Source organism: Apteryx mantelli, chromosome 4, assembly GCF_036417845.1.
Source record: "Apteryx mantelli isolate bAptMan1 chromosome 4, bAptMan1.hap1, whole genome shotgun sequence".
Taxonomy (NCBI): Eukaryota; Metazoa; Chordata; class Aves; order Apterygiformes; family Apterygidae; genus Apteryx; species Apteryx mantelli.
In genome coordinates, this window is record NC_089981.1 from 87276291 (window position 1) to 87336574 (window position 60284).

General features: G+C 48.6%; 1 protein-coding gene across 1 annotated transcript; it reads left to right on the forward strand.

The window, feature by feature from the left end:
• Positions 1–2120: 2120 nt before the first annotated feature.
• NIN (ninein) lies at positions 2121–55829 on the forward strand. The gene is made up of 30 exons (XM_067295183.1): positions 2121–2211; positions 6705–6908; positions 9562–9643; positions 13312–13487; positions 18312–18351; positions 20152–20342; positions 21609–21755; positions 23125–23292; positions 24625–24761; positions 26423–26563; positions 27256–27430; positions 28286–28396; positions 29218–29307; positions 30713–30866; positions 31188–31309; positions 32850–33376; positions 34093–36165; positions 37372–37497; positions 38169–38238; positions 38786–39001; positions 39411–39524; positions 40869–40991; positions 41554–41667; positions 42471–42617; positions 43749–43928; positions 44543–44692; positions 45274–45372; positions 49122–49313; positions 54488–54601; positions 55606–55829. Exons 2-30 carry the CDS (start codon positions 6726–6728, stop codon positions 55813–55815), a joined length of 6372 nt encoding a protein of 2123 aa, XP_067151284.1. The 5' UTR covers positions 2121–2211; positions 6705–6725; the 3' UTR covers positions 55816–55829.
• Positions 55830–60284: the final 4455 nt, after the last annotated feature.

Genomic DNA, 60284 nt, shown 5'->3' on the forward strand with positions numbered 1-60284 from the left:
CCGGGCGTGCAAGATGGGCGGCTGCCACCCGGCCCCTGCACCGGGGGCTCGCCCCGCTCCACGGGCTGCGCGGCGCACGGAGCCCGCTGTGCCTTTTGCACCTGTAACCTCCCTTCTTGCCCTCTGTGCCCCAAAACGGAGCCGCTTCCCGCGGGCCTCCCTTCCCTAGGGATACCCCGTCACAACGCCCGCACCCAGCGGATGCGCACCGGGATGCTGGTCCCCTCCGGTTCCCATTTCCCCCCCCCCTTCCCGGCCGCTGCTGAGGCCGCAGCCCGGAGCACAGCTCGGTGCACTGATGCGGCGATGGCGGCCGACACGGGCACGACCGAGGATGTCCCCGGCGGGTGGCAAAGCCACCCAACTGCGACCTGCGCGGGCTGAACGTGGGATGGCAGCAACGAGCCGCCGCCGAGCAGCCGCAGCAGCCGGGCCGCTTGGCCGCGCTCCCCGTTGCTTTGTGCAGGCAAAAAAAGGCGAAGTTTGGGGTCGTGTCCCGCACAACTTGCCCCCGCGGGCGCGCAGGACAGCGAGCGCTGGGGCCGCTGACTTCTGCGGCTGCTTTTCCTGCCCGTTTATTTTTCGCTGCCGGTTTGGCCGTTTTGCTAATGCAGCTTTTCGCCGACCCGGCGGAGGTTCCCGGCCCGACAAAGGCGCCTATTGTGCGCGGGAGGCGCAGGCGACGCCGCCGAGGGCAGCGCGGCGCTGCGGCGGGGGGGGGGGGGGGGGGGGGGGGGGGGAAGGGGGGGTCGTCGCCTCCTTCGCCGCCTCCTTCCCCGGCGCACGCGCGACGGAGCGAAAGGGGAGAGAAAAATAAATAAATCCGGATGCCTTTGCTAACAGCCGGTGCTCAAACCGAGCCAGGAATTTGCCCCCCGCAGCCGGGTTTCTGGGATTAGCGAGCTGCCGGCAGCGGCCCCGGGAGGAGGAGGAGGAGGAGGAGGAGGAGGGGGAGAAAGGTCCCGAGGCTCGCCGCAAAACAAAGCGCCAGATGGTCGCCACGCCGGCATAATGTGCGGCGCAAAAGGGTTTGAACCGGGGCTGAGAAAGCAATTGCGGAAAGAGAGAGAGAAAGGGGAAAAAGAGAAAAAAGAAAGAAAGAAAGAAAGAAAGACCCCCCCCGCCCTCGCCGAGTGTCAGAGCAGAAGAAAGCCGTGGAGAAAAATGGCAAATGTTGAAAAACAAAGCGCAAATCCCTCCCCCGGCACAAAGCCGAACATCTGTGCGGCAGAGCCGCCCTCTGCGGGGCCTGGTGCCGTCCCAGCTCCCCGCTGCCGCCTGGGGATGCCACTCTGCTCCGGGGTGGTGCGGGGCCCACAGTGGGCACTCGCTGGCACCAGCACCGACGCCAAGGGAGCACCAAGAGCTGCCCGGCCGGGACGGCATCCTCGGCACGTGGCGGTATGTGGCCCAGGAGGGCCTGGCACTGGGTCCGGGCACGCGATTCACCCGGCAATGCCATCCCGGGCCGTGAGCAGACCTGGAGGTGCCATCCTAGGGGATGAGCAGACTCAGGGGCGCCATCCCAGGGGATGAACGGACACAGAAACATCATCTCGGAGGATGAGCAGACCCAAAAATGCCATCTCAGGGGACGAGTGGACACAGAAACGCTACCCTGCGCCATGAGCAGGCCCAGAAACACCATCCCAGGGGACAAGCAGACCCAAAAACGCCGTGCCAGGGGGTGAGCAGACCCAGAGGCGCTATCCCAGGGGATGAGCAGACCCAAAACTGCCATGCCAGGGGATGAGCAAGCCCAGAAGCGCCATCCTTGGGGACAAGAAGACCCGGAAACACTGTCCCGGGGGTGGTCAGACCCAGAAGCACCGGGGCGGGGGACAGCGGGGAGCTGCAGGGTCGTGGCCCAGGAGAGCAGGGAGCCGGGCTGATGCCGCCCTGGGGTGCAGGACGGCGGGGGGTTACGGCGATGCCACCCGGGGTGCAGGGCAGCGGGCACCGCGGCGGCGGCGGCGGCGCACAAAGGCCGGCGGCCGCCGCCGGTCGCCCCCGCCCCCGGGCCGCCCCCGCTCCCGCCCCGGGGCCGCCCCGCCGCCGGGGCCGCCCCCGCCGCCGCCCAATAAACGCGGCCGCATTTGAACCGGGCGCCTCCCCCGCGAGCCGCGCCCGGCCGCTCCGCTCCGCTCCGCACCGGGAGGCTCCGCTCTGCACCGCGCCGCGCACCGGGAGCCGCGCCGAGCCCCGCGCCCGGTGAGCCCCGCGCAGCCCGCGGTGGGGGGGACCGGCGGGGCCGCCCCGTCTGGTGCCGGGAGCAACACGGGGCGCAGCGCCGAGCACCGCGGGGAGGGGAAGGGAGGGGGGGCACCCCGGGGCGGCGGGGGGTACCGGGCCCCGCGGGAGGCAGCCCCGGTCCCGGCTCCGGTCCTGGCGGCCGCGGCCCCTCCTCCGCGGGTGGTTCCGGGGCGCAGCCCGCCCCTTCCCGGTGGCAGCGGCGAGCGGCCGCCCCGACCGCGGGGGCGGGGGGGACGCTGGGTTTTTTTTGTGGGGGGGGGGGAAGTGGGGTGCATTGGAGGGGGTGTTTTGGGGACCGGGTGCCCTGGGGCCGGTGGGCGCGCTGGGGGGGGGGCAGGTGGGTGCTTTGGGGGAGGTGCGCGTTGGGGGGGGCGGTGGGTGCAAAGGGGGCGCGCTGGTGCCCGGTGGGGGGGGGGGGGCGGGCAAGTCCTTGCAAAGGCCCCGCCGTCCCCGGCAGTGCGCACGGGCCGGTGGCCGCGGTCGGGCCCGTCCTTCCTCCCTGGGGCTCCTCGCAACCCCTTTCCTTAAAAAAAAAATGACTCATCCGTCTCCCTCAGGGCCCGTCATGAGAGAAAGGCTTTAAAGCAGCAAAAAAAACATAGCGGGGGGGTTGGGGGGGGCCAATTCTGCTCCGGCTCGGCCTGGGCGCACTTAAAGCCGCAGAAGGCGTCGCTGGGGGCACCGGGCGCAGCGGCAGCGGGCGCGTCCGCCGCCCGTGGGAAAACGCGGCTCCGGAGCGTCCGGGCAGGCCGGAGACGTGCCGGGGAGCGGGGGGTGGGGAGCCCCCGGGTCCCGCGTGGGTTTGCGTGGACGCGCCGACCCCGCAGCGAGAGCGGCTGCGCGGCGCCGCCGCGGTGATTCAGCGGCCGCGGGGCCGGGGCCGGCGGGATGCGCGGGCGCGGGATGCGCTGGCTCCTTGCTCCGCTTCGCGCAGGTGCCGCGTTCACGGCGCCGGGGGCCCCGGCGGCAGCTGCGGGCGCTTTGTTCCTTCTCCCAAGGGCCCCTTGCAATGCAAATACCGCGGTGTCGCGCGTGTTCAAAACACGGCTCTGCCGTCTGAAGCTGTATTTACATGCGTTGGTGGCGCTTTGTGCACCGTCTCGCCTCGGCTCCTCCGCTGCCGAGCGGCGGCTGGTTAATGCCCTTTCTCGGCCCGTTTCGGAGCGGCTGGGCCAGCTGCGGGGTGAGAAGCGGCGCAGGTTTAGGGCAGAAATGACTCGGAAACGGGCAACGCGTTGGGAGCAAGTGGCAAATCGTGTCAGCTCCGATGCAGCCAGGATGTATGAGCCATTTCATTAAGGAGAGGTGATAACGAGGCAGATGAGACAACCCTGGCAGCGGCCTCTTGTTTTGGTGGCTGCTGTGCACCTTGCAGTAAAACCTGGTGTTCAAAGCCAGGGTCCCCGGGCTCGCTGGCCGGCCGTGTTCATGCGTCATCCGGGCTGTCACGGCAGCGTGGGGAGAAGGGCAGCAGGCCGCTTTAACCCGGCACGGCCTTGCTCCTTGGCACGGGAGGAATGGTGCAAAGCAGGTACGTGGCGGGGAGCCGGCGTTCCCGCTTCAGAAGCGGCCCCACGTTACGGCTCTCCTAGGCACTTGCACGCTCCTGATTGCCGGGTGCTCGTCCACGTTGAGGCAATAGCGAACGGTGGTGAAAACGGCATCAGTGCCCTTCCTTGAAAGCAATTACTTGTTTGAGGACAGCTGATTTATAAATACAAAAACGTATCCTGCAGCGCTGTACCCTGGAGAAGCGTTTTCAGAGTAGTGCAGCCGGGACGGGTGGGATCCGGGCAGAGCCTCGCTCCCAAAGGCATTACTGGAAAGCTTCTTCCACTAAAAAGTGGCAAACGTGCTGCTTGTGTTTTACGTATTGGCGCAAAAAAGCACAGCGCTGACTGCGTTGTTTTTGCTTGGTCATGCTGCTTGTTGAGCACGTAACCTGCATCTTCATCAGCGATGGGCTGCAGCTTGAAGGCTGGTATCGATTCAAGGCACTAAGTGGTAATTACCACTTAAGCCTGTGCTCTTTGAGTTAAATTTAGCTTAGAATTTAGTCATTGCGGGCCTCCACCTGGCATGCTGCGAGGGTTATCCAGCCTCCGGAGGGGGTAGGCTTAAAGGAAGGAAAGAAATGCTAGTGAAAACTTCCTCTTCTCGTCATCCACGCAGCTGAGGGCTTGGCTTCCCCAGAGCTGCCCTAGGGAGAGCAGAGAGCCTGGCCTGAAATAAATGCAGGGGGGTTATAATTCCCAGTAGTTTTCCTAAACCTGTTTTCTCCAGGGACGTTTGCAGGTGGCTTTTGCGACGTTAAGCTTGTTGCATGCTTCCATGTGCAGTTTCCTTGGAAAGGGCCCTTTCTGGAGGGGTGGAATCCCTCTCCAGGGCAGTGCAGGGATGTCTCCCTTGGTCTCCGCTAGCCGGCGAGCGATGCCGCGGAGGCTGGAGCCTGCTGAGTTCAGGTTGTCCCTCGCCACTCCAGCGATGCCCGCTGCCGCCTCCCAAGCCATTTCGGGGCCCGTCGGCCCGTGGCGGCGGCGGGAGGCTCTGCTCCCCCTGCAGCACCTCCGTGTCCTGCCCGGCTGCTGCTCCCTGCTTTCTTGCCGGCATTCCCAGGGCAAGTTTGGGGCTGCGCCAGGGAAGCGGGGTTGGCTCTGGAAAGGTCTACGGGGGCTGGAGGCGGCTGAACCTGAAGCTCGGAGGCTTGGGAACACCTGGGAAACGGCGGGGTTTGGCATCGGCTTTCTTACAGGCTCGGGACCTGGGGCTGCCAGCCCAAGAAGGGGACTCTTGCCGGGGGGTGCCCGAGGTTTCGGGCGCCCCGGGGTGCACTCGGATGCCCAGCACCCCTGTTCCCGCGGCAGGTGTGGGTGTTTGGCTAAAGCCATGCCAGGCTCCGGGGGGAGCCGTGGTGACTCTGCGGTGTGGGAGGGAGCAGCGGGGAGGCGCCAGCGTGGCGCTGCGGCCCCGGCACGGCGTCGAGTCACTCGGTGCCACCGTCCTGGCCCCCGCAGGGCTGCGGCAGAGGGTGAAAAGCCATCAGGGTCCGGCCGGTTAGCGGTGCTGAGCTCCCGCACGGTGCAAACCAGCCTCAAGGACGCGGCCCATCCGCCGCGGCGGGGGCTTCCCCCGAGACTCCCCAAACCTAATTATCAAGCCACGTTCTCGGAGCAGCATTTTCCGATTAAAGCCCCTGCTGCCGAGCGTGCCCTGGAGCTAATTTAGCGGCACGCGGTGCTCTGGAAGAGCAGGGTTTCCCCGAGGCTGCTTTGGGAAGGGGGGGGGGCAGGCGTTGGGGTAATAAAATCAGGACGGGCCCAGGCGTCCGGGTAAGGCGCTTGGCCGTGGCTCTGCTGGGGGATGCGGCTCCGGTGCATCCCACCCCGCATCCGAGCGCTGCGGTGGCTCCTCGAAGCGGTGGCCGCGGGGCCGGGAGCCCGGTGAGGTGGCGGCGGTGGTGGCAGCGTGTCCCCCGCGCGCACAAAGGCGGCTTTGTGGTTGTGCCCCGACTGCGTCGCTCGGCGGCCCCAGCCAGGAGGGGAAACTCCACGAGCGGGTTTAACGAGAGGGTGCCGAAGCCTCGGCGCTGCTGCCCGTGGATAGGAAATTTCACCCCCTGCTTCCAAAAACACCTGGGCCTGGGGAGTAGGATTAGCGATGGATTCGGTCAGTAGCTCCCAGCTGGATAACAGATGCAAAAACTTGCTGCCTTGGGAGGGAGGGAGGGAGAAGCGCTGGGGCAAGCGCCTGGGGTTTGCTCGCCTGGTCCGGGAGGCGCGTTTCCGCCGGCTGGGGCGCCCGTGCCGGGCTCAGCTCCCACGCAGGGCCAGGCTGGTGCCGTGCACGGCGCTGCAGCACCCTTGCAAAATGCGGAGCCCAGAGCTGGCCCCTCGCACCCAAAAAGCCGTGCTGGCTGCAGCGCTGGCCCAGGCGGTGACCGGCACGGATGTGTCCTCCTGGCGCTGCATCCGCATGGCGTTGCTGGTTCGCGGTGCCCGCGCCGTGCCGAAGGCCGGGGCGAAGCTCCTGCAGGCTGGCTGCAGCCCGGGAGCCGGGTGTTGGGTCGGGGTCGGGGCGCGAGGCGGGCGCTCTGCTCCCTAGGACGGCAGAAATGCAGGAGCGGCTTCGGCACGGGGATGCGTTTTCGTGCAAGTAGGGTTTTGCAGCGCGGGGGGGAGCGCGTGCGTGCATGGTGCGTCCCTACGGCCCGGGCTGTCTGCGGGGGGGGGGGGGTGCAGAGGCAGCGGTTGGGGATTTGCCGTCCTCCCCGCTAAGCTCAGCCCCGTTGGCTCCGTGCCGCCGCCGAGCCTCAGCTGGAAGGTTGTTTTTCTCCTCGCTAACGCAGCCGCAGCAGCGCCCGAAACACCTGGGAATCGGCGGCGGCGCGGGGGAGCCCTTTCCCCCCCCGCAGCTCCTCATCCGGCGCTCGCCGGCCGCCTCTCTCCCCGCAGGCGAGCGCGGCAGGCGATGGGATGGACGAAGCGGAGCAGGACCAGTACGAAGCACGCCTCAAGGAGCTCTTCGACAGCTTCGACGGCACGGGCACCGGCTCCCTGGGGCGGGAGGAGCTCGCCGACCTCTGCCACGTGCTGCACCTCGAGGAGGTGGCCCCGGCGCTGCAGCAGACCCTGCTCCGCGGCAATCTCCTAGGCAGGGTAAGGCCGGGACGCGGGGGGCTGGATTGGGCTGCTCCCAGCCGAGAGCAGCGTGGCCCTGGAATAGGTGCTGCCCAGGGAAACCTTCCCACGGGGAAGCCCAAGCCTGGGACTGGCGCTGGCTTAAACGCCCCCAGTTAAACCAGCGGGGCTGACGCCTACCTCAACGCGCTCGCGTCGCCCTGGAGCAGGGGATGCTGCCGGGCTCCAGCAGCTGCTAGCGGCGCAGCCGGCTTTATCCCTGTCGCCCGGTGCCCGCGTGCGGCTGCAGTCGCTTTAAATCATCGGCGATGCCTTGCGCAGACCCGTCGCTGCGGTTTTCTCCCACCCTTCGCCTCAAACTCTATGGAGCAAACGTGAAAACATCCGGGGGATCTGCCCTTTTTCCTAGAGATCTTGGTCAGCTTCTCCTGCAAACGAAAGCGCTTGGTTTCACTTTTGCTATTGCTTAAGCTACAGCTTAATGTGATTTTCCCTGCATACACCCTTTTTTTGGTTTCTTTCGTGGGGTGGCAAGGTCTTTGCGTACGAGATCCTGCAGAAGCGCCCGTCACCCGCAGGGCTGAGCCGTGCAGCCTTGCATCTCCATCGCCGCCGGGGCTGGCGGCTTCGGACGTGGCTCTGATCATCTCCACCGCGGCCTCTCGTCACCTTCCTCCCTCTGCAGCAAACCGTGGGAGCTGGCCGCGGGCTCGGGAAGCGCGGAGAGCCGGGAAAACCGCCCCTTCCCGCAGCGGTGGTGAGCAGGGAGAAGCTGTGGCTGTATCTTCCCAGCCTGAAACGCGTGAGCGCAAGCCGCCCGGCGCGAATGTCCCTGCGCTGCTGGGCCGTCTCGCGTTACGCCGTTCCCATCGGCCTGAAACCGGAGCGCCCCTGCGGCTGGCTGCTCTCTCCGGGGTGGCCCCTGAAACGCAATAACCGCTCGTTAAAATCGGAAGAGGGAGCGGGCGAGCCGAGGCTCGAGTTCCTCGCCGAGCCGCGGGTTTCCTACGGCAAAGCAATTCCCTCGCCGAGCAAAGCGTCCTCTTCCTCGCCCGCCTGCAGCTCCTAGTGGAGCCGGACGGAGATCTCCGACCTCTCGGATGGCAGCCCCCGACGGAGCATCCTGGGGATGGAGCCCCGCGAGGGACCGTTTTGCCCACGGAGCGGCAGCCCGGAGGGGCTCCAGGCTTTGCTGTCGCACCGGCGTGCGCGGCCCCTCTCCCTCCTCGCCCGGCGCTCCGGGGATTAGCCGGCACGCGCTATCTCTAATTCGGCGCGGCTCTCCAGCGCCTGCAGCGGAGCCGGCCCGGCCCCGCATACCTTTCTCGCACACGATTTTGCACGGAGGCGATGCCTGAAATAATTCCCGGCATTCCAGCAGCAGGGCTGCTTCCTCGGGCCACTGCGGATAGCCGCCGGGCCGCAGGTGCTGGGTGCAGACGGTGTCGGAGCACCGTTAATTAGCAGCCGCAGGGGCACGGCGTTAATCGGGCTTTATCGGCGCTGGAAGCACCAGCGCGAGGTCCGAGATGCGCCGCCCTTGGCCACCGCCTGTCCCCTTCGGCCGCCCGCAGCCGGGGACGGAGGTGAGGTTTTGGCGGCGGCATCGCCACCGGGACAAGGTGGTGGAAAGGGAGGAGGTGGATGCACGCGTGCTGCCACGCTCCCCCAAATCCCCCTCGGTTTTTAGGCCCTTGTTTTGCAGCAAGTGCTGCGGTTGCCGCTCGAGGCCCCCCCCTTGCAGGAGCCTGGTTTCGGAGCCTGGCGGAGGGAGCACGCGGCATCCGTGGCCTCGCCGCATCCCCTTCCTTAATGCTTCTCGCAAAACACAAGTCGCTCCCTGCCCCGAGCTGCTTATACGCTGCTGGCGCTCCGAACCGGCGCCGCTGGCTCTGCTCTGCCCTCCTGCTCGGCGTGTTTGTGCAAGCAGCTGCTGGCAGCAAGGCGATTTTCGTCGTCGTTTTTTTTTCCTAACTTTGTTCAATGCTAAAAATTCTCCGAAGACTTATTTAGCTGCAAGAGGGATCGCGGGAGCCGGCTCTGCCTCGCTGCCGAGCCGTGTCGGGTGGCTTCCCCAGCTGTCCCGGGATTTTCCCGGCGCGCCGCCTGCGAGCTTGGCATTGCTCGCGTGCCCCCGGGCGGCTGCAGCGGCGCCGTAGCCCCCGCCTCGTGGTGGTGGGGCCGGAAGAGGCTTTCCAGGAAGATGCACGTGGCGAAGGGTGCCGGCCGGACCTGCCACGAGCTGGAGCATCTCCACCGGGGAGGCCAGCAGCTTCCCATGGTGCCGGGGCCAGCCCATAGCTCGGCGTGGGGACTTCTCTTCTGCCGGAGCAACGGAGATGCTCTCTGGGGCGCCCAAGGCGTTAGTTTGGCTGCTCGCTCGATGGAAGTGTTGCCTCAATGGGTTAAAGCGGTGGCTTTGGGTCATTCGGTGATAATTCTGTGATGCCATGTCAGCGCATTGCACGTGGTGGGTTCTCCAGCCCCGTGCGCTGGGTGAGCCGAGGTGCGTTGTGCCCCTCGCCGAGGTCCCCGGCGCTTGCAGCGTCTTCGCTCAGTGCCCCGCATCTGGTCGAACGAGTAATTTGCTTTGCCTGTCTCGGTGCTGGGTTATCTGCCCGATGTTTAATTATCCGCACCGGTTGATCTCCTTTCTTTGCTCTTCCCCCAGGTCCACTTTGACCAATTCAAAGAAGCACTTATCCTCATCTTATCCAGGACCCTGTCAAATGAAGAGCCCTTCCAAGAACCAGGTAACGAGAACAATTTTTGCTCGGAAAAACTGACCTGGGTGCCAAGATGGGTGTTTCTCCTGGGTGAGATGATGTTTGGACACAGGGCGACGGTGGAGTTGTGGTTGGTGCTGGAGCCTGGTGCAGCTGCATCTTCTGAGCTGTTAGATATTTATACCCTGTCCCCATGATGGAAATGCCTGGAGAGGCATGTGCTACTCTGGAAGGCCCATCTCGGGGGATGTGGGGCATGCAGGAGGTCCTGCAGCACGTAGGCTTCCCGGAGTGCCGCGCTGGAAAGCTTGTGACCTGCTGAGCAGTTTGGGGGGGGACGCAGGGGAAGGTCGTGCTTAGGTGCAACGTTGGCCTGGGACTTGGGCAGTCACGTAGGGAGAGATTTGGGTGTCCCGCGTGTAGGCATCTGGCACTGTTTGAGATGCTGGAGATGCACCATGGCTGGGACGGGGTCTTTGGCTGTCTAACACTGCTTCTGGAGGCCAGGGATGCTGCAGGCCATCTCCAGCATCTCCAGCTGCTCTAGCGCTGCTGCGGCTCGTTTTCCCGGCCGGGGATGGGGCTGATGTGTCCTTGCTCTCCGCTCGTGTCCTTGGTTCAGGCTGCAGGCGCTCGGAGGCAGAGGCTGGCGCCAGGGTGACGCAACCCCGGTGCCGCTGCGGCAGCTCCGGGCTGCTCGTCTGCCCAAGCCACCGCGAGTCCCTTGGCCGTGTGACTCCTTCGTCCCCTAGAGCCAGCCGTGCCTGTCCGGAGAGATGCTGCGAGGCCCCCAGCACGGCAGCTGCTGGGAATGGGAATGCTGCTCCCATTGACTGGAGCTGGGGGGGGGGGGGGGGGGAAGCTTTAAATGCCCTTTCTGCTTCCTTGTGATTGCAATGAGCAGGGTGACCTCAATTCCGTAGGAAGCTTCTCCGAGGTGTCCGTGCGTCTCCCCGGAGACGGGCACCCGACACCGGCTGACTGCTGCGAACCTTCAGCCCTGTTTGCTCCTTCCTTTGTTTCAACCTGCTTTTAAAGCAGGACTTGGGGGTTTTTTTTAAGACTTTCCTAGGCCAAAACTAGCCGGCGGGTCGCTGGGGCGTCCCCGGCGGAGGGGGCAGCGCCGGGAGCCCCGGGGTGGCCGGGGCCAGGGCTGAGCCCCCGCGGCTCCAGCTGGAGCCCGGAGCTGCCGTCGCACCTGTATGTAAATCCCGTAATCCTGCCTCTCCCGGGGGCGCCGGGGCCCCGAGGGGAACCGGCTTAGCCGGGGAGCCGGAGCGTAAATCTCCGCTCGGCACTGCTGGGGGAGGCTGCGGGGGGCGGGGGGGGGCGGCCCGTTTCGGAGTCATCTGGCCTCATTCGGCGAACTCAAAACCATCCCGCGCTTGCTAATGAAGTCGGCCGGCAAACGGCAACTTTCCACCCCAAAAAGGCTGCAAAACACCCAGAGCCCCGGAGATGCAATTGCCCGCGTTGATGCCGGGGTGATCCCGGGGCGGCGGGATGCCTCCGTCGGGCAGGCGGCTGCAGGGACCGCGACATCCGTGTCGGCCCCCTGATCTCCCCGAAACACCCACCCCGAAAACGGGGGTTTTGGGCACGCGACGGCTTCCGATGCTCGGTGCGGGAAAACGCTGCCTGCCGCCGACGGGGGCGATCCTCCGCGCGGGAAGGCGAGGATCAGCCCGTCCCTGGCTCCGCAGGGCAGAGCGGGATTTAGAAACAACTTATCTAGCGCAGAAAGGTGGAAAATCGAGTGCAAATCCTTAACCGTGGAGCCCGAGCGGCTGAAGAGGACGGCGGCGGCGGGGGGAGCTGGGAAGCGGGTGGCTTCCCTGCAGCGCGGGTTTTTCCCGCAGGACATGGGCTGGGATGAGCTGCCGGCTCATTCCCACCTTGGTCAGGGCTGGAAGAGGAGAGGAGACCCCGGTGTCTAATTAGATGCCGGCTCCGAAGCGTGCGCCTCGCGGAGCCCAAGGGCTGCCGAAAGCAGGGAGGCTTCGACCTATTTTTTTTCCCTCTTTTTTTTTTTCATTTTTTCCCTCCTCCCCTTCCTGGGTTTCGGGTTAGCAGCGCAATAGCTGGAGCCTGTGGGAAGCAGCTGCTTGCGAAGGGCAGTGCCAGGTCCCAAGAGGAGCCGTCCTGCCGCGGTGCGGAGACCTGTGCTTCCCGGCGTCCGGTGGACCGTGCGCCTGTATCGCCTGGCACCTCGACTTGGACGTTTCCCTCCCGTTTCCTTGCGCGCCGCTGGAAACCTGCGTTTAAGAAGCTTTTTCCCAGCCTTCCTGATGGGTTGTGGCTGGGGACGAGAAACTTGGCTCAGCTTCCCAGGGAGTTTTCCGCACCCTGGGAGCACCAGCTGCTCCCTCTGTGCTTTTTTTTTTGGCGTTTTCAGGGTTTCTTTGATATTTGGACAGGCGCAAGCGAGAAATAGCGCTGCAAGCTCTGAAAGCATCGTCGTTTCCCGCGGCGGGGACAGACCCCCCGTTGCGAGCCGGGGTCCGAGCGTGACCCCTCTGCTCCCCCCCGGCCTCGTGGGGGGGGGGGGGGCCGCGGTCCCCGGGCTGCGGAAGGGTTTCGCTTGCGGCGCGGAAGCGAGCACGTGGGCGCGGGGGCGCACGTGGACGCGGCGCGGGGCGGCGTATCGCTTGCCGGCCTCTACGCGCTCGAAAACAAAAGTGGCAAAGAAACCCTCCCGCTTCCGCCTCGCCGGCTGGCACAATGGCACGGCACAAAGGCACCTGTGTTTTCCGCCTATAACCTGATTTTTTCGCAGCTCTGCTTCTTAAACGTATGAGCCGTCGGGGTGAATTGGCTTGGAAACACGTGAGCATTTGGAAATCTGCAAGTATTTTAGCAATAACTCCATTATTACTAATTTTCCCTGAAATCTTTGCAAAGATGGACGGCGGCGGAGGTGCATCCTTGACTTTGGGAAATGATTTTTTTCCTCTGCTAAAAAAATAAAACCCCCGCAACCCTCTTGTGCACGGGAGGGAGAAAATAAACGGGCGAGTGAGGAGCCGCAAACGTTAGCGTTCCCGAGGGAGCCGCTCGGCGGCGATGGTTCGCCGTGGGGCCGGCTTTCGTGGGAGCGACGAGGTTCGCTTTTGCGCTGGGGGCTTTTCCTCCGCCAGCCCGCCCCGCCGCGGTCTCCCCATCAGCGCGCTCCGTCGCCCGGCTTCCCTGCGCGAGTCCCAGCCGCGGCGGATCCCGCTCAAACACAGGCGCCGCGTTTGCTCCCCGGAGCCGCGGCGCGGACGGATGGATCAAAAGCGCTCCTCGGCCTGTGTATTTTATAATTCATTGCATAGCTAAGTTGCAGGATATTTTTTTTCCCTCTCTAACAAGCTTGAAGCCTCCTTCCATATCTGAAGGAATATTATCCAGGAGGGCGTTGGGGCGGGGGGGCTGCAGCCCCCGGGACTGAACAGCTTCCCCCGTCCTTATTAGCGGTGCGCTCTTGCGTTTATTTTGCAGCAGAGCGCTCTGCAAATAAAACTTTTAAAAGCCGCCGCTGCCTCGGTGCGCTGCAAGCAGCAAAAGAATAAAGAATATCGAGTCCTGGGGGGGTTTTTTTGACGGTAAGGTTGGCAAACGGCGAAAGCAAGCGCGGCGCGGCGCCTCTCCTCTAATTGCATCCCCGGCTAATTTGGGCCCGGCGTCACCCACGCGCTCTGTTCTCGCCTCCGCAGGTTCCTCGCCGGAGGCGCAGCCCAAGTTCATCAAAGGCGGCAAGCGCTACGGCCGGCGCTCGCTGCCCGAGTGCCCGGCGCCCGCGGGGGGCTTCGCCGAGGTGACCGTCATCGCGCCGCCGCCGCCGAGCGAGGGAGCCCGGCCTCCGCACGTCGGCACCGGCGGCCGCGAGGAGGTGAGCGGGAGCGCGGGGCGGGCGGGCGGACGGACGGGTTTGGAGGTCTCGCCTCAGGGCGTCATCCGCAAACTTCGCTTTTTTTTTTTCTCCCCCCCACGGTGTCTTCTTGCCTCCCGGCCATCAAGGCTGCGGTCTCCTCTGCCAGCACCTCTTCCTCCTCCTCCTCCTCGTCCTGCCCCGGGTGCCTGAGCACCAGCGCCGCCAGCCCGTGATTAGCGGCGGCGGCTGCCATCCCGCCTCCGCGTCTAGCCAAGCGGGGGCCGCGAGCAGACGGAGCATGTCCTCGGCATGCGCGGATGCTCTCCCGAGCCGGCGGGACACGTCGGCACGCGCGGGGGCTGATGCTGGCTCGCAGCCTCAATAGCGGGCGGTGTGAGCAGCGATACGGTCCGTAACGTGCCTTTTCCCTCCCCTTTTCCCACATGCCTTTGAGCGGCTTGGGCTCCACCTCGCCCGCAGCAGAGCCTTGCTCCGGGTTCCCAGGTTTCCCATCCCAAGCGTTGTCTAAACGAAGCCGAGCTTTAACCGCCGGCACTAAGGAGGGACTTGCCACCAGGGCCGGCTTGTTTTCCGGGTGCTCCTGCTCCTGGCAAGGCTGCGCCCGGCCCTGGGGATGCTAATCCGGCTCCTGGCGCCGGCCCCGTGCGCCGCCCTGACCTGGGGTCCGTGTTAACCTGCCCGACCCCCGGGGGAGCGATGCCTTGGTGGGAAGAGGCTGCTCAAATTTAATTCCTTCTGTAGCTGTCAAGTGGGGGTAAGAGGTTAGTCCGGTCGCAGGGTCAGGCAATTAGCTAAATTGGTGGTTAACTGTATTGCGTTTCCTATCGGCTCCGTCGTTCTCCCGGAGGCGCCTCCCCGGGTGGACGGGATGGTTAACGCTATCGCAACCTGAGCGAAACCTGGAGGGATTTGCAAAATCCTCCCCCTTCCGTCTTTATCCGCGCTGCTATGGGTCCCGCGAGCCAGAGCCTCCCGGCGCACGGGAAAGCACGTCCGGCTGAAATGCCAGGCAGAGGCTCCTACGGCAGCGACGCTCCCGGGCTCAACGTAACGATGGCTTTTTCCCAGTTTTGTCCTGCTGCGCGCACAAACACGTCGCTGGCTCCGCTCGGCCGGTCTCTCCCCAGCTCCGGGCGTTTGCCAGCCGCTGGGAACTGGGGCACCGGCTTAACTGGTGCTTGCTTGCAGCCTGTGCCAATTAGCAGGGCTCAGGCCTCGGCTCGTGTTGCAGAGCCAGGGAGCGCCCGGCTCTCCGGAGGATCGGATGCCCGGGGAGGCTCCGCAGCCTCCATCCCTGCAGGCTTCCGAGACCGAGCTGGAAGAGGCGCAAGCAGCCGGGTCCCAATTCGGTGCTGACCCTGCTGCAAGCGCAAGGCTCCTGGCTCCCTCCCGGCCGGATGGGTCTGAGGTTACTAAAAACACGAGCTAGCGGGAGGCGAAACGGGAACGACCGGCAGCTTTATGGATGTGGCACAAGCGATGCTGCCACTGTGAAAGCACCTGGAGATGGGAGGTGGAAACCGGTGGTGGTCGGAGCTTCCCAGCCTGTGGCTGGCACCGCGACCGAGCCGAGTTTAATGCTACTAAAAGCTTTTTATTCCTGTAAACCCTTCCAGGAGGGTGAGGCTGAAAGTCTTTGTCTTGAAGTCTTCAAAGCGCGACCGCGAGGGTCCCAAAGCCCAAGTGTCTCGGGAGATCAGGAGCAGTACGTAATCGCTTGCTGGAGTGCTGCCTCCCCGCGAAGCTGCGTGCGTTGATGCAACTCTGCTGGGACTCAGCTGCGCTGCTTTACAGCTGAAAATAACTTGCTGGCTGTATTGCAGGGATTTGCCGTCTTTTAGGGGTCTTTGTTCTGGCTGCTTAGATGAGCACACCGATCTTTCTGCAAATGTGCAGGGAGGGAGGAAAAAAAAAAATCGGAGCCGTAAACGTCAGCGCGAGGGATCACCTAGCCATGTGCAAAACAGAAGAGGCCCAGTGTGCGCTCCTGACCGTCATTTTAATTAGCAATATATTCTGGTGGCGAACAAAGGTCCGTCTTGCTGGAGCAGATGGCCGGGTGGGAGAGGTTGCCGAGGCCGCGGCGAGCGAGCGGCGCAGGCTGCAGATGCTCGCCCCGGCTCGGAGCCGGGAGGCGGCGAGCATTGAAAGCCCCGGCCATCTGCCGCTCGGGCCGGCGCGGCGCGTGTCTGCCCGCATAATGCGTTCCCCAAATCCCTGCCTCGTGCCCCGCGTCCAGCTGGAGCACAAAGGCGCCGGGCCGAGCGTCCGCCGCGGGAGCCGGCGGGTGCCCGCGTGCTATTCAGCCTCTTCTGCTCGTTTGGATTTATGACGGTGCCGTGTGCTGTGGTTATTCTTGGCTTTTTTTTTCCCCCCCTAAGCAAGTCCTTGGAGCGAGAGCTTCCAGAGCTAAGTGGCCTAGTTGCATTTAACCCCCCCCCCCCAAAAAAAAAAAACCCACGCTGCTTATCTGCAAAGACCCCAAGGCAGGTCAGCGGCCCCGCTTGCAAGCGCTGCACGGATGCGTACGAATCGGGACGCGGGCTGCTTGCTTTGCTTCCGCGGGTGATGATTTGGTGGCACCTGCTGCCTTGGTGTGTTGAGCTTCCCTGCTGGCTCATCGGCAAGCTGGGGATCCGCTCGCCGCGGCACCTCGATGGTGCAGAATTGCAAGAGCAGCGCTTGTCCGGGCCCAGATACGCAGCGCTCGGTGCGGTATTTATATATGTTCTTGGCTTTGCCCAGAACATCTACTGGAGCTGCAAGCTCCAGCCCTGCTCCTGAGCTGCTGGCCTTCACGTGCTCGCACACGGGTTATGTTTTAAAGAGGCGCTTGCTCCTCAGTTGAAGAGTGCCCGCTGCCTGGGAAGCACGCGAGGGGGATGAACGAGGACCGTACGTAGGGATGTGGTCCCTTATGTGCCGTTGTCCCCAGTGGGGTGCCCCGCTGCTCGGCCAGGATCACATCTGCATGCAACTCCTGGCTTGGGCAACTCCTTGCCACTCCTGCCCGTGGCAGGGGAAATCTGGGCTCTTGCTCCCTTCATTTCCCCCATTTCTGCCTGAATCCGTGCTGGGAGAGCGGTCGGAGTCCCCTCTTCGGCTGCAGTCCCCCCCCGGAAGCAGGGGCACAGGCGCTGCCACTTTGTGGTCCAGGAGATGGTGAAACAGAAGCAAGCAGCAGAGCTAAAAAAAAAAAAAAAAAAAATCCTCCAATGACCTAATCCAGTTTCCCTGGCAACGCTGCAGATTAATGGCTTTTCGCCGTAATCTGAATGAGACGTATTGAACTTTTATATGATGATTTAGAGCCCCTTTATGTCCTGGGTGACTTTGAGTCGAAACCCATCGGTCACGTGCACGTCTAAGTATCCGCTCCGAGCTGCGGGGAAGGAACATCTGCCCGTGCTGCTGCCGAAATAGCAGTCGCTGTTGCTGGGCATCGGGTGTTGAGTAAATACCGTCCGCCGGCACGAGGGTGGCCCAGACTGCAGACTGCCGCGTGGTGCGCGGTAAATCATTCGAGTGATGTAGGCTAAATAAACCTGCGAGCGGCTCCCAGCCGGTGGCGTGTGCAATGGCTTTTCCAAGCCCAGGAGCCGTGCAGCGCGGTGGGCGCCTGCCCAGGGGGATTGCTGCCCTCTTCTCCCTCGTCCTTCCTCCCTCCCTCCGGGCTGGGGCTCTTGCCCCGCTCCTCGGGCTGCATGAGCTGATGTGATATCGCTGTGGAGAAGCAGGATGGTTTAAAACCAGCAAAGAAGGTGGTTTCTCTCCGCTGCCTAGCTCAGCGGAGAGCCTGGCTCGGTCCTGGCCGGGGCTGGAGAAGGCTTTTTGGAGTGGGCTTAGCCAAGCGCAGGCAGATGGGTGCCCCCCCTGTCGAAATGGGAAGCATAAAGCGGGGGAAGCTTCATTTCCCCGGATCATACATGCTCTGGGAGCAGATGTCCTGATCGTGCTCGCGTGAGCGGGTTCATTGCAGCGTAATTACGCACCGCTGATGCGTGATCCCAGGTGCCCTGGATGCTGGGTTTGATACCAAGGGCTCCTCACCCGGGACCTGCTGCACGGGGCACCGCATCGCTTGCAGGGCCGTTGGGAGCTGCAGCCCTTGCTTCCTAACGCCTCGCGTGGGCGAACCCGTGCTGCTTTAATTGGGTCGGACAAGCGCGTGGTAAAGCCGCCCTGACGCTCAAACTGCCTGTGCTGTGCACGCTGGAGACCTGAAGCGCGTGCTGTGCTTGTGTCCCAGCAGGAAAGTGGCCCAGTTCACAGGCTAGCGTCTTCCACCAGTTCCTACCAGGGCCACGCGGGCTCCGTGTCGTTGTTCTGCGCTGGGAAAATAAGGCTGATGCTGCCTATAAGGAAAAGATTAACCCAAACCCATCCGAGATGGGTAGTGTGCATATGCAGTATGGGATCTCCCATGCTTCCTCGCCCTCCCTGCCACCCCGGCAGGGTGAGACACGTGGGATGGCTTGCTTGGAAGGCTTAAAAACGGCAAACCCCCTCCCTTCCCCTCTCCCCGCTGACCTCCCGGACGCTGCTCTGATCTGCCACCGTACCTCCTGCGTGTCCTTTGTTAGGATTTGGGAGTCTTTTGTGATAGCTGGGGTGCATCCGCGCCGAAACACCTTGCGTGCCGCAAGCAGGCATCATCAAAAAGCCTTGGGCTGACAGCTTGGCCCGCGGGGACCACGGAGATGAAAGCCTCGCGGCATCGCCTGAATCCTGGAGCTCGTTTGATGTTGATTGTGGAGTCTCTTTCATGTGGGTGATGCCTCGGAATAATAATAACTTGGGAATCTTTTGTTTTCTCCTCAGCACTGGAAGACGCAGGACAGTGAGGAATACGAGGCAGAGGGTAAGAGCAAGCACCTGCATTTGTTTCATCTGCGCAGCTGGAAAGCAAATAACCAAAGGGAATTATTGAGATGGTCCACAAGCGTGGAGGCTTCGTGGCTGGCGAGCACTGGGCAGAGCAGCAGCTGGGCCATCCCGTGTCTCAGCGCTTCCCGGCAGCCACAGCCCTCCTTAGCTCCCCTTCTCCTGGTTTCTAGCCTGCCTCATCCCCAGTTAGCTCCAGCCGCTGTCAAAATCGGCACAGCGCTGCAGGATGCGTAGGGCAGGGGTGAGGGAAGGTGCTGCCTCTGCTGGAAAGGAAAACAGGCAGGAACGAAGCTGCCTGCGCCCCCGTGTCTCCCCGGCCCCTGCGTGGCCGGGCTGAAGGCTCCGGAGGGGCTCATGCCACTTCTCCACGTGCTTCCCACGGTTTGGGAGACCTCGGCAGAGCCGCTTGGCCCCAGAGCGTAGCCAGGACAGGGCCCCCCTTGCTTTGGGGGCTGAGCTGGGTGGTGGATGCTGCTGGATGTAGTGGAGCGCGGTGGTCACTAGATGTCAGCGCGATTTAATCGTTCGTTCCCTGCTTTTCCTGCAAGGGGAGCACGGCCGGGCTCCTGGGTGCCGGGAGGGTGCGGGGGACCGAGCACGGTCCTGCTCCGGTTTGGGAGACGGCTAAAGACTTGCTGCATGGGGCTGGTTCGCGCAGGGGTGCTCGAGGGAGAGACCCCCAAATTAGCCCGCGCAGGGGCTCAACGCAACCGAAGGCGGGCGAAGCTGCGCGTGGCAGCGCCCTTAGGAACAGGCTCTGGGACTTAATTGCTTCAAGACCTTTTTCCATATTTCAGTCGCTATCCAACCCCTCCTGCCTCCAAGGGGATCCATTTTTTTAATTCCAAATGCTGCTTTACCAGCCTCTTGGGCGAGGTAGAGGATAAAAGGGGGTGGCCAAGCAGCTGCGAAGGCTCTGAGTGTTTCGTAGCTAATGGGTCTGTAAGTGCTTCCAGCTGGATAAGATTGCCCTCAAGGTATTTGCTGGGGGTAGAGGAAACGTGTTCATCTGATGGCTTTTTTCCCCCAGAGTTGTTTGGAAGTACTTAGAGCAAAACACACGCTGCTGTTTGCACTCAAAGCGCGCAGGTGCTGCGGGCAGCCTGGTCTGGGGGCAAAGCTTGTGCTGAGGATGAGAACTTGAGCGGCTGCCTGAGATCGGCTCCTGCGGATAATCGAAAGCTGATCCGTGCTGACACACAGCTTGCTCTGTCCTGTCCCTTGATCCCAGCGAACGCCGGGCTCCGGCTTCCAGCTGTGTCTCCGGAGCCCCTTGGGGCTGTGGGTTGGCTGCAGCCTTCTCCAAGCTTGGGATGGAGGCGTTGTCTGGCTGGGTGATGGAGCATCCAGGTTAGATGCTGTCCTCCATCTGCTCCTTTCGCTAGTCTGGTAGCATTGCCCAGCTGACACTTATTGCTGTACCCCAAAATTACAACTGTGCTCTGTGCTGGATGGGGTAAGGCAAAAAGAATCACAGAATGGTTGAGGTTGGCAGGGACCTCTGGAGATCGTCTAGTCCAAACCCCTGCTCAAGCAGGGTCACCTAGAGCAAGTTGCGTGTCCAGATGAGGTTTGAATATCTCCAAGGATAGAGACTCCACACACCTCTGGACAACATGCTCCAGTGCACAAGGCTTCTGAGGGCCAAGACCTGGCCAAAAGCACCAAGGACGTAGCTCCTGTGCAGCTCACGAAACCCCCAGCTCACCTCGTGGTTGCTTTTGCACTGATAATTGCTAATGAATCCGTTAAACCAGGGCGGTTGGTGTTTCAGGCCAGCTGCGCTTCTGGAACCCGGATGACCTGACGGCCTCGCAGAGCGCCGCGGTGTCGGCACCCGACTGGGTGGAGGAGAAGCTGCGGGAGGTCTGCGAGCACCTCGGCGTCGCCAGGGACGGCCACTTGCACAGGAAAAAGCTCGTCTCCATCTGCGAGCAGTACGGCCTCCAAAACGTGGACGCGGAGGTGAGCGGCCCTGGGGGCTTGACGCCGGGGTGAGGGTGGCCGGGGCTGCCCAGAGTCCCACCAGCATCAGTACCTGCTCCTGGATTTTATGCACCCTGGCAAAATTTATCATGCTGTCGCGCATAAGCCTAAAAAGAAAGTGCTGACTGGCAGAACTTCCACTATTTAGAAAGCAGGTTTCAGCTCCAGTTCATGGTTTTCCAATGAGTTTATGGGTTTCAAACCATCAAATGCATGATACTGCTCTCATAAAAGGCAGTTACCGGCCTTACTGGCACTGTAATGGGCAAGTGTCCTCTCCTGAGTAAACTTTTGTTTAAAAACGTATCACGGATTCTCGGCGTGTCTCCTTAATCCCAGGAATGTTCTAGTTAGGAAGTAGGTATTTAGTAAAATATTCGTAGATGGTTGCTTTTGACTTTGTTTGCAAAGGCCTGAGGGCTATTGCTGTGATGCAGAAAAAGTCCATGAGTAAATTGCTTTTTTTAATAAAATGTTCTCTTGTCAATTTAGTATTCAGTTTTATTAAAAAAAAAAAGTTTTACATCCTAAAATAACATTTTTTAATGATTTTCTTCATGAATTTTGTTTCTGAGTGGGTATTCCTTTGCAGCATTTGCAACAAAACGTTTTCAGGATATTACAAGGGGAATCTGAAAATGGAAAAAAATAGAAACTGAAGGCAAAGGAATAGGAAGGGATTAATTTTAATGTCTCTCATCCTAATAAGCTTGGTTCTTCCTTAATTAAAGAAAAAAAGGCAGACTGCCCTGAAGTCTAAAGCACATTTATTGTAACCTAGTGGTGACTTACTGCTTTGTTCGGCAGCTTCACAAACTGCTGTGGTTTTAGCGCTTTCTCACACTGACCAGCACCGAATTCCTGAGGCCACCTGGTCTGGAGAGCAGAGTGAAACGGGTTATTTCACGCTGCCTTGTGAGGCAGAACTGCTCTAAGATAGCTGGGAGCTTACGTGCCCTCCCAGGCAGGCAGGGTTTTGGCAGTGTATGTGGCTCTGCAGTTTTCTCTACCTATATATTGATGATGCTATATGATAGCATCATCTGTAGATGATTGCTCTCCTGGTGTTGTGATGGTGCAGTATCTGCGGTAATTCTTATGGTCTGTTTGCTTTACTCCTTTTTTTCCTCCTTTTTTTTATAAAGATCTAGGGAATCAAGCCTTGCCTGCTGTGCCTAATTGTTATACTGCAGTGGTTTTTATTTGGCTGTAACAGATGTGATTTTAATCCCCTGCTGCTTCCAGGTGCTTGAAGAGGTGTTCCATAACCTGGAGCAAGACGGCACCATGAGCGTGGAAGACTTCTTCTACGGCTTATTTAAAAATGGGAAGTCACTTACACCCTCTGCATCGACTCCATATAGACAGCTTAAGAGGCACCTCTCCATGCAGGTGAGGGGCTGCGAGGAACCAACGCTCTGGAGAAGCGTTGAGCAGACTCGTAGGTCTCGTGAGGGTGAGAGATGAGATAACGGAGACACGAACAGACTGAATAAGCTTTTAGCAATGGGTGACAACTGAAGTCTTCCAAGGGATTTTGTTCATCCCTATCTCAACTCTGCCATGTCGTGCTAGTATTAAAAAAATCACTCTTACAGCTCCTTGAGGAGTGAAGCTAGTCTGCTGGTTAAAGGACACTGAGTCAGGTCCAAATGTTTCGGAGTACAGTCAGCCTCCCGCCCAAACCCTGCCGTACATCTGCTGGCGCTCAGGATGTCCCATCTGCTTTAGATTTAGGTCCTTTACTGGTTAAAAGCAGCCTCTCCGCCAGCGTTCCCTTTTTTTTTCCTCGAAGGAAAGGTGTCATCTCAGCAGCTGGTGGCCGGCGGTGCTGCGGGCTCTTAGGGACCGTGGCAGCTGGCTTCGCGTGCGCTGCGGCAGACGGGAAGGGCGCTCCGATGCACGCCGCAGACGCGGGCCCCTCACCGCGGGGGAGGCCGGATGAGCGGCGCCGGACTTCCCCTCGCCAAAGTTCCCCTTTCGAAACGCCAGAAGCGTTTTGTTAAAACGGGAAAGTCCCCGGCCGTGCAGCGTCGCCGGGAGGAAGCTGCGCTCTCGTTTGGCCAGCGGTTCTCCAGCTGAGCTGGGGCCCCGGGAGCTAATCCAGGGAAAGGGAAGGAGGGGTGTAAATCCCGAGGTCCTGTCGGCATCACGGGCAGGACTGCTCCCGGCGAGGGCAGGCAGCTGCACGCCGGGCGCTCGTGGCATGCGGGAGATGTGCCGGGAGCTCATCTGGAATGCCGGGTTCCGTGGAAAAATAGTGCAAATCGTTGCATGCAGCGGGCAGAGTGGTGGCCCGAGGCGTGAAGGCTGTGGGCGTGCATGTCCCATGCTATCTTTAATATTTTACTCCAGAGTTTGAGGATTGCTGCCCATCTCTGCCTGGAAGCGAAGGGCTGTGACGAAAGCGAACGTGCGCTCCCAGCACCCTGCCCGGGGAGGCAATGCTTTGAAAACCAAAGTGGTTTGCACTGGTCGTTACGCAGGGGAAAACACTCCAGCAGCATCGAGGACAGCTCTGAAGCTGCTCCTCCTTGGATTTATTTTAAATCCTAAGCGCCGGGTTACACTGCAGTGTCCCAAGGTCAGTAGCGGTCCTCCTGACAGCTCTCTGCCCAGCTGTGAGGAAAAGCAGACCTTAATCCTTAATCTCTGGAGCACTGCTAGGGAAACGCATTTCAAAGCTCGCCTCGTCCCCGGGTAGTCAGACACCCGGTCCTGCCTGCGCCCGGTCGCATCCTCTCCCCTCTTCTCTCGGCAGTCCTTCGATGAGAGCGGGAGGCGTACGACCACGCCGTCGGCGATGACCAGCACCATCGGCTTCCGCGTCTTCTCCAGCCTGGACGACGGCATGGGCTACGCCTGCGTGGAGGGGATCCTGGACACCTGGCACGAGGAGGGCGTCGAGAACAGCCACGAGATCCTGAAGGTAGCCCGGCGGCTCCTGCCTGTCCCGTTGGGTTGGCTGTTTTACTGTGGCATTCTGGATTGCAGTTTGGAATTGGGTTTGGGTTCCCCCCCCCCTAAAATTCCCAGTGGGAGTGTAGCTGTTCTTGGGAATTTCCAGTTGTTATGGAAATGATGATGCATCCCAGAGAGCTAAAAGTTGATGATAAAATTTAATGTGCCTTGCAGCGTAGCTTGCAGAGGTCACCTATATCTGTCGAAAGCAACCTAATTCCTTCAGCTTGCTCGATAGCTGCACCTGCAAAGCTTTTAGCACGGGGCTGACCTGAATTATTGCCTGTGCTGAAGTGGGGGACAGGACTTGGAAAACCTGCCCAGTAATTAGTGTGTTATTACACAGAGTAAGAGGGTAATGCTGCAAATGGGGTGTGCCGATATCTGAAGTGACCCCCTTCCCCGTCTGCCTCGCTAGAAGCTGTGGACAGGCTAAAAGACCACTTAATGTGTCTGTTCTTGGAACTTCTCCAGGATACCAGCAATGGTGATGACGCATTTTTCTCGGCACTTAATGTCCGTGTGGATTTTGGACATTAAGGTTGCCGTAAACACTTGATCCAAAACTCTATCATTGCTCTCGGGCGCTAAAACACACTCGTCGTTCAGGCTCATGCAGTGAGGTTTGAGAACCCAGGCTTATTTTCACCAGACTCGCACGGTGTGCCTCTGACTTATCTGTTGTTTGGTTGCTCTAGTTGCTGCTCTGCCTGCTTTACCGTTAGTGCGTGTTTTACGCAGCGTGCGCTTGAGCGCGTGGAGCCCTTCGGTTATACCACTAGCTTGACTGTGGTGTTTTGTGCTCATGCTGAGTTAGGCTTTGAAGGAAATTACCATCACAGTCGCTAAAATAAGCTTTTTTTCCTAAAGGTGGTGAGATCTTTTCTATGAAATATCTCCTGTAAGACTTCTGTATTGTCTGTATTACAAGACTTGCTTTTGTTTAACATAATCACTTTCAATCACCTCCTTGCACCATCTGAGTATTTTAAAAGGCCGGAGTAGTTAAGCCCACTATAGAATTAATACTTTTAATCAGGCATAGCCTTTATTCCCTGTTAACCTTATGGTACAGTCATGCTATTTTCCATCTTCAGAGCTGGCAGCAGCTCTTTGATGTGGGAAGGCAGCAGAGGGGCTGTGCCTGTGCAATGGCCCAAAAGCTGTTCGTAGCAGATTTGTCAGCAAGCACAGATCTTTTTGGAGCCTCCTCAGCTTATTCTGTCATTTTAGATATAAATGCCTTCAGGCTCTGCAGAGAGGTAAAGGTTGCTCGTTCCAAGGACTCGTTGTTTTACAGGCTTTGGATTTCAGCTTGGATGGGAAGGTCAACTTGACAGAACTGACGCTGGCTCTGGAAAATGAGCTTCTGATAACCAAGAATGGGATCTATCAAGCAGCGCTGGCGAGCTTCAAAACGGAGATAAGACACTTGCTGTAAGTTGTCAGGGTTCCCGTCTCCACCACTTCCCCACCGCCCTCTTGGACGTTTTGCCAAGCAGGAGCTTAAGTAGCAACTGATTAATCGCAATTCGTAATGCGTCTCAAAGCAGGCAGCAGACACAGCGCTGCGGTTTCACAGGAAGTCTAGCTTTTGATTTTTTTTTCTTGGTCAGAAACTGTGAACTCTTCATTATTTCGTTTTGCACAGTTAAAACACCAGAATAAAGCCAACTATCACAGGAAAATATGCCTACAAAAACAAATCAAAGCAGCAGGCTGTTTCCAGCCCTGTTCTCCAGTCTGGAAATGGTCATTAATGGCCGAGGAACGCAAATCTGTTACGACTGAGGCTGGTGCAATTTGACAAGCAGTACCTTGAATGCTAAATGGTTTCTTGCTCTAGTATTACGGAGGTTTTGCCATGTGACAGAGGGGTGTGTGAGCTACAAAAATGCCATGCATCTCCTTTTTTCATTTGTGCTCTTTTGTAAGAGGTCCCAGGAGAGACTTTTAAGATTCGGTGGAAAGGCTTTTGAGCCAACCCTTAAGGTGTACAAGATTCCTGTTTACTTTGGAGGCCTCTTCTTGGTAGGGCTTTTCCACTGTGAGTAGCTGCAACCCTCCTGGCCATCGCTGTCTGCTCCTAAATCTGTCTGATCTTGTGTCTTTGCAACTAACCTCAGCCGTACCCAGACACGTGGTTTGACTTTGCACTGGACTTGCCATGCAGGATTTTTTTTTTTTAATCCACAGTGTGTTGTAGATGGGAAACTATGCTGTGTGCAGGGGACCTAAGAGTGCATAGCAGTATCTCCCTGCCAACAGCCCGTGTCCGCGGAATTGGGTCATAGCTCCCCTGTACAGACATTTAACCAGTTCTCTAAGCGCAGTCTCTTCGGTTTTGTATTGTTTAACCTCTTGTTTAACTGTTGCACCTGTATGCCACGCGTACAAGCTCCAGCTGTTAGCGTGTCCGGTTTGTGCTGCGTTCCTTTGAATACCACCTTTGGATGTTTGTCAGCCTGAGCCTCCACCTCGACGCCGTACTGGAGATGACTCTTGCTAGTTATTAAGACTGCACATGTCCTGTTATCTGCTTGTCATCGTGCTTGCAAGCTGCCCATTTCACTTGCATGGCTACGAGATGAGGCTTCGTGCTGTTCAGGCCTCCATGTCTAAATACCTTTTTACGTTCAGTCTGCGGAGTTTGTTCCCAAGTTTCCGTTAAGAAAGCTGTCCCACATGGCAAATCTTATGAGCTTGTGATTAAAAACAGATCGGATGTAGTGTAAGAATAAAGTGGCAAAGGTAATAAAATGGTGGCAAAGGTAATAAAATGATAAGAACAAGTAAATGGGGCAGAAGGTGGCCTGGCAAAATGGCATAGCCCTGCAATAGTGGGGGCTAGACAGCAGCTGAGGGAGTTCACACGCTGAACGCTCAAGCAGTGAGACGTATGGGGATATCAAGGCAGGTCTAAGAGGAGCTACATGTGCAAGTTCACAGCTAATGACCAAATACAACTGATGATGAAGCACCCCTTAGAGACCCTTCCAAGCTGCTCTGCTCTGTGACGAGCCTCTTGTGTGCAACTTCTTTGAGTCTGGGGGAGCTGGGAAAGAAGCGCTAATCCGGGATGGCTGTGCTTGCCGTAGGGAGCGAGTCGACCAAGTGGCCAGAGAGAAAGAGAAGCTGCGGTCAGACCTGGAAAAAGCAGAAAGACTGAAATCTCTGATGGCCTCTGAAGTTGACGACCACCATGCTGCGATAGAGCGCCGGAACGAGTACAACCTCAGGTACGGCGCGCCGGTCTGGCCCTTTCTGTGCAGGGGCTGGTGGGGACGGCCAGCCGCGGGGCATGAGTCACTTCTGCTCGTCCTGCCTGGTGTTGCAGGTGTTTGGTGTTGCAGGTACTCAGTAACTGAGGTAGGGGCTTGGGGGGAAGGGTGGGAGAGGTGTGAGTACTTGCAATTTAACTGAAAGCTGGTTTGGACCTGTCCTTGATTTGAACTGTGTGTTTGGGCAAGTTGAAGCAATTCTGTGCTTTCCCCACCTGCCAGACCCTTCTGCAGGTCCCGGAGAGACCTGGTCCTAGCTTCCATCTCTCTTTCAGCATCTCAGCCCTTGCTCTGGTCACCTTGGTGTCCTTGTGTTCAGTTTGCCTTCCTAGTTAGGTGGTGTGTGCTGATGTGAAATTGAAAATATTAATTACACTGGTGGCAGAAAAATCAGATTTAATCCTAAGACAGCATCTCTGACCAGACCACGGGTTGCATATCTAAAATTCCCCGAGTACCACGTAGCTGGTCTGTACTACTAATCCAAGCATTGCTGCGTTTCTCCCAAGCAGTCTTTTCAGCCTGGTAAGTGCCAATGCTGATATGAGCAGATGGCTTCACATGTGATGACTGCCACGGAGCTTAATTCACAGCGATATTTGCTGCCTACTTCTTTTCATGAGCTTTCCTTACCTTTGATGCCTTAATAGGAAGCTGGATGAGGAATACAAAGAACGAATTGCGGCTTTGAAGAATGAGCTCCGGAAAGAGCGAGAGCAAATTCTGCAGCAGGCTAATAAACAGCGTCTGGACCTGGAGCAGGAGATTGAAAAGCTGAAAACGGAGGAGAACTACATCCGTGACCGCCTCACCCTTTCCCTAAAGGTACCCGGGACTAAATGCAAACGGGATTTTCCCACAAAAGGCCAGGCTGCCTAATAGTGGGGAAGAGCGCTTGCAATTTAGTGCTTGTTGAGATGATCTATTACTGCATCTTGTGCTAGTTGAAACTAATTTTAGCTGCAAGATAGAGGCGCATCTGTGTTTTTGGGTCACCTCAATAGGTTATTCCTTGGATTTCTGTTGCCGTTGTGTGCAGAATACGCATGGGTACAGCGCTCGGAGGGGTTGTTTTGCTTTGATGGCAGCCTGACTGTCCAGCTAGCAGATAATGCATCTTGACAAGGTTTAAAATACTGCCTCAAAAATCTCTAAAACAAGTTTGCGGTTATTCCCTTTCAAAAATGATCTGCTGCCTAATGACTTTTTTGAACATGACAGCTGCCTTACCTTAACTTGACTTAATCTTTTAAACTGGGCAAAAGTTAAGGTAACGGTGTTGTCTTACAAACAATCTCAAAAGTCCTGACAGTCAGACGGAGGTAATATACCTTTTAAAGATGTTCAGGAGAGCAGCTTTAAAGGCACTGGCCATCCCATGAGTGCTAGGAAAACTGTAAAATATTCCTTCTGAAGCAGTGATAGGAAAACTGAGAGGAGTCGCGGGATACAGCAGTGCATGCTTTGTAGGCTGTTTGCAAGCCCGAGCTTCAAGCATCTTGTTTTAATGTGACAAGAGGAGTGGTGCATGCATGGATGATAGAAAACAAATTCGCAATTCCTATCGCTAGCAGAAATTGTTAATGTTGTGACTTGATCAGAAGGCTGTTATGAGTTAGCATTTTGAAAAGGAAAACATTAGTAAATGGTAAGGCTGCTGGTGGGTTTGGTTTTGTTTAGGAAAACAGCCGTTTGGAAAGCGAGCTGTTGGAAACTGGAGAAAAACTGGCCGAGTATGAAAGTCTGGCAAGCAAACTGCAGAGGAACTTGGAAAATGTCCTGGCTGAGAAGGTAAGTCCCTCCTCTTTCCATTACGTGCTCAGAATTAAACCTCTCTTGAATTACTGCACTCGAGATGCCAAATTAATTACTAGCAGAAGGCTCTTGGGTCAATGAGCTATCTAACTATGACCAAGCCAGGGTGCCGAGTTGCACAGTGTACTTAGCTCGTATAGACAGCTTGACTTGAGCTCCGGTTAAGGAAATTACTGATGCTTCAGCTTAGGTGTAGTGTTAAATTAACTGACAGTAGAGCCCTACAGTGAAACAGTCACTCCACAAATCTGCAGGGATTTTTCTTGTCCCAGTAGACAGACTTGGAGAGACCCAGTATGCAGGTCCTTTCTGGGGAAGCTGTTAAATGCAGACATCTTTACTCGGTTAAACTTCAGCTGCAAATGGAAGTGAAAAAAATGAGCATGGTGGGGTTACAATAAACCGTTCAGAATATCAGTTTCTGAAAAGGCATTTCTGTGTATGCACGTCTATAGACAAATGCATGTATACTGGGGTTTTTGCCTGATATTCCAGACTTTAAGGTTGGAGTTGTTTATCTCAACAAACTACAGTTACTTTCTACATATATTAAATTAGAAAGGTATCATGTGGAATCAAAGTTAGTAGCTGATATAAGAACTATGGTGAAAATAACAGCTAGTATTTGCTAGGGAAGTTGTTGTTTGTCCCCTACCAGAAGGGAAGCAGAGCTTCTATATTAAAAAATAAAATAGAGGAAAGAGGGAGAAGGCTGCAAGACTGCTGAAGAATTGCATCTTGGCTGCAAGCAGGGGTATTTGGAGGAAGAGTAACTGGATGGTTTTCATGCTTTTCAGTTTGGCGATCTTGATCCCAGCAGCGCGGAGTTCTTCCTGCAGGAGGAGCGGCTGGCGCAAATGAGAAGCGAGTACGAGCTGCAGTGCCGGGTGAGCTGGGCTCTGGGACTGGAGACTCGGCACTGATGCCCGATGTACGGATGTTCACTGAAAATGTTCTCGCTGGAAACTGTGGCCAAGAGCAGCAGCACGCGTGCCCCACTGCCGCTTTGTTTCCTGCCCAATGACTCTTTCTTACTCTAACCCAAGCTCTTGGATGGGGGAAAGCCCCCTCCGCAGAGGCAAATGCTTGAGCGAAGGGATGAGGTGCCTTGAGGGTGGACTGGGGTAGGGTTTATGGAGCCTCCTTTGATCAGCGGGTGTAAACTTAGCTTACTCAATACATGGTTATGCACTAGCTGTTTTCTGACTTGTGAAATAGCTTTGCCCTAGTTTAAAGTCAGAGATGCAAGAAGTAACAACAGGAATACGATGTATAGGAGTTCTGTTGGTGGTTTCTAGAACAGCAGTATTTTAGGCAAATAAAACTAAACTTAAAGCTTGTCTTCTCCTCCTCCTCACAAATCTTGTGCAGCCAAGTACTTTAAGGTAGGCCTAAAAGTATCTATGTACGTATCTATTTTCTGATGACTATTACGGTTACGTAGCATACGCATTCAGCTCATCTGTTCTGCATTATCCTTTTTGTTCAGTAAAGGACTATCTTGACAAAAGGTTGTGCGTAATTTGAAGCAGCACAGTAGCTCTGCTAAGAAGCTGCAGTTTAAAACCAAAGATTTTTCTAAAACTAGTTGCTGAATTAAATTAATACGTCTGGATAAGATTTTGCTTGAATATGCAACTGATTTTTTGAGTGCTGGCTGATCTGAATCAGTCTCGAAGGCTCATTTTTCTGAGCCTTTCAAATCTGCCAAACTGTGTTAAACACATTCATGGATTCATTTTCCTCAGTAAACACTGTTCATTGAACTCGGTGCATCACATTTGGCACAAACGCTTGGGATATTCTGCTTGGCAAGCGGGCAGAAGTACCAGATGGCAAATGCAGTAATGAGGATATCTCTTTCCCAATTCAATCTTTTGCTGTTGATTTGATTTTTTTTTTTTTTCCAAAGTAGAAAGGTGTTTGAGGTGTTTCTCGAATATGTTCAAAATGTTCCTAAGTTGCTGCCTATAAAAAGATAATGGGAGAAGGAATATAGCAAAAGGTACCAGAGCATGGTGTGCTTTGAATGTAAAACATTATGCATGTTTTCAATCTGAAGCCTGTTCTGCTGTTTCGGTGAGTAAACACATCTGTGCCACTTGCACAGGTGGGAGCCTGGAGAAGGATGGTGGTATTTTGCTGCTAGGAGAGTGACTGTTAAAATATTATTGGCAAGGCTTTACCTGCAGTAATTCCCTCCTGAATGCCTTGTCATTAGTGGGCAGGCTGGTTACGGGTGTTCATTTGCCTTGGTTTGTCTCATTCAGGCTGCTTTTCTTCCTCCCTCAGGAGTTGCAAGATCAAATAGATGAGCTGCAGTCCGAGCTGGAAGAGTATCGTGCTCAGGGCAAAGTGTTCAGGCCTTCTCTGAAAAACTCACTGTCGGAAGAGTTTGACATGGATATTAAAAATCACAGTAATAGTGGCATTGAGCCTGACCAAGGTAAAATGTATTTCCTATATGGCAAACTTCTATCTATAGATATTTATGGTAACTTTTTAGATACAATTACGTAAACTTTCCCAAACCTTCACAGTGAGACTCCTTGAACACCACCTCCATTTTGCTATTTAATACTAGGTGGAGTATGGCTGCTGTAGTATAATTAAAGCTAAAATGAATGTTTATAGTTTCTAGTTAGGTATGTGCGGCTGGAATTTGAGCAAGCTGTAGTAGCTGCCTAAACAAAAATAAAGTGATGAAATAATTCAGCTGAAAATGTAGCTCTTTGGGTTTCAAGAATATATATAATTATTTTCAAAGGACTTGGATCAGAAGACTGTAACCCATTAAATATGAGCATAGAAGCAGAGATGGTTATTGAACAAATGAAGGAGCAACATGACAGGGATGTACATCACCTCCAGCAGGAGCTTGAAGACACAGTAAGCTACTTTAACTTAATACAAAACTTCAGAACTCTTCCGGCCTCTTCCTACGAGCGGGATGGTCTTGGGAAAAGGACTTTGTTTTTTGTATTTCTGTTCAAATTATGACCCTTCCGTGAATCTGGGCCAGCCTCTACCTTCCCTGCTCCCTCTGCATATCGCTCTGTACCTGAGCAGCGCTGGAGAGGGCTGAATGAATGAATGCTGCGTTATAGCTGCCCACCGGCTGGTGAAAGGAGTGAGCCTTTTGGATGCGGTATTGCATTTCCTGTCCTGAAAGCCTGGTCCACCTGAATTAGTCGCTTCAGTCACACTGGTGTGGAATAACTGTGGGTTAGAAAAGCTGCCGGTGGGAGTCCGTGTTGGCAAATGCTGTGCTTGTGCAGCCTGGTGGTGTTGAAATGTGATCTGTGCCGTGCGAGGATGGAAACTCTACTGTTACAACACCTGTCCTGATGAAAACATGCAGTCAGGTCCCCATCTTCTGGGCGTGGATCTCTTGGCTTGCAGACTAATCTTGCCACGTGTGCCAAAATACCTGGCTCTAGGTGGAACGAGACAGGCTTATGAGGTTGGGGGCAGCTCAGCGCACATGTACTGCGCTGGGTCCAAAACCAGGTTTGGGTAGCAATGCCAGCAAGGTCTGCTGGCCCAGAGTGGCCCATCCCTGTCCTGGGGTGGGTGTCCTGCACATCCCACTGTGTTCAGCCCTGAGAGGGCTAGTTAGCTTAGCACAGCTTTGTGCACAGCACAACACCCACCTCCAACCCGCACTAGTGTCTGCATGAAGGTTATGGTGTTTCTAAGCAGATAAAACCTACCCTTCTCAGGTCACACGCACTGATATAGAGGTGCCCAGGCTTGTTCTGTGCGACTTGGTTCAGGACCAGAAGCAGAGGGTCCTTGCAGGCTTCCCTTGCACCTGCTATACCAGTACCCACCTCCAGATATGAGCTGATTCTACATGTATTCATTTCGAGTATGGCATAACGCAAGTGCACTGACACTGCATTGACAAAGCCGACAACTCCCTGCCCTGATTAGCAATGTGGAATGAGGGGGGAGCAACAAAATATTACCCTGAAAATCATAACTTCTCTTTAACAGTTTGCAGAGAAACATGAGACAAAACCTTCTTAAAGGGAAAGCCCTTCACTGCCTCTTAACTTGGGAATGCTTTTGAAAAAGCACTTGGTGAAATAAAAAGGAGTCCATCTGCAATTTGTGAAGTGGATTAGGACTTAAATTGTTAATGGCTTCTCTCTGCTTTCACAAATCTGCTTAATGGAAAAGCATGAATTTCACTGGCTTGTACATGAAAATCATATTTACTCCAGTAAGAAATTAAGCTGAGCACTTTATCATTCTTTGCAGGGGAAACCAATGTAAGATGCTAATGTGTAAATCAAAATATGCTATAGAGTATCTAGAAATATATAATATAGAGATAACATTTCTATAGAATATGTAACATTTTCTGTAGAAAATCTTTCTATATTTTTGTAGAAAACGAATCAATCTATTTCCCTTCTTGTAGGTGAGTCATTATGAAAAGCAGCTAGATGAGACAAAAATCCACTGTGAAAAGGAGCAAGAAGATATGAGGAAGAAGTATGCTGAAGAGATGCATGTCATGGAAAAGCAAATTATTGGCCTTAAAAACCAAATTGCAGAACTGCAGGGAGAAACGGCAGTGCTCCGAGAACAACAAGAGAGGCTTGGCTGTAAACATAATGATGAGAAAAACAAATTGCAAATAAGCTTCAATGAGGAAAAAGCAAATCTGCAAGAATTACTCCGGCAGGAACATGAAGAAGACGTTAGAGTTAAACTGGAGGAGGTAAACGAGAAGTTTAGCCGAGAACGGGAAGAACTGATTCAAAACGGTGTCTGGGTGGAAGAAAAGATGAGAGTTTTAGTGCAGACTCTGCAGGAAGAGAAGGGAGAGCTAGAACGTGACTTCCGTGAGCGGTTGAAAAGGGTGGCAGAAATGCATGCCCTGGAGAAAGAGGAGCTACAGCAAGAATTGCTGAGGAAGCACAGACAGGAACTGGAGGAGGAAAGGTGAGTGCTGTCGCTGGTGGTGATGTCTGCTGACCTTGATTGCTTGCCATGTTGACCAAGGTAAAGCTAGCGCAGAAATTACTCCAGATGCTTAATTCAAGTGCGTTAGCTGTACAGTGCCATTACCTGTTTTATTCCAGAACACTGATAGGTGGGTATCCAGGAGTTTTTTCTTTTGACCTTTCTCAAGCAGATATTTATATTGATTTGTAGCTCATCCAGAGGTAACAATACTGTTAAAGTATAAAAAAACAAAAACAGCCATGATTAATTTGAGCTCTATTCAGTATCCCTGTGCTCCACGATCCTTTGTACTTAAAAACTCTGAAAATCCAAATGCTTTTTTTCCAAAGTAGTAAATGGATGGAAGGTGAATGTGTTTGGCTAGAGTATAGTGTCAAAGTAATTGGGACCCTACTAGGGGGGAGAACCTCTGCCTCCATAAATCCAATCACCAGTGCAGAAGGGCATGTATTGTATAAGAAACTATATCACTTCATGAGTTATACTCATTCCAAGGCAATTAAATTTTTTTGAAATTTCAACAGATTGTCTCAGATTTAACTTTGGCTCTCGGAAGAACTGTTTGATGGGTTTATCTAAAACTCAGTGAAAATGTAATTTTTCAGCTTGTTTTATTAAGTAGCGTAAACAGCCATTTGAATCTTTTTGAGTGAGCCTAGAGTTTAGTAATGTGTTATGTTAACCATGTTTAGGGAAAAAATGGAAAGTGACTATAACAGAAGAGCATCTCATGCAGAAACTGAGTTTTCTGTCAGCACACAAACACTTGTGAATAAATATGAAGAAATGATCCAAAATCTGGAAGGACGCTACCAACGGGAGTTGCATGAACTTGCCGAACAGCAGAGAGAGGAAAGATCTCAGTGGGAGTTTGAAAAGGATGAAGTTGTCCAGGAGGTTGCTGAAGCCCAAGAGCAACTGAAGGAAAGGCTGGCAAATGAAAAGGCTGTTTCTCTTGCCCTAACCCAGGAGAAGGAACTCCTGGAGAAAAACTTCAAGGAGGAAGTGAACAAGTTGGTGTGTGAAAAAGAACAGCTTCAGAAAGAGCTACAAGATCTGAAAAATGCTACTGAAAAGCAAGAGAACAAGTTGAGTGATAAAATAATACAACTCCAAAATGACCATGAAAAAGAGCTAAAGAACAAAGAAGAGTTTATATCCATGATGGAGGAAAATGGGAGGTTGGTTAGCCAAAAGCTGGAGAGACTTGACAGTGAACATAAGCAAGAGAAAGAAGAACTCAATTCCAAACTTCTTGCTTTAGAGAGCTTAAACAAAGACATCTGTGCAAGGGCAGAAAGAGAGAAGGCAGAGATGAATTTGGAAATCTCAAATCTTCAAGAAAAAATACAGAAATTGCAATGGGAGACCCTTAATTTTTCCACACTACAAAATCATTACAGGGTATTGGAAAATGAATATGCAAAAGCAAAAAGAAAAATTGCTTCGTTCTCTGGTATGGAGCATCCAGGAGATGATGCAGATGTTCTTAGGAGTCTGCAGAAAGTGCATGAGCAAGCAGTGAAGGAAAATGTCAGAATGGCTTCCGAGATCGTCAGACTGCAGCAAAGGCTGCAAGCCGTCGAGCGTGAGCCAGTGGGACGTGCCAGTTCTGACCATGCAAACTCTGATTCAGAACGATCCCAGCTGCAAGACACACTAGATCCCCTTGCAGAAGGGTTGCCCAGTGATTGTAAAGACACAGATAAGGGAACAGATTCAGATGTCTTTCCATTGCTGGAGGCTATTACAGACCTTACAGAAATGACTGAGGTTTGTTCCAGTTTGGAGAAGCCATGTGACGAAACTAGAGCAAAGAGCCTCGCTCCCAAGGTGCAGGTGTGTCAGGTGCCAGGAAGTACGATGGCACTGGAAACTGGTTGTAGCCACGGTTCTGACAAGAAGCAAGAGCTAGTTTCCATAGTGCCCCTGCTGCAAAAAAAGCAGAGGGATCTTGAAAAAACTCTTGAGAGAGTTCCCAGACTAAAGATGTTACACAATGATATTAGACAGAACATTCACCTGGTAAATAACAGAATAGCTACAAAAAATAAAGGCTTTTTTTCTGATGCTTCTAAGCTGCGGATTGAGCTTGAGGAGGCTGAAGAACTAACTGGCGCTTCTCTCCAGCTTGAGCATGTTTCTGGATCAACTAAAGAGAAAGGTGACCTGAAAAACACAATACCTCAGCTTTGGAAAAGGATTGAAGAGTTAGAAGAAAGATTAATGGCACAAGCTAAACTTCTGTCTTTACAAGAAGAAATTCAGGTGGAAAATGAGGGGCTGAAATCTAAAATGATAGAGTTAGCTGAAAAAAATAAAGTACTAGAAGACAATTTACCAAAGCTGAGAAGCCTTCATCGCAAACTAGAAGAAAGTAACCTAGAAACTATTAAACTCAGAGAGGAAAAAACACAGCTCCTCAGAAAAGTTAAAGAACTGGAAGACATCCAAGAACAGTATGCACAAGGAAAAACAGATGCATCCAGTGAAAAGTTAAGACCGCAATGCCAACTTGGAAAAGCGGAAGAACGCACTGCGACGTTCAAAGTTCTGCAAGACAAGCATGCCCAATGTGATATCATGCTAAAAGAAAGCTCGATGGAAAAGAGAGAGCAGCAAGAGCTGAACAGAAAGCTGAAAGTTGCTCCTTTGATTAACCGAAATGACATGCACCCTCATGAAGAGAAAGAGGACTGGAGCACAGTGACACATGGCTTGCAAAGTACATGCACTGAGCTGCAGCAAAAAGTTGATCTTTTGAGGTAATGTACACTTAAACTTTGTGGGAAACGTGCAGGCCCCACAATAATCAAACTCGCTGCTTGCTCTGCTTAGAAACTAACCTAGCGATCCACTGATTACTTTAACTTCTACTGACTTCCTTGCAGTTGCTGCATTAACAAGTAGTTTAACTTTGATTAGAAAGCAATGCCTTGGATTCTAACTACTAGTAAGCAAGCTATTTAAACGTGGATAATGAGAGTTGAAATAAGTGTGTACGATTTACTCGTCTTTGAACGTGAGCTAACGTGAACGATGGTAAAAGAGGAGCAACTTGTCAACTGTGCTGCCTGTGGATAGTCATCCTTGCAGGGTGTAGTTTATGGTAAATCGGAGACCTACATTTTACATCAAATACATGACGGTAACATTTCCAGAATGCTTTTAATTTTCATACTAATATCACCTCTTCACTCTGTTCTTTTCTAGTACCAAATGTTACTTGGAATGCTAAAAGTGCTTCAATTTTCTAAATATTTAAGTTAACGCTAGAAAATGAGTAATTTTTTCCCAGTAGAAGCACTTAGTGTTAGGAATCCATTATATGGTATAATATGGTAAATACCATTATAACAAGGAGAACATAATAGATTACCTATGTTTTTAACTGATGTATTTCAGTAAGTGCTTTTTTGGAGACCATAAAGTGGTTACAAATGACTAATTTTTGTCCAACAACGGCTTCCTGTAAGAATTTGTTCTTTCAAGAATTACACCATGCCTAAATTATTTCTCTACAGTTGCCTCTGGAAAGAAAAGGCATTTTCAAACCGTGCTGTTTCCACGCTGGTATTCCCAGCATGCTGGACTCTTGAAATAGCTGGTGAAACCGCTCACGCTTGTAGCAGTTTGCATCTTGTGTTGTGAAGCTGTTTAAAGTTATGACTAGGTTATTTGTAATTTAAGGAGTAAAAGGTATAGTACAATATTAAAGCTTGAAACTTTTACCAAGTATCTGAGGTTTTTAATTAACATCGTGCACCTTTTTTGTAAAGGCAAAAAGGCCCTTCTGAGAGGTACCCTTACTAAATGAAATGTAAAATCCACATGCAGTTGATATATAAAACTAGTTAGTAGTAGCTCTGTTTTTAAAACATCACAAGTAGTTTAGCCGTTCTGTAGCTCTTCTCCCTGCGGGCCTAGACTATAGACAAACAGTTTTAGACTGTCGCATCTCTCTGCCATAGATGTGAAGCTGAGAAGCTCAGAGAAGAAAACGCTGTTCTGAAAAATGAAGTAACTTTATTAAATGAGGAAGGTAGTGCTTCCAACCTGAAACTGAGGGAGCTAAACGGATCTCGGGAAGAAATGCGGTAAGAATTGAACGGGGTGCACCGTGCGCGTGCTTTCAGGTTTCCACTGCAGCGCAGACATGGTGGTCGCATCCCTTCTCAAAGCTTTTGCATGCCAGATACTGCACGGAACTTGATTTCTAATGGCACCAGGAGATTCTCCAGCTGGCTTACAGTCTGTTTTTCACTTGCCTCAGCTTGTTCTGCCCATTCCTAGCTCTAAAGCAGGGACTTGCTTGATAGGAGGTCCGATGGCCGAGTAACACGTATGTGTCTGACTTTGCAGCAGCACGGACCTACCTATGAGCAGAACTAACGCGACTCCTCTGCTTGCTGCAGCAAAGGCAGAGGGTGCTAGGCGTGTGTAGCCTTCGCACAGGCACGAAGAGGTGCAGTTTGACATGTCGCTTCAGTGTTTTGGTCTTTTGCATGGTCTTTTTTCAGGATCCTGGGAGTATCTTAGCCCCCCTAGGAAAGAAATGTGTGGGTACCTCAAAGAAGTGAGTATTCACCACGCCTACGCAAAACAGTGAGGCTAAGCAAAAAAAGAAAAAGAAAAAACCCTCAAAATTAAAAAAAAAAATCCAGAATGACCATTTCTAGTGATAAGATGTCAAAACCCAGCCCATTTTTACTGCCTGTGTATATTAACAAGCGCCCCTAATGTTAACAAGCTTTCTTTTTTTCCTTAGGCAAAAAATAGAGGCAGTAAGAAAGGAGAAAGTGGCTGTACAGAAGATGGTTGACAACCTGAAAAAGCAGGTATGTAGACTGAGCCTGGAATATTCTCTGTAGAAATCTTTGTGACCAGCTAAAGAAAGAATTTCATACAGCAAAGGTGGTATAAAATGGTCATTATGTGTTCAAACTTCTTGATAATAACTGTACATTCTCATTAACTGGTTTGGGTGGATATGAGGCTTTTTTGACCAGATTTGAAGACAACTGCAATGCTACTGCAACCATTTAGCTTACAGACTTGAGAGCATTTTTCCACAGTGAACTTGAAAAGTATACTTAACAGGAATATAAAATGAAAATCTTTCCTTTGTAATCTTTCTGGGTAATGCTGCAGTAGCCCATGGGAAAGGGAGGTTATGTGACTCAGCCTCCTCTTACCTCCCAGTTAGCTGGGTCTAGGAACACTGCCAGCAGTGATCCTTTGCTCGTATCCGCGAGATTCTACCATCCTCCTTTTAAGGGAGTTTTGTTGTGCTAGGCAAGTAATAGAAGATTTTAATAGAAATGTTTTAAAAATCTGCTCCCCAGTGTAAAAGTACTCGTAACTGACACCGCTGTCCAAATTCAGGTAGTGGATCTGAAAACTAGGAACCAGCAGCTGGACTCTGAAAATACAGAACTTAGCCAGAGGAATTCCCAAAACCAAGCAGATGTACAGGATCTTAATCAACAGCTGGCAAGGGTACTCAAGCAAAAGGAAAGAGAAGCAGGAAAGTGTTCCTTGGAAGAATGGGAAAAGGAGAGATTGCTACTGAAAGAGGAACTGGAAAACTCTAAAATAAAGGTACAGGATAACACTGTTTCTAATGGTATGAAACAATTAATTTTTAGGTACGCATAGGTACCGTGGAATTAGCACCCCTTTCTCAAACTGTGCGTGGTCTTTCAAATCTGGACTTTCCCAAGTGCTAGCCGCAAACGTACATGCAGGCGGGGATGGGGGTGGGAAGGGAAGGCAGAGGCTGCTTTCTGGGTGCCGTTAGGAAGGGAAACATAGAAGTAGGCAGTCCTGTCTTGCAAATGGATCTTGGTGATGCTACGTACTTCCACCCCCACGTTCCAGTATGCCTGTTTTGTTCAGTCCAGTGCCATCCCAGCATTAACTCCTGTCACTGGCCGGAACATCCCCGGCTTACCTCTGTTACTCTGCCTGTCTCTTTAAGTTGAAGTCTGAGCCTTTAATTTTTTTCCAGTCATCAAATATGGTGTCTTCCTTGGAGATGGAGCTGTCAAAAATGAAAGTTCAAGCTCATATATTGGAGCAGGAAAACCACATCCTCAAGCAGGAGCTGGAGAAAACAAAACAAGTATGGCAGCTTATTTGACTACGGTTATCTAACGGGTTTATTCCCCCAACATCCAGCAGGAATGTGGCGCTCAATGTGCCCTGCTCTCTTCTCTTGCCTGGGTCTGAGATGTGGTGGGGGGGTTGTTTTTCTCTTTTTGAAGAAAGGCCATAGCAAAAAGGGAAAAGACAGACTTTGACAATGAAAGCAAAGATATAAAGCTTAAATCAATATATTAGGCTCTTCTGGTTTGTAGAAATAGGGGATGGGTTGGGGAGACACTGTACTGCACTGGGGTTCTTCAGCCATAGAGCCAGCTGGTCATATGGACATAGCTCCAGCAAAGGCCTGCTCCCTTTCAGCACGTCCTCTAGAGGAGAATTCCTACTGCTAAAATCCGTCTGGAGACATTGATGTCTCTTAACTTCTAAGGAAAATTGCCTGGAGTGTTTGGTAGTTGATAGGAGCATGGTTCAATAGGCTGTAAATACAAGTTAATAATCATAGATAATACAAGGCTGCGAATGAGTTTTAGCCCCCTCCTTATCGGGGCTCCACAAAGTCATTTTCTTTACAGAGTAAAGCACTCATTTGATGTACCCAATGCTTGGGACTGATAATGGCCTTAAAAAGCAAAAGCGGATGAAGCCTATTCAGTAGAGAGTGGATTGTGGCTTGAGTGTAATTAAGGACAGAAGATTGAGCAAAGAGAGCACAGGAGGAGGCAGAGTTAAGCTAAAGGACTGGTGTTAAATGGGAAAGGGACCAGAAGTCAGCAGTACAGTGTTTTTTTTTCCCCTTCCTTGGAAGTTGGTATCCAAAGCCTTCTCTGCCTCAGAGGTTATAAGTTGAATGCTGACATGTCCTTGTAGAAAGACTTCCAGATCTGTTACAGTTTGTTTACAAACATAACAAAAAACACCATAAACACAACCAGTGAAAATCTATGGGCTCGGCCTGCAGAAGCTTCACTTTCTATTGAAATTGCTCTCAGACCACCTGACTGATCCTATATTAAACCACGTATTTTGATAACTATTTTTTTTTAACTGTAACATTGATATGCCTCCTGTGAGATGAGCGGTACCTGTCTGCTGGCCTCTGGTAGGACAAGGGGAAAAGACGAGCCCTAAAGCAAATCTGACGGATCGCAGAGCAACTGGAGAAGCCTTAGCACTGCTGTTGCAGGAAGGAGGTCTTGGATCATACGAACGGGGCACCAAAATGCCCTCTGTTCCTGCCTTTTACGCTCTATCCAGAGTGTGATATTTAGCCCTGGGGACAGGAGAAATCTTCTTATAACACTTTCATGTAAAATTCTGAAACAGCACAGAAATGCAACTGTGAGGGGTTTGTTTTCTACAGCTGCCCAGATGTTCTGATCTCTCTGACCTTCAAAATGAAGTTTCTAGCTTACTTACTAAAAATGAAAAGCTGCTGAAAGAAAAAGAAGCCCTGAGTGAGGAATTAAACAGGTGTATTGATAAGGTAAGAAAGGACTGCAAATTCATGTCTCTGCCTACATGCTATTACATGAGCTGTTTAATTCTGCAAGCTGTTAAATGCTTTTACCACTATCTGTATCACCCTTAGCTGTAAAACTACTTTGGATTTTTTTCTTACCTTCAAGCCAGATAAACACCTAATCTCCTCCGCTGTTTATTTTTCCTAGCTGATCTTAGAGAGGAAGCTTAAATTCTGGGGCACAGCTTTACTATAATTCGATTAGGTAGCAAATTCCGAACGTTGCAAAGAACACAGAGGCCTGGATACAAATATTGCAGCAGGACAAGGAAGCCTGTGTTCTCACGTTTGTCTCGTAGCCCTAATGTATTACAAGTTCGTAATTCTAAACTCAAGCAGCATAACTAGCGCATAAATAAACATCCTGTTGTTGTGTGGAGACTGGGAGGGAGGAGGGAGCTGAGGGTTTTGGCTCTCCTGCTTTTTCTTTGCATAGCTGTAACTCCATCTAGCTTAACTCTCAGAGTCAAACTGAGTTAAAGAAAATCCTGGATGATTCTGGTTTACAGATGTAATCTTATTTCAGGTAGCCAAAGTAAGCTTCTTAGAGAATGCAATTGCCAGCTTGAAGCAGGAACAGAAGTCCTGGGAACAACAGAGTCAGACATTGAAAACGCAGCTCGCAGTTTCACAAGAAAAGGTATAATAGTGAGTTTTGTTATAGCCCTGGATCAGAAGCTTTTTAAAAATCTTTTGGAGCACTTTTTCATAAAAGTAGCTCTCTTCTAGTATGGGCAAAGATGTCATGCAGCTAATAATGGACATTTTCATGGGCTTTCGGAGTGACATTTTTAAAGAACAAGAGGAAACTTGTTAAGTGGCATGAGGGATTTTCTTCCTGAGAATAAGCTATGTTGTTTTGCATCTAGAGCCAAGTTCCTTTGCCTATTCATTCTTCCCAGTTATCCCCAGTATGCTCCAAAGCTACTGCCTCCTGCTCTTCTGGTGGTAGCTTGTTTCTTACCAGTCAAGGGAGGGGAAGAGAAAAGGCCTTTTGCTTGGCTGACTATGTTTGGGGTTCCTTGGTGGCCACAGGCTGCCAAGAAGAATAAATAACTCAAGATAAATCTCCTTCTCCCAGTCCATCACATTAAACATTCTGGGGTGGGAGATGTATATTTGTTGACGGCAGCATTTCTGCCATAACAAAGACTGTGTGGCTACTAATTTGGAAGACAATTTCAGAGAATCATTCAGTATTTTTTTAGGAGGCTGGCAATATTACAATTTCTTCATTCCTCTTTTTATCAGAGAGATCCTAAATATTTGTGTGATTTGTGACATTATATATATATATACACACATCCTAGCAGAAAAACCACTCTTACCCAACTTATTCACCATTTAAGTAGTTGGTGTAATAGAACCATTTTTTCTTCAAATTAGTTGCTCACAAGAAATCTTGGTAGAGCGGATACAAAGCTGTGTTCCTGGGTGTTGCAGGCTCAGAGTCTAGACGAAACACTGCAAAATACCAACCTCCAACTGTCCCGACTGAAAGCAGACTTACGGGTGGCGCAGCAGGAGAAGGAAACCCTTAAACAGGAAGCGGTGTCCTTGCACAAGCAACTGCAGAACGCCAATGAAAAGGTAACTCTGACTTCTCAGAAGACGGGCGTACTAAAATGGCACTGGCTTGCAATTAAACTGCCTCCGAGTTGATCAGCTTTGCATGCCAGAATTTGCAGATATGTTAAGCGCTGCTTTTCTGTAGCCACTCACTGTATTCAACTCATTTTTAGTTTTTTTAGGTTGTCAACAACAAAGCCACAAACAGTGCTATGGACTTAAACAAGTAGACTCTGAATTATGTAACCATTGATTCTTTTGTAAACACAAGTGATAAATAGCCTAATGGAGCTAAAAGGAGATGGGTACAGAAAAGTCCTATTTTAATCCTTTTTTCTGTATTTACTAGTTTTCCATTTTAAAAAATGTTAACTTGCAAGATTGTATATAACGTGCAGATTTATGGTAACTTATTCTTAAAATCTGTCTCTGGATGTTAGGGACAGTCTGTGATCAATCTCCTAAGTTTTAAATATAGCTTTCTCTACAAGTGTTTATGCTTCCCCAAAATAAACCTTTCCCCCCAAAAAAATCTGTGGACAAAGTATGAATTCACAGACATCACACTATAAACATACTAACAGCCAAACTAGTGATTGATAGGGAGGTGAAGGGCACAGTATTATAACAGCCTTTCTTTTTTTAATTGATGAGCAGCTATAACTGAAGGAGGTTGTAGACAGCAATCTTGTGATTAGTATTATGAATTCAGATACTAATTTTGCTTGTTTGGCATGTAATTAAGGAATATTTAATGTCCACATGGAAAAGAGGCTGTTTCAGAGTTGTATAACAGGAACTAAATTACAGTTATTACTGAATAATACATAATACTGAGTTCTATTATTTAGCTGATGAGGCTGTGAAATAGTGCAAATTGCTTTTTTATATTGTTGAGCTATGTGCACTCGTATTAACCATTCTGGCATTTAGCTATTATCTGTGATTTCAGCTAAGGGAACCACTTTGTTTTTGCACTGTGATTAGCATGTTGGGTTTCCTGCTGAAAAATGATATGTAGGCTGGGAGGAAGGCAGGAATACTTTAACTTAAGCGTCTACAGTTACTGAAAGCCTATTAAAACCCCTCTGAATAGAGAAAATGTCTGCTTCTTTGTTTAAGGCCTAACCCTGCAATTCTGTCTGTCTTAAGAACCGGGTTCTAGCACTGGCTGTGCCTTCCTCAGGGCTGCAGGACCAACAGAAGAAATTACACTGGGATGAACTGGATCAGCTGACAAAACAGGAGCAGCAGCTGCTAAGACAAGAGAACGAGAGATTACAGAGAGAAGTCCAGAACACTAAAGCAGATCTAACTCATTCCAGGGAGAAGGTAACTCGGACGAGCTACCAGACCACAACAGGCGGTCACTGCATGCTAGGCAAACCTTAATGATTCATTTTTTGCAGTGAATGATACAGAAGAATATAGTTCATTAGTTTTCAACAGAAATGTTTGTAGAAAGATTGCATAATGAGAAAGCTTTCTTACATACTTGCACTGAGCAGTGCAAAGAGCACTGAGTGCAGAGAGCAGACACTCTTGCAACATTTCACACAATGGCCCCTTTTAAAAAGAAAATCCTGAACATAACTCATCGAAGATTCTGGTCTGATTTTCAGTAACACTCTTCACTTAGAGAAAGGGAAAAAAAAAAAAGATTCTTAATATTCCTAGCATTCTTCCTGTTCTGTTTTTTGGCTCACAGTATTAAGCAAATTATGGGGAGGAGGAAGGGAAAGAATGACACAGTGCTCAAAGCTAAAGGTCAAAAATTGTTACAATTAGGAAATTGGTACTTGATGTTTTAGATGAACTAGACGCAATTTGATTTGCAGTGGATTGTCAGCTTTGACTTAGTGGACAGTGTTGGAAACCTCACTAAGAAACTGTTTCTGAATGGTCTGGAATGTCTTTCTACATTTGTTCATCTCTGTTCTCTTTAGATCCGCCAGCTGGAATCTACTGTTCTTTCTCTAAAGCACCAAAAGCATCAAAGCCAGTCAGGTATCGTCAAAGCCATAGAGCAAGAGAAGTTAAGCTTGAAGAGGGAGTGCGAACAGCTTCAGAAGGAGTTGTCCTCTGCAAACAGGAAGGTTAGTTTCAGATGGTAAATACGTGACTGTGGCTTCAATGTAGTACTTGCAGCTTTTCATCTCTAAGAGCTAATATGGTAATTTTCTTCTTTTACTTAGTCTTGTGCTGTTTAATGTCTCTTATTGTGAATCCCCGTCTCAAGGAGCCTGTAATCTTTTGTTTTGCACTTCTGTAGAGCATGCTACCACAGGGCTGTAGGCTGTGCCGATGTGCTGCAGGAATTCTAGTCAGTACAAACCGTTCAGGGGTGGAACACGGGAACCACAAACAAAACACAGGCTCTTTTCAAGTGTTCTGCAATACATGGCTCCCATATGCTCCATTCAGATTCCCATATGCTCCCTTTTCAGATTCAAAGTTGGTTACCCTGCCTGTTCTTTGACACTTGTGTCAAACACGCTGTCTACATTTAGTCTTAGATATCGCTTTTACCAAAACACGTTACACTTGTCCAAATGCTTACTTGCATCTCGTAATCATGAATTGTCTTGATATGCAGTGATTCATGACTTGCATACTGAATAAAATGGATAAAATGAGAAACTGTTACCTTTCTAAGGAAAGTTCTTGTCTCTAATAGATCAGTCAGATGAATTCTCTTGAACGTGAACTGGAAACCAGCTCAGAAAACGAAGGGCTAAGAAAAAAGCAAGTCAAACTGGATGATCAGTTAATGGAGGTACTTTCCAATAATGTTAACTACACTGAACAGTGTGGAGGTTTATCAGTATCTCACTGAATCTATGAATTTATTAACATTTTTTTCTAGATGTGTAGAAACATAGGGAACTGATCAAAGCCAGACAAATTAATCTCTTCTAACATCCATCTAATCTCATCATCTTTAACAATCAAGATGTTGCAGTGGGACAAACATGCTTCTATGAAGCACACTGTGGTTTATCATAATTCATGTAAGGCTTCAGATTTAAAAATCAGATAGCAAAGAAACTTCTGCGCTTGGGGACAAGGCTGACATTTTCCTGTTCCTTCCTAAAACATGTAACCTCAAGTTTCCTAACTAATATCTGAGTAATGCTATTAATGTAGAAAAATTGTTCTTATTTATTATGGGAGTACTTTGCTGAATTTAAACCTATCTTATCTAGAGCATGGTAGAATAACAATTTAGGCAACTTGCTGTTAATCCAAAGGCATGAATGAAAACTTCAGTTGAGTTTCTTCCCAAGAAACCAGTCTTAAATGAGGATGCTCATTTATTATTACTAGAGTCAGATCACGCTGGATGTTAAATTATTGTCTTTCTCAGGTACCCTTGGCTACAGAAATAGGCATGCTTAACTATGTTAGGTTAGTGTATATCTTAAGGTCAGGACAGACCTTTGAGTTGCCTCTCAGCTCTTTTGCTTAAACTTGATGCCTTGAATTTGAGTTAAAGAAAAGACAAACAAAAATTTTGACTTGTTCCCTAAATCAAAATACATTCTAGATGAGTCTTTTGCAACACTGTTTTTTAAAAGACTTTGTTTTTCATCAAGCAAGTGAATGGGCAACATGTTATGCTAAACGTATGATGCAATTAGTGGTAAAATTTTATTAGAAGAGATGACTTTGACAAGTTGTTGAAAACATTGTTTATATCTGCCCTGTGCCTTTATGTATTCTCAATTAAGCTATGGGAAAATTCCAAACACAGTTAAACCCTTTCCTATAAACATCAAGCATGGAAATGCATTTTCTCCTGAAATTTGTATTTCAAAACATGCAAGACTTTTGTTACTTACGATAACCTTTTTCCAGCAGGTGTGTGTAACACTCAGTTAGCACTTTCTAACTTCTGACTTTCTCTTTTGTGCCTGTTCTCCTTTTGTTCATGGCTAACCTGTCTAGAACTCAGTGGTTGGAACTAGCAGAGAAGGGTGCAGTTCTCTTTCTGAAATAGTGTGCGAAGGTAGAGCAATCACTTTCAATGTACTACCATAGCATGGAGAAAATACATTTATTTCTTTTATACAGTTTTTTTTATTATTCCATGCATCCTTTAAGTAAAGGAGCCACTATTCATTTTAATCTAACATTAATTCTTTGCCAGCTGCACTAACTTCTTCTGTGTGGCTAGTATATTAGGAGATTGATCCTGTAGGCCAAGAAGTTGCATACTCTTAAGGCCTTACTGTGGAAATTGAGAAATAATCGATTGCGTTCAAAAGGACTAAGCTGACTATAAGAAAATGAAAAGTGGCTCAACCCCTTCCTTCTAACCCATTGACTGTGAGACTTGAAGTTGTTTTCATGCTTACCTCTGATATCCTGCATGCCTTTCACCAGACTGTCAAATGTTTCTTTAATATTAGCTGGTATGTGATCAGAGTCGACGTCATCCCTAATAGTTTAGCAAGTTCATTACTGTTCCACTTTCTTCTACAGATGAGTATGGCAAGACTACATTTTTTTCATTAGCTATGCAATTGGTGTTTTTTAAGATGCTGTTAATATTTAATGACTGTCTCTTCAGTTTTTTCATTAGATTAATGTATTTCATGATATGGTAAGAAACCCTAAATAAATTCCATGAGAACCTCATTACTTCTGTTTATATTGCCAGTAAAAGAATAGCTCCTTTACAGACAAGCTGATATGAGAGCCTCCTGATAGTTTAAAAAAATAAAATAAAATTCAGACAGTTTTGTTTTTAAAATACATGTAAACCTATATTCTGTTTACGTGGGCCAGCAGAAATGGATCCTAACACAGCCAGAGCATTAGAAAGAGTTCGTAGTGCATTTCAGACAGGCCGATACTCTGCGTTAGAGCAGAAGCCCTGACAGAGGTGGACTATTATGGAAAATGCTTACAACTGTTTCCATCCTAGATGTACTCAATACCTAAAGTACGATTACTAATTAAGGCCCTAATTATACCATGTGTGAAAGGAAAAGTAAAACCACTAACATAATCTTGCATACCTTTTCCTAAAGGAACAGACTAATGGTTGTGAGATTTCAGGTGAGAATTTTAGGATATGGTTGGTTGATTTTTTTTTTTTTTTTTTTTTTTTACAAGAAGAAAGGTATTAATCTTATGCAAATTCAAGCTGCAAATTGGCATGGCTGAAACATCACTTTCTTGACTATATTTGGGGGGGAGGGCAGTATTAAACCTATTACAGCTGTGAACTAGTCTTTCCTGGATATTTTCACTTCAGTCTACAAAAATGCTAAATAATCCCATGAAACAATAATTCATTTTTAGCTCTCAGCGTTGTCTGACAGGTCATCTAACACTGTGACAGTTCATCAAACACTGGGCTCTCGTGGCTGGAACATTACCAGAAAAAGGTGATGCCAGAAATGCCTAACTCTTTTCTAGCCACCTTCATCCAGTAACTGTCCTAGCCTTGCACCTAATCAAGTGAGGGGGCAGCTAAACCTTTGGGACAAGTCTGTTCTGTGTTGTGGGTTTTTTTTTGGTTGGTTGTTTTTTGCCACAGAAAGGACATCTAGGAATGTGATCCTTTTGTCCTTACACCCAAGAGTCCTAGCTTTACTATCCTGGAAGTTCTCTAGTTGGTATAGCTCATTTCACAGAGGACAACCAGTATATACTTTGGCATAAACTACCTTCGCATCATGTAGACTTGCTGATTTCATTTGGTAAGCCTTTTTTTAATGAAAGCAAAACTTAAAAATTTGGAACTAACTCCTTCAGATTACTAAATGCATCCATATCCCAAGGGCCCCTCCATGCAGGTACTTCTGCCTGTGTAGCACAGATGGGCATAAGGAGTCAAGACTTGCTATCAAACTCTGCTTGTGGCATGGCTAAAAATGAAAATTATAAAATGTGTTAAAACTTCTCCTATTAGTGGATATAAAGATAGATATATGGGATTCTAAATACTGAATTATGAATAAAATATAGTAAGCATCAAATTACTAAAATCATCACATACTAAACTGAAAGCTTGTTTTGCTTTTAGGAATATACTTTTCCATCCTAGATGAAAGCCTAGAAAAAATTAGCACTTTTGGACAGTTTCTTCAACCCACCTCATGCTAGTGCTTTTATTTGTAACTCGTCACTATATTCATAACAGCTCCTAGGATCAAGATTAAAATTAAAAAGTAATGCTAAGTTGAAGGTCACCACAGGTCCATTTAACTTTGACAGGATTTCATCAAAAATTCGGTGAATTATAATTAAGGTCTGAAATTATTACTGAAAACTCAGATTCCTTTAGACTTAAACTGCACGTAAAGATGCATCTTTCTCATTGAAAAGAGAAAAGTTGTCTTGTTTTTAGCTTCTGTTACCGAGTTCAAGCTTGTTTCTCTTGCTTACAAGAAATTGCTCAAGACTAAGTTGATGCCTAGTAAATCATGTATCGTGCAGGAAAGAAGCTCTGAAAGATATTTTGTGCAAACTGCAACGCTGCCTGCTCCTGATGACCGGCTTTTTACCATTTAGATGCTACACTCGAGCGCCAGCGCGATGCTTAGCCAGTCCCCGCACTCCCGGGAGCTCCAGCAGCAAGGCTGTGCTATGGTGCCCAAGGAGCAGTTCCTGCAGCTCCAACACCAGCTACTGCAAGCAGAGAGGAGTCGTCAACGTCTTCAGGAGGAACTTGAAAACAGACCCTCTGAAACAAACATGCCACAGGTAAAGCGCTCTTTCCTCTGCAGGTTACAGCTTTAAAAGGGTGTTTGGTTAGTTTGCTTGTTCTTTGTGTTTTGGGTTTTTTGAATTCTGTGATCCTTTCTCTGTTTATGCCAGTTCAAAAATTAAAGTTCTTTCTATCACAGATGTGTACAAAACAAACCTTTGTTGTTTAGCATATTTAGCTTGAGCCATTGCTTAATCCCACAGTCCTCTTAATTTTCTTGAAATAAACATCCCATCCACACTTAACTGGCTTTTTCTCCTTCTGTTCTATGTGCAATAACTCTTTATAGCTTTTTTCTTTACCTAATGTCCATGTCTGAAACCATTTGGCTTTTAAAAATACAATACACCACGTATTGCACAAGCACACATGCCTAGAACATAAAATATAAGTTCAGGCCATTGCTGCCACATGGATTTCTGCTGTATCAGATGTAGTAAAGCATAATACAAACAAATAACGCTTTTTATAAGGTCAGCCTGTCTTCATCATTTGGTCATGGTAGGACATTGTTTGGAGAACACTATTGTACAAAAACTTCAACATTGCCGTTTCTGAGGGAAAAACAATCTAATTCCAAGAAAAACTGCAGACGCTGCACGTACTGGGCTTAGTGGTTTTCAGTTTTGTTTTTTTTTTCTAATGTGAAATTATAAATTATAGGGCAGTAATAGCTCTGGTAGAAAAGTTAGCATTTCCCCATATAAAATTAAGTTTGGAGAGTAGGTTTGCCACATGGTTTAATTTTTTAATTTTGCACTCAGATTGCTGTTGTGTCTTTAAAAACACATTATTTCAGAGTCCAAGACTTTGAAGGTCAAAAATCTCTGAACATGTCAATAGGATATTTTGAAAAAAGGGTGTTATGGAGAAAGAGACTATCTAGCGATATTTTCTAAAGTCTCTAAAACTTGGAGTAAGAATTGTTTTTTTGTTTAAAGGCATAAAATCAAACAGTTCCCTCAAAAAGACAGCAAATAATACAGGATTAGCAAAAATAAATGAAATGTAAGGTTCTCTCCCTTTCAGCTGAGTCCCGATCAAAGTGCATCATCCCAAGCTAATGTACTTGGTCATGTACAATGAAAAGTAGAGTGTGCGGTTTAATTTGGAAATCAATAAAAGCCATATTGCAGCAATAACATCTGCAAATGAATGTGCTGTGTACTGCATTAGGAGTGATGACTTAGTAATTTTGCCTTTGAAAGCCTGAGAAACAATTTGCAAACTAGTCACATCCTGGAACTTGTAGTTCTACAGATATGACTTGTATGTTTCTTTTTTTTTTTTTAAAAAAAAAAAGGCTTTGATCTTGGAAAGCTTTGTGAATTTAAAAACCATTCTAGAGTCTTTGCAAATATTTGCTGTCAATGCACTTAAACCTTTGAACTTTCTTTTTATATTGATTTTGCTTAAAGTGAATGGATATTAACAAGATTCTAGTTCATAACATCTGCTACAGCTGTTTTCGTGGGCTTTCTAGATAGCTAAAATCACTGTTGTTAAACATCCGCATTATATCACTATGAACAAGGCCAAATTTGTCAATGCTTTTAGTTGGGTACAAACTAAAATGCTTCTGGAAGCATATCTTGCTTTAATTCTCGTTATTGTCGATTTTTTAGTCATCTTGATTTCTAGGGTTAACATTTAGTTGAGCTTATGTCCATTTTAATGTCCACTTTAGCATCTTGAAAAATTGCATCCTAATCCCTCTTCATCATCTTTTCACCAGTGAGTACAATGTGAGGTTATCCATGCTTTCTGTGTAAACTCAACCACCTAGTTTTGCTGCTGCTGCTTTGTACTTTGCAGCTCTCTTGGGTGCCAAGTCCTTCTGTATAATAAGGTATCCAAAGTTATCCCCCTCCTTTTTGGAATTATTTCGTGTTCTTCATACATTACAGTTTTCATTGCTTCTTGATCACAGCTTTGGTCTGTGTCCTCATTCATTTTACAATGATTCCTGAGCTGTTGCCCTGCAAGGTTACCATTCTGTCGTAAGCTCAAGTTTCACTGAATTAAAACTCCCGACCCTTTTCTGTTGGGTTAATCTGTCTGGACTCTTCTGAATTCTAGATAACTTTCTGCTCTGTCTTGTGCTAAGATACTTTCCTGTCACACAGTAGCTATCACTGCACTCATCGTCATTTTCCTTGCTCAGTAAATAGTGGGGGCCTGTCATTGACCCAATCTTTTTCTAAGTGCTATCTATTCGAACCTCTGAAAACAGATTTTTTTTGTGTGTGTGTGTATTCAAAGCACTTGGAGTTGCTAGTCTCCTTATTGGAGAATTCAAACTTTATTTTGGCAGCCCCTCTGACCAACAGTTCATTCACCTGTTCTAGAAAAAAGACTTGTAACTAGACTTAAAATAGAAATGCAGGTGCAAGTAAGGTGGGTTTTTTCTTTTCCAAAGGAGGTCAGTTGGGCTTTCATAAATGCTATTCAACAATCTAAGATTTTTATGTAGTGCCAGATAAATTTCCTCTAAGAAATCTAATTGCTTTGCTAACTGCAGTTAATCACCGCCTAAAGTTAACTGACCTTCGTTAAATACCCCAACATGTTGATGAGCCATCTGAAGAGTCCTTACATCTAGAAAATGCATTTTGAATATCTCCTCTATTGCATATGTGCAGTGCCAATACTAATATTTAGAGAAATGTAATCTGTGATGCTCTGCATGCTTTCTTTTGCATGTGTTTTTTGTTTGTCTTGCTTTGCTTGCTTAGCTTGTATTTGTGGTTTGCTTTAACAAAGTATACGTATTTTTTTCTTTTTTAATCTTGATATGAGGGTGAAGTATCCCACTTGCCTCCTTTCTCTAGGCCTTGCTACCGGAGCAGCGAGCAGTGCATGCAGATTCCTACAGGAGGATCGGGCACCTCTGACAGCTTGGCTGCTTATGATCTCATTCCTTACCATGATAAACACACACACACACGAACTGGCATAAGCTGAGAAAGTTGAGGATCAAATTATTCTGTGCATTTTTTTTAAAGGTTTCCAGTGTTATGTTATTTCTTATTTATTTGTCTAGAAGCTATTTTGTGAAAGGTCATAACCTGTCCTTTTTAATTTGTTACGAATCACTTTTATTTATGTTATTTAAAATGTGGATTTGTTCAATGTGGAAAGAGATGAACTATTTTTCTCAAATGGTACTAATTTTATAAGAGATTTGAAGAAAATCTGGGGTATTTATACTGCATTTTTGTATAAGATGTATAAACTTTTTTAAAGGGAAAGATGACACTTTTGATGTACATGAGAAATAAAAAAAATTTTTTTTAAACAATGGCTCTTGTCTTACTAGCATTAATAGTTTCAGCTTTATGAGCAAAAGTTACAGCTATTTTGTCTAAAATTTGTTCTTTGATACTGAGGATTGTCATATCAGGACTTTTAGGAAAGGCTTGTGATACAGGATGTACAGGTATTCGGCTGCTTTCCAGCAGGAATTGTGCCTGTGTATTTGAGAACAGGACTTGCACAGTACATGGACATACCCTATTGCTGTGACCATAAAGGAACAATGGGAGGGCCAGAAAAGGGAGAAATTACTAACAGATTGGTTTCTCACATGACAATCCATCCTTAGGGTTTTTTCTTTTGTCTCAAATTACCATGTTAAGTTAGATATTTTTTTTCCTTAATATTTTAAGAGGTCAGCAAAACACAGCTTTGAAGCCTATCATTTTTCTAGTTGGGAGCAAATGAACCTTGTCAGTGTTCTGCTTTCAAAGATGTTTTGGCTCATATGCTTTTAATGAGCTTAAAGCCTAATGCTTGAGTTGGTTTCTCCCATTAAACATGAAATAATAAAAAGTTAGGTAAAACATTCTCAATTTAACTTTAACCTAAAAAAAACAGGGATCACAAATGTAGAGACCACCAGTTCTTAAAGTTTCCACTCATCTACTTAGAGCTCCTGCAACCAATTGAAATGTAATATTTGGCCATGTTTTCAAATTCCAATCAAGTTACAAAAGATAGCTGAAGATAACTTGGCTAAAGCACTGCAAGCTCTACTTAGTACTATTTTTTTTTAATCTGGTAAAACATCCTGTCCAGCAATACTGTAAAACTGCTTTCTGTATGACTCAGATTTAGCTTTTTTAAACTTCTTTACAAGCTATGAGAACATATAACCCCGTACATAGACTTAGAGTTTCTGGTGCTCCATTAAATGACATGAGTAAACTTCAGTCAATTCCATTCTTTCTACAGTAGTTTAGATAAACAACTAACTAGCTAAAAGTCTCCTTCCTCGGTTTTTTCATTTATCATCCCACACAAGAATGAAGGTACTTTGTTTTTGTAGGCCACTTGAGAGGGGCAGTGCTTTACCAAAGTTGTTATTCTCAGATGACTTCCTAGAATTAGAGTAACAAGACAGCACTAAAAGAAGAATCTCTTTGCTTGCAATCATTGTGTAGTGTTCCCAAATACAAGCAAGCTTCCTTGTATTTCCTAGTGTTTCTAATTTATTTAGGAAAAGCTCACTCAGTAGCTGGTATAACAGGCACACTCATGACAGTGAGTTACTATGCTTTTAGTTAGTTTATCTGCTACACCACTGAATAAAAATTGAAGCGCACTAGAGTAGGTATTCAGAAATATTAGTGATCCACAGCTAATTTAAAGAAAGTAAAAAAACAAGCTTGGAATAACAGTATCCTACTTTTTTAGGATTTGTTACTCAGTTCAGAGGGACCTTTGACATGGAAGAGTTATATTGTCAAGCTAACATGCCTTTCTGACTTCACCTTAATAAATTTTTTTCTAAAGTCATTAAGCTTTCGATTAGTACTTTGTTTCCCAAATGCAATTGAACTATGGCAACGCCTGGGAACCAGAAAATGAAACTATCCAGATCTGATTATCGCAGTCCAGACTGAACTTAATTCTGTATCACTTTGTCTTTGATCTGGTAATCTAAAGGGTAACTTGCACAGACTTGGAAAACTGTTTTAATGCTGTGAGTGTCCTTTAAGTGTTTTCATAACATTTTGCTTGCATGAGCTGTGTACTAACTTAGTCTACTCTTTAAAATAGACCCAGATGTGGAGTGCTAGTCTTCTCTAAAGCATGAACTGAAAAGAGGAGACTGGTAAATGTGAATTGATGTTTGTTAATTGATTCTCACATAAATGTTGCTTTCTAGGGGGGTCATGAACAGCTTCTAAAAATGATGGAAGAACGTATGATGGATGTAGAACAGAAACTAAGGCTTGTGAAGAGGCTTCTCCAAGATAAAGTAAATCAGCTGAAAGAACAAGTAAGCATTCTTACTGTCTTCCCTAAATTTTCCCCATAACTTCTGTAAACAACTAAGCGAGCAAAAGCCACCAAGTCAGACTTTTGCTTAGAGTAAAAGGTGTTTTCCTTTTGCTTTTAATGCTTCTGAGCTAAAATACAGCATATGCCCCAAAATTCTCAAAAATCCAAATTGGGGACTGGCTCTATCACTCAAAGTTCCTAAAAGTTGTGCTTGTTTGGCATGCCGATATACCCAAAGTCAGGAAACAAACATTAAATTTGGGCCAAGTATCTTAACTGGAAAATAGCTGTGCTTAGAACAGGAAGAAGAAAAGATAATTCCTAAAGAGTACTGACAGGATTAACCTGTGATCATTTCCCCACCACCACCACCTCCCGCTTTGCTTGGATTGGTTTTGTTTGGTTCTTTTGTTCTTGCTCTGGCCTTTTTCAGAAGCCTTGGATAGGGTAGGAAAAGGTGGCTCTGAACACTTTAGAAGGTAGAACTCTGCATCCCATGATAACGAGGCAGAATATATGTGTTTTCTATCAAGATGGAGACAGTCCCTTCTCCCACATCAAGGCAGGGCCATGCTGATAGGGTTTCCAGCTGAAGGGCTGTTCCCAAGGGCATGTAGACAAGTGCTAGGCTGCTGTCCCCAGGTTTATAGGGGGAGCTGGTGGTCCAAATCTCTGAAGAACTATCTCGGGGATCACTGGGCTTGTGGATCCTGTTGTGAACTGGACCTGTCCCTAGAGGACAAACGCTATAAGCAGTTCTCACCTGCCACAAAACTCACTTGTTGCCCACCGTCATCTGCCTGATCTTTCAAGGTACAAAGTCAATCTAATTTCAAAATATTCATAGTGCCCATAAATACTCCAGAAATGTATAGCTTTGAAAATAAGCTGAAGTGGGTGGGTTGTACTCACTTGTGATATTTGTTACAGTAAACATTCACCTATTTTCCAAGCACTGTTTTTTGCTTTTATCTTTGAGTAATTGTTTTATTCACAATTTAGCTTTCCAAGAATACTAAAGCAGATGCAATGGTCAAGGATCTCTATGTTGAGAATGCACAACTGCTGAAGGCTTTGGAGATGACAGAACAGCGGCAGAAAACTGCTGAAAAGAAAAACTATTTATTAGAAGAAAAGATTGCTAACCTCAATAAAATAGTAAAGAACCTGGCATCCCCCTCTTTTAATTCAGCAGCTGAGTTAAGGTCATAGCAAAGCCGTAAGTGTGCCACAATCCCATGCACTTTACTGAAATGTTAATGTTTCAGCTCTTCACTGTTTTGCCTTTTTGTACTGATGGATTTTAGTTAACAAATGCCTCCAAGGAGATGACAGAGCTACATTTGAAACAGGACACTGCCAACTTCTGTTTATTTCCAATCTATTTTTCTTCTAAATTCTGCCTAAAACTAATCTTCAATATGTACAAAAAGACAGGTTAACTTATTCTGATACTTTGGTTTTATTTTAAAATATACCTTCTGAATTTACTGTACTGAACTGATTATCCCAATCCAGATTGAATCCAGGGTCTAAAGCAAACTTAAATTAATGAATTCAAAACTTAAATATTTTTCTTGCTGTCTAGGCTACTTCATGGTTCAAACCTAGTAATATTGATAGATCAGTCTTGAGCACTGTCAGTATAATTGTTATTGAAAGCTGGACTTCCTTGATATTGTCCGTATCCTGCAAAATAATTCTGGTTTCTCTAAAGCAATATGCTCCACCTTATGCATTAGGCTTCTGAGTTACTCATCATGGCTGTTTCTCTGCAGAGCTCAGAAAAAGTGTTTTCTTAAAAATATGTAAATAGACTATTGCCTCCAACTAAACATAACAGCATTTCATCTGAAGAAATTTCCCAGCTGGCAAACGAGTACTTTTTTTTTTTTTTAAAGCTGCACTGCCAGACAACTTACTGTAGAGGCCTTAAATTTTCTGCATGTGGAAATAAGTTATACTAAACAATGGAAGAATCGCCAGACAGAAGTGAAGATGTGAGGTCTGTTTATATAATTTGTAAATTCACTAAAGCAGTGGAGTATGTTTATTAAACAACTCACAGAAGAATGAAGAGGGAGACCTAAATGATTTCTTCGGTGGCATCCTGTCACGAGGGCTCCCGGAGATGGACCTTCGCCGTTCGTGCAGTGTTCTGTTTGACTCGAGTGATCATTTGAACAGGCCTGTCCTTTCCAGTAGATGCTAATACAGCATCTAAGTTTGTAATTAATTGTGAGGAAACATATTCAAGGTGAATATGAAACACTCAGGGAATAACAGCCTAAACTAGTTTCCTGCACTATTATAAACGTGGATATTAATGTCAATAGATGAAGATAAACATGCGCTAGGAAAAGCAGGATAAACCAAATTGTATTTGGTTGAATATTACCTGATAATACTCCTAGACGAACATGCGCTAATGGTGTAATCATGAAGGTCAGAGACCAACCAGCAAGGTTTGTAATGACAGGTAATATTACCTATCAGACCAGTTTATGAGGCTAGGGAATACAAGTTTTCTGGGAACATCCTCAAGATTTGAGATAGGTCTGACACAGAAATAGCTGAATGAGAGCTTGTATGCTTGTAGAACCCGTTACTGTAGTCTAAATAAAGATGCTATCACTCACTCTACAAACTCCTTGCCCCTATCAGGGCAGCAAGGCTTTTTTAAACAATGTAAATAAAACTGGTGAAAGGGGCCACACTGGCAGTACTTGAAACTGGTCCTCTTTAAATATACACTGCATAAATAGTGTATGCAGAGGAAGAGGGCAAAATGCTTTGTCTCTGAGACCACTAGTGCAAGGTGACAATTACAACAGCATCTCTAATGAGCCAGCTGACCCCAAAAACTGGAATAAGGCTGCCTACAAGCTGCTGAGTAACCTGCAGGAAATTACTCATTTGGTACTGATGAGTATGTGGCTCTAGGGGATACTATCTATGTCTAAAGGGTTACCTACTAATTAGAGGGTTGAGGGACTGAACTATACATACGGGGTATGACCTCCTCTTCTCCTTCCCCCCTCCTTCTCCTTTCCTTTATGCAAGGAATATAAGGCCTATTAAAGAACTGAAGAGATGGTATCAGGTTTTTTTCTTACACCTGCATGCAAGAATGGAGCATGAAGGTGAAAAAAGTAATCGTAAAGAATCTGTGCTATTTTGTTGTTGTTGTTGTTGAAAGGTCACACTGAGTATACAGGAGTATATTTACATTCAACAAATCCTTTTCAAAAAAAGGAAAGATTTATCAAAACAATAATGGAAAAATACCTTGGAGTAACACAATCTTTACACGTTATTTCACGACTATATTATTCTAAATATCTGAACTGGCTCTGTTTTTCTAAGTAATCTCAAATTCAGACATTTACATATCCCATTTTTTCCACAGTCTGCAAAAGCTTTTTTACAAATTCAAAACTGCACTGAGATAAATTGGAGCTTCATTTTCAATGTTTGAAGCAGGGAGATCTTGTTTCTCATGGTAATCAATAAGCTGTATCAATTATAAAATAGCTCTGTGTGGGGGTATCCAGACCGTGTTAGCAATATTGAGCACACGCCCTAAAACCATGCCTATGCTAAGAAAATTAGTGATGTTTAAAAATGTTTCCAGGAAGCACTGTAGCTGATCCTTCAGATGATTAGAATTATACTTGGAAAAACATTACTAGATAGTACTCTTTAAGACTATTTCACGTCTTGATCTAGGTTTACTTCTAATGCTCAGTATGTGACCAAAGTTTGAAAACTGAACAGAGGGAATGAGTATTTATTTAAACTACTGTAGAATTAATTTGAAATAACTCATTATAAAAACTAGACTACTCACCTAATGTTTTTAATCTCCCAGTACTTAGTGGTTTTTTTAACCAAACACAGACATTTCTAAAATACAATGCCAAAAAGGAAGCCCTGATATGATGATAACACTGGAATACTAAAGAGAAACAGAGAAAAGGGAATTTGACTTCTCCCTTTCTTATCTTATCATATCTTGCCCTACTTTTCTTTCACTTAGCTTTAAAAAACTAAACTAACCATGGAAGAGAACAGGAGGAGAAGGACAGAGGAGAAGAAAAATGTTTGGTAAATATTTTTTAGACCAAACTCCAATTTCAGTAGAATATTTGTGTGAATTCTCAAAAGTGCCTTTTTAAATTATATATGCTAGAGTATTTCTGTACTGTACTTTCTGTTGCTACAGAACAATTCAGGACAATCCTTTCCCAAATGGAGTGAACTCAGAGAAAGGTAGTGCTACTTACAAACAAGTGTTATGTTGTATATTGGTTGAGTATGTCAGCTCAGAAGTTAAGCAGCTAGTGTTACAAAGTCTAAGCTAGTGAAAATAAGCATATAAACATGTAAATTCTTAAGCATTTGTGATCTTTCATGCATGAGTGTCTCCTATGCAGTATAGGCATTTTAAAGATACCAAAGTATTTAACAGTATCATAACTAGCAGTCAAAAAACTATTGAATTCCTAAGCCTTGTTCCCACAACAGGTCTTGCCAATTAAGATTAACTACTGTATTACTAAAAGGTGTTTTAAGTGTTTTTAACTCTTGCTTTATGAATCACTGTGAAAATAGAGGCACATAGATGTTTGGGGTTGGGATTTTTGAGAGAGGAGGTGGGAGAGGCAGAGGAAGTATATGCCCAAGTCAAATTTATGTGAATTAAATGTACACAGCTGAAGTACTACTTGTCAATTTAGAATGGTATAAAAGTATACATTGCCACACATTCGCCAAATATTAATTTAAATTCAAAGAAAACTAAATTATTTTAATTCTGATGAAAAAAGGGATTGTAACATATTTGATTTTAGCTATTTACAGATTATATGTGAGATGCAGAAGGGGACGGTGTGGATCTATCAAAGAACAGTAAAAGCCTTTATTTTGCTTTCAACAAATGACATCATTGTTATAACTGTGCTGTGCTGTCTCCCAAGTTTTACCTGTTAGTCTCCTGTTCTCACTGTCAGATGCTGTCATTACTGACAAATGACTTGTGTATAAACAAAAACAATTGTGTATTTTTTCTATCAAGTTTGTTTTGTTTCAGTGTAATATATTGTCCTTATAACATCATGTAAAATTGAAAGGTGAACCAACTTATACATTATTTATAATGAGCGTAAGAAAAAAATAAATTTCTGTATGATCACTATTTGTTTTTTATTTATCTAATTTAAAATATTTATCTATCCATGGAAATCATATGTATGTGAGCAAAGTGTAGTACTAGGAAGGACAGCCTGGCAGCCACTAAAAGTAGTCCTTCCCCTTATGAAAGCAGAGAACCAATTAAGGGCTAAAAAGCTGATGGGACAGTGAACCTACCTCTTAATTTGTTTTTAAGCCTCTCCTGCTGTCACCTTCGGTGGCATACCCGCTCTTTACTTTTATAGGGAAAACTGAGTGCTTCCCGTCTTATCGCCGTAACTAAAAGTTATGTTTGTTGGTAACTGACGTGAGGGGCAGGGAGGTGATACCTGCGGGAAGCACGGAGCGTCCGCGGGGCCCGCGGCCTGTCCGCGTTGTAACGCGCGGAGAAGAGCCGTGCGTGCCCCGAAGCGGGGGTCTGCACCCCCATCCCTTGCTCTCCTCCAGCCCCGGGCGCTGGGGGCTCAGCCCGGGGCCGCGAGCCCTTG

Coding starts and splice junctions, on each gene's coding strand:
- NIN (XM_067295183.1), top strand. CDS start 6,726: ATGGACGAAGCGGAGCAGGACCAGTACGAAGCACGCCTCAAGGAGCTC. Junction 31,310..32,849: donor AGCAGGAGCTTGAAGACACA/GTAAGCTACTTT, acceptor CCCTTCTTGTAG/GTGAGTCATTATGAAAAGCA. Junction 45,373..49,121: donor TGGATGATCAGTTAATGGAG/GTACTTTCCAAT, acceptor TTTACCATTTAG/ATGCTACACTCGAGCGCCAG.